The sequence below is a fragment of the Tenrec ecaudatus genome, chromosome 6 (genome assembly GCF_050624435.1).
Source record: "Tenrec ecaudatus isolate mTenEca1 chromosome 6, mTenEca1.hap1, whole genome shotgun sequence".
In the NCBI taxonomy this organism is placed as follows: Eukaryota; Metazoa; Chordata; class Mammalia; order Afrosoricida; family Tenrecidae; genus Tenrec; species Tenrec ecaudatus.
In genome coordinates this window covers 54,385,214-54,456,702 of record NC_134535.1, presented here as the reverse complement: position 1 = coordinate 54,456,702, position 71,489 = coordinate 54,385,214, and the positions used below count along the sequence as shown (strand labels likewise).

The following is a 71,489-nucleotide window of genomic DNA, read 5'->3' as shown; positions in this document are numbered from 1 at the left end:
TCTGGGGTATATCAAGGTAGGCCAGGTACTTGACCTTGAATTCATTTAGGTCATCCCATAATCCATGCTTCAGTGAACAGAGAAGTCTATGGGTTTTGACTGCTGATTTTATGGTGAACATATAACCACTATGACCCCAGGCCTCCTCACTTAAACTGATACCGTTTAAGGTTGGGAATTCAGTTGTCATTGTAATTCAACCACTCTTATAATTAGACTGTAGGTTAGTTTTGGTAGCGTCAGCTCTGTACTATAAGAAATAAGGCTTTCTTTTAGGGCCCAAGTGGTAACTTCGAGATGTTTTATTTGAGCTATGACACCAACGTACTAACTCATCTCTTTCCTTTTTCCACTTTGTCGATTGTAAGTAGTACCAACCAACCAGCATCCCTATATGCCTCATCCTGATAAAATTGCTGAAAAAATATCAAATAAACGATTGCTAAGACTTCATCTGTTGGTGGTGATATTTTACATATTAACTTACTATCTCATGGCATGAAATACCAGAGCCAACTTTACTAATGGAGGCCGACTTAACTGTAATAATGGAGGTAGTTATCAGTATTAATAAAGGCAAAGTTAACAGTGTCTTCAGACCTAGTCACATTTTAGTAGTAATTTAGAAAACTCGTGCTTACAATTTTGTTTCTCTAGAATCATTGCTTACATCAAATGTGTTAGGCTGGGTGCTTTAGAGACACAAAACCAGAGATGTTTATTTATATAGAGAGAGAAAGAAAGAAATTATTTCAAAAAGAATGACTCTCACAATGGTATAATGGACATTACCTGTCTAAATTCCATGACAGGTGACACAACAGGAAATTGGGAAACAAGATACAAGATCCAGCAGAAGGCTAAGGGCCAAAGAGAATTTGACTCTGCTCAGTATCTTTCTCATACAAAAGGCCACACCCCCAACTTGGTGTCATCAGGCTATGGCCTGACTTGATAGGTGACTGATAGCTTGGACTCTACTCCTACCCATACCCAGGAGTGTCTAGTTGACGTAATCCCTAACCATCACAGGGTTTTCCACCTTTTTACTGACCCTCTACGTCACCAAGCATTATATCCTTCTCCAGGGACAGTTCTCTCCTCTGTCAACCCATCTATGTTTGTGGGTGTAGTGCCATTCTCTTCCCACTACCGTTCAGTTTGTGTGCCTTGTATCTACTTATAGATGATTGTATTACTGTCATTGCAGGACTGTGTGTGCAATAGTATTTACCTTTGCTTCCTTGAAATCGTGGGCGCCTCCTGATGCCTTCCTTTGTCTTGGTCATTTTGTGCTGGCCTTCCCATGTAGTATTTTACCTTTCTCTTTACCCTCAAGAAAATGTGTCTGCCCTTTGTTCTTCTTCTTGTTACACATAAAGTGCTTTCACAAAATTAATACTCAAAATCACCCTGATTTTTGTATTATCTCTATTTTAAAAACAAAACTACCAACCATAAATTTGTGCAATGGTTTAACCCAGAAAAAATTCGTTTTGGAACATTCTGGCCCATATACAGAACCGACATATTCTCCAGATAATTTCATGGGGCACCAGGGATTCTTCTCCAGAGACTCTTGCGATATCTGAGGATATTTCTGATCGGCACCACTGGAGAGGTGTTCAAGGAAGTTCATCAAAGCAAAGACTATGGGGTCCCAAGTAGCAATCGTACTGAGGCTGAAAGCTCTGCACTGGGTACACTGGTGCCCTGCACATACATGAAGGGTAATTTACGGGTGTATTAGACACATGGTTAGTGAGCCCTGGTAGTTTAGTGTTTACAAGCTGGGCTACAAACATAAGGTCAGCAGTTCAAAACCACCAGGCTTTACTCAGGAGAGAAACAGTAAACGTGACCGTCTCAGAAACACCTAGAGACAGCTCCACCCTGTCTTAGAGGGCTGCTATGTGTCAGATTCAACTCCAAGGCACAGAGTTTGGTTTGGGTTTTGGACACGTGGTTACATTTCTATAAACTTGAACTTTTCAGAAAATTGTTTTTACTCTCTTACCTTCTATCACCCTCAACTTTCCATAGCCACATAGTTATAATTATTTTGTTATTGAGATCTGTGTCCCTGTTTGGGGCTATTTCCTTGACCACAGGGAGGCCTAGTAACAGTCCTTTGGATTAGGTGGCATTCAAGGTAGATTCTGATCAGAAGAAAACTGTTAGTGATATAATCATGCAAGCCTTGGCTATTAAGTGTTTTTGAGTTAAGTGTACATGAGTTTATAATTTAATATTACTAAATTAAGAAAAGATGCATTCCTAGAAATTGCTATTTTTTTCCTGAGGTTGTGCAGTTTGCTGAACAGAATTCAAGGTTGTATGGGTCATCACACAAGTGGGAAGCTGACGAAACTGAGCCTGGGAAGCAATGCATTTTAATGAGGTTTTCTCTGACATGGACATTTTTCCTGGTTTTAATTTTACGATTGAGGCCTTAACAAAGGTAAGAAAATGCCAGACTCTAACATTGTTTGTGGTGATGACTGCACATCTATTTTTAATGTTTAAACTATTGAGTTGGTATAATATATGAATTATGTCAATAAAACTGTTAGGATTTAGTTAAAGTGCCCATGTCATGTGAAACAAGTAGCGAGTGAGATCTGTTAGAGATTGAAGATGACTAAGGCATAAGGATGGTTAATGCAATATCCCGCTGGCTTGTGTAACAAGAAAATGACATGGCCAAATCTAAAGCCTGCTGTTTATTTAGCAAAAAATAAATAAAATTCTAAACACCCAGATTGTCCACAAACAGAAACTCAAACTTATGTATTAACCGACTGGGAAGTATAATGTTTTCTAGCATGAACAATATAGGAGAGGATAGACTAGGAAATATCTTATTAAATGATACTCAATAATTCATACCAACTACTAGCAGTGCAATAAATGAAAATTCACATGTACCTTGTGAACCAAGACAAAATTGGGAGTGATGTTAGATATAGTATTCCCTATTAAATAATTACTAGAAAGCTCACCTTGGAAAGCCATTAAGTTAGGTCACCAACTGAACTATATATAAGTAGCTATAGATTAAAGAGTAAAAATGAAATATATATTTCAAATTTTAAAAACCAAGTAATTTTTAATCTTTTATAATTCCAATCATTGTTGTTTTCAGCTTCAATTATATGTCTCTAAGACAAGAACATTAAATCTCACTCATCTGTGACTTGTTATGCAAATGTGACAGAATTCCAGTGGGATAATGGGCTGGATCACGTGTGACTTAGGTGTTTCAGGGCTACAGCGGTTCTCAACCTTCCAAGTTCGGCAACCCTGTCATACGGTTACCCATGTGGTGGCGACCCCAACCATAACATTATTTTCGTTGCTACTTCATAACTGTAACTTTGCTACTGTTATGAATTGAGCGACTCCTGTGAAAGGGTCATTCGACCCCCAAAGGGGTTGTGACCCACAGGTTGAAAACTGCTGGCTTATAGAATTCCCCTCTTTGGAGAAAGACAAACATATCCCTCAATATACACATGATATAGAAAAGGAGAGAGAACCAGGTTAATAGTTTGAAATCAAACCCTGCTACACACACACACACAGACACACATTTTTCCAGTATTAAGATGAATTTTTAGTATTGACATGGCTGGGTAAAAAGGTATAGCGTTTGTTTTCTTTACCAAAGTAACATTGAACTTTTACCCAAGGTCAGTGGTTTAAATTTACAGGTGAAGTCGAGACTGGTCCTGCAAAGATGTACAGCCTGACAACCTGTGTATAAGGTCGCTATGAGTGGGAATAGATGTCAATGGGCTTCTCATTGTTTTTACTCTCAGGCACTTTGACAGATTACAAATGCCATCTCGGTGTTTGAATGGATACTTTTAGGGTTAATGAGGTTTGACATTTATTGTTCACTTGCAGTGTGTTTATTGTTTCCCTATAAATGGTTAGGATTTTCATTATTTTCTTATTGGTGTGTAAGAATGGTTTGTACGTGAAGATTCTAATATTTAGGTCTATGTCAACTTGGGTGGGCCAGGAGTTGCCCATGATATGATCTAATATGATATGATCTAATATGGTCAGCTCCAGGGTGGGGTCTTCTGTGAAGCAGCCGAGCTGCTTGGGGAAGAATAGGGCAGAGACCCCTCTCCTTTATCTAGTCACAGTCTTGATACAACTGAGGACAATTTCATTTGGGGTATGGCCCATTCTTAGTCCAAACTGACAGTGTGCAGAACCTAACTCACTTCTGCTGGGTATGGATGGATCCTGCATTGAGTTTTTTCAACCTTGCATTATGTTGCCTGCCAATCCCAGGAGCCACAGAGGACAGCCAATTCTGGATTCATTCTGCTCTGCCCCTACCAGCTTGTGGCTGGCCCACCTGGTTCATCTTCTAGCTTCCTGTTCATTCTCTCTTGCAGTTAAGGGAATCAGAAGAAGTCGTCTGACCATCTGATTTGAACTTGAGTGGACTTACTTCTACAGCTGTGGGAGTCATTTCTTGATATAACTCTCCTTCTGTATACATCACATACAAGAGACACTGATTTTGCTTCTTCGGAGTAACCTACCTAACACGTTAACCTTGCTCTCAAGGGGCCCTGGTGGCCTCATGCTATGAAGGCAGCTGTGAGTGAAAAGGTCAGTGGATGAAATCCTGTTGGAGATAAGATGTTCTCCTCTGTCACATGGAGAGCTAACCGTGAGAATCCAACTAGACACTACCGTGTCCTTGGTATCTTGTAAAAGCACAGCCAGCGTGTTTTTTAGAAGCAGGGGTGGTGAAACTTCATCTCATATACTTTGAATGTGTCATAGGAAAGACCAGTGCCTGAAGAAGGGCATCCTGCTCGGTAAAGCTGAAGGTCAGCAAAAATAAAATAAGAAGAACCCCTCAATGGGACAGAGGGACACAGTGATGGTCACGGTGGACACTGTCACCATACAGGCAGGTGTGTGAGGATGGCACAGGACTGGGAAGGCCTTGTTCTGCTGTACATAGGGGCACCGTGCATTGGAACCAACTGGGTGACACATAACAACAACTCCACAACAAGCTGATTTCTTTGTGTTTATTTTATGTACCACAAGAGTTGTCAGGGCCTTTGATAAGCTCAATGTAAATGATCGTTGTTGTTGTTGTTGTTGTTGTTAGGTGCCCTCAAGTCCATGCCGACCCATGGTGACCCCTTGGACAACGTAACGAAACACTGCCGGTCCTGTGTCTTGTCTCCGGCCTTCCTCTTTGTCACTGCCCTGCTGCATTACCGACCATGACGACATCCTCCAGGGACCGGTCTCTCCTGACAAGGTGTCCAAAGTATGTGAGACGAAGTTTCACCATGCTTGCCTCTAAGGAGCATTCTGGCTGTACTTCTTCCAAGACTGATGTGTTGGTTCTTTGGGCCAATGCAGGATACTTCCACTATTTTCTTACTCAATTTCAAATTTTCATATGCATTTGAGGTGACTGAAAATACCATGACTTGGGTCAGGCAAAGTAACATCCTAGTTCCTAGCATTTCAGCACTCTAAAGAGTCTTGTGAAGCAGACTGACCCAATACAATGTGTTGTTTGATTTCTTGACTGCTGCTTCCATGAGCATTGGTTGTGGATCCAAACAACTTCGAACTTTTCGATGTTTACTGTAATGTTACCTACTGATTCAGTTGTGAGGATCTTGATTTTCTGTTTTTTTCATCTAAATTAAATGAAAACTTTAATAATTTTAAACTTTAACTTAAATTCGGTATGACTAAATTCGGTTGGAGCCCTATAGATAACAGTGGTTACATGCTGGGCTGTTAACCAGGAAATGGATGGTGTGACCCCAAGAGCCACTCCACAGGAGAAAAGACCTGGAAATCCATTTCCATAAAAAACCTACAAAACCCTGTAGGGTAGTTACACACCGTTCTGTGGGGTTGCTATGAGTTAGAATCAGCAATACAATAACCACCAAGTGGGTGAAGGATACAAATTTACCCAGAAGTGCATCAGAAGAAAGGGCTGAGGATCAATCTCTTTCCATAATCCGGTGGGAGCAGTTGTGCTGTGAAGCACATGGAGTCATCAGACTCTGCTTGCAGGCAGAGGCTGGCTGTTCAAACCGGGTGTGGGACACATACTGTTTAACACATGCTGCTGCCAAGCACTTTCTCACACCTCTACTCTGTGTTTGAAGGAACCTTTTTTTGGTAAAGTGCCGTTGTGTATTGAATGCAAAGGGGTTTTAAAAGTTCATGGGAAAATTCCATTATTTTTTATTCTATTTTTCCACAAAATTGGTTAAATGCCCCTGATACTTATAAACACGAACATCTATTGTGGGCTTCTTATTTTATTTGGTTGCTTTGCTTACTTACTTATAGATGGTGATAACTGGATCATATTGAGATACTGATGGCCCAGAGACCTAATGATGTCATGTCTATCACTCCAGACAGATTACCAAATAAGCAAGGTAAGCTTGGGCTTATTTGTGCTTATTACTAATCTGTCGGGAATAATTTTGCATGGTTTTCTGCTAACTACAGACTAGTAAATAAGCACAAGTAAACCCATTATGAAAATGGCATAGGATTGGTATCTGACCTTTTCTAAATTTACAAAGGGGAGAGGAAACCAGTGCTCAGGATGGATTACAACTCAATGCAAAGGAAGCAAAGTCCTCACCACTGGACCAACTGGTAACATCAGGGTAAATAGAGAAAAGATCGAAGTTGCCCAGGATTTCATCGTGCTTGGATCCACAGTCAGCGCTCAAGGAAGCAGCAATCAAGAGATCAAATGTTGCATTGCATTAGGTATATCTGCTGCACAATGCCTCTTTCAAGTGTTGAAAAGCACAGTTGTTACATTGAGGACTTATCCAAGCCATGGTATTGTTCAATTGCTCTGTATGCATGGATAAAAGAAAAGGAATGTTGAAGAGAAACCAATGCGTTCAAACTATGGTACCAGCAAAGAATACTGAAAGCTCCATGCACTGCCAAAAGAACAGACCGATCTGTCTCAGAAGAGAAACAGCCAGAAGACTTCTTAAAGGCAAGTTTGGGGAGAGTTCATCTCATGTAATTTGGACATGGTGGACCCCTGGTGGCATAATGGTCATGCATTGGGCTGCTAACTGTAAAGTCGGTGGTTCGAAATCACCAGGTACTCCTTGAGAGAAAGATGAGGCTTTCTACTTCTGTAAAGAGTTACAGTCTCCAATCAAGTAAAACATACAAAAGTGTCAGCAGGCAGACCTGAAACTACCTATTGTTTTTTTTGTCTTTGTTTGTTTGGTTTTAGTTTTGCCCTTTGTCTACCTATATAAGATAGGCAGGACGAACGGTTCCGAGGAGAAAAAAATGGGACTGACAGTTCCGGGGGGACATGAGAGAGGAGGTGGTAGGGAGGGGGAGCAGGGAGCCAACAAACTCAGGGATAAGGGAACAATAAGAGATCTAAAATTGATGGCAAGGAGGGCAAATAATGCCTGGTGGGGTTTAATCAAGAGTAATGTATCCGAGAGGAATTACTGAGAGCCGAATGGAGGGTAAACATCACAGTGGAAAAGGAAGAAGGTGAAAGGCAATAGAGGAAAGAAATAGGTGGCAAAAGCTATTTATAGAGGTCTAGCTATAGACATGTATATATCTAAATATATTAATTAATAATGAAAGGGATAGAGACCAATGTACATATATTTATATGTTAAGTATTAAGAAAGCAGATGGACTTTGGGCCTCTACTTAAGGCCTCCCTTAACACAAGACCAATTTGTTCTAATAACCTGGCACTCTTTGATACTCACCTTCCAGACACGATTGCTGAAGACAAAATGGGTGCATAAGCAAATGTGGTGAGGAAAGTGGATGGTGCCCTGCTATCAAAAGATTTAGCATCTGGAGTCTTAAAGGTTTGAAATTAAACAAGCAGCCATCCAGCAGGGAAGCAAATAAGCCCACAGGGAGCAAGCACACTAGCCTGTATGATCATGAAGTATCCATGGGATCAGGTATCAAAAGATCCAAAACAAACAACTATACTGATGCAAATGAGGGGTGTTGGAGAGGAGACCCAAAGCCCATCTATAGACAATTAGATATTCCCCTACAGAAGGGTTATAAGGAAGGGATGATTTAACCAAGGTATAGTACAGCACCTATGAAACACACATCATTCCTCTAGTTCCTGAATGCTTCCTCCCCCTCCACTACCATGACCCAGTTCTACCTTAGAGATCTGGCTAGACCAGAAGACCACACATTGGTAAGGATAAGCGCTCTTGACACATGGAATTCGGAACAGATAAAGCCCTCAAGAACAGTAGTGGGAGTACTGATGTCATGAGGGAAGGGAAGGGGAGGACTGGGGAGGAGGGTGGGTGGGAAAGGGGGAACCCATCACAAAGTTGGATATATAGCTCCCCTCCAAAGGGATGAATAACAGAAGTGTGGGTGAGGGAAGACAATGAACAGTGTAAGATATGAAATAATAACAAATATAATTGATCAAGGATTCGTGAGGGTGGGAGGGTGGGGAAGGGAAGAGTAAAAGAAGTTTATACCAAGGGCTCAAGTAGAAATTGTTTTGAAAATGATGATGGCAACATGTGTACAAATATGCTTGATATAATTGATGTATGAAATGTTATAAGAGCTGTAAAGAGCCCCAATGAAATGATTGAAAGAAAAAAAGGGTTAGGCTCATAAACCCACGGGGCAGTTCTACCCTGGCCTAAAGAGTTGCTATATGTCTTCATTGACTTGGTGGCAGCGAGTTTGATTGTGGCTTTATCGGGAGAGACCTGGCCCTGCAGATGGGCATCGTGCTCAGGAATGCATAGAGGCAGAGGAAAAGAGGATGGCCCTTGATGAGGCGAAGTGACCCAGGGGCTGCCCTGAGGGGCGTGAGCGGAAGAGCAATCACGAGGATGGCTCAGAGCTGGGCGGTATCATGTTCTGTTCTACAGAGGGTATTGAACCCACTGATGGCACCAAACCACAATAACATTGGAGAACATGGATCATTCTCTTTTAATTTAGAAATCACAATGATTGAAAGATTATTGGCACCAGAACAAAAGACTGTTTAAAGAAAATGCATATTAGAATAGTTGACTTGGATTTCATTATATTAGTGTAGTGGTGAGATTTTTGTGTTTGTCTGGTTTGACTACCTTGGATAACCTATGCTAACTTTGAGAACCTGAATATGAATATGAGTATGACTATATTATAGTTATCCAGCTGTATGTTAGGAAAGATGCTATAGAATTTTCTGATATTAGGTTGGGGTGTTTTGGCACCTATTTCTCTCTAATATGAATCTCATATTAATAAGAAACTTGAATTTCCAAATAAAAGCCACTGCCATCAAGTTAATCCTGACTCATGGACAAGTAGCATTGACCCTGTTGGGTTTCAGAAACTGCAATTCTTTACTGGAGTAGGAAATCCCACCTTTTCAAATAGTATGGGGAATTTAAAACCCAAAATACTCTCTTAAACATGATATGATATATAAAATTTTAGCTGAAAACTTCCTAAATTATTATTAGCTAACCCATACTTCATGTTAGTGACTTTACTGAGCATCATGAATGACTTAGACATCACAGTCTTAAAAGAAACACTAGTCATAATGTGACCAGTGACAGATTTAACAAGTTAAAAGAAACAGGTGGCATTATAGTCATATAATTAATTTAATTTGTTGTTACAAGGTGCTGTTGAGTCAGTTCCAACTCATACTAACTGAACGGAAACAGAACAAACCACTTCCTGGTCCTGGGCCATCCTCACAATTGTTAAGTTTGAGCTGATTGTTACAACCACTAGCCCAGTGGTTCTCAACCTTCCTCACGCCGCGGCCCTTTAATACAGTTCCTCATGTTGTGGGGACCCCCAACTATAAAGTTATTTTCATTGCTATTTCATTACTGTCATTTTGCTACTGTTATGAATCGGGCAACCCCTGTGAAAGGGACATTCAACCCTGAAAGCGGTCGTGACTCACAGGCTGAGAACCAATGCGCTGGGCCAGTTCATCTCCTTGATGGTCTCTGCTTTTTCATTGTTCTTCTACTTTACCAAGCATGACGTTCTTTGAGAAGGGTTAGTCTCTCCTGGTAGCATGTCCGAAGCATGTCATCCGGGCTTCCAAGGAATGTTTAATATACCTGAATATGATGTACATACAAGATTACCATTGTGACAGGTAATCAATTTTTTAAAATATTGATGAGATAGTTTACATTTTATTTTGCATGTCCAAGTCTTTGACAATTGGGTTGACACTTGCAGCATCCCCCAGTTTAGGCAAGCACATTTCAAGTTGCTGTAGGCGGGTGGCTACTGTCCTAAATAGCACAGATGTAAGGACTGAATTCTTACAAGTGCCTCAGTTCTAGAGCAAATTTCATAAAGCATTCAAGTGCATTCTGTTTACTTCATACAGGAGGCTAGGCCTTCTAATAAGAGCAATAGGGAGTAGAGAGGTGACATCATAATAATAGCCTGTTTCAGCCTCAAGTTTAGTGGAAAAGAGAGAGATGCATGAAAAAGAAATAAGGGACTTGCCCTCATGAAGAGATCACTGAATATATAGATATTATAGCAAAGTATGATCAAGAAATCAGATGGTGCCTGGCTTTCAAAAAGAATAGCATCTGGGGTCCCAAAGATTTGTCATATAGCAAGCAGCTATCTAAGTGAGGCATCAACTAAGCAAGCCTACATGGAAGAAGCACACCAGCCTGTGTGACCCAAGGATTATAAATAGTAAAATCCAAAGGAAAAAATGGCGTCAGGGTTTAAATTGTGAATCGCTGGTCGGCAGAAGGCTGTGGATGACAGTGGAAGCCCAAAATCCATTTGTAGGGTCCTCACAGGGATTAAGCCTTCAGTGAATCCTATCTGAACATAGTCAAGGGATGTGATTATGGCTGATATAATCAGGTTAAAATGTAACATCTTATCATTTGATCTCCCCTTTGACCATTTTAAAGTTGTTTCAGTTTTTAATATTTTCTGCTTTTTGATTGAGGTTTTTGTCGAGTCATTGTTATTTGCTCCTTGTTTGTGCTTTGTGTGATTTTATATATAGGACATCCAGCACAGGTGAAGCTATGGAAGCAATAGCTGGATGGATAATTGCCTAGGGGAATGATGGGGCTGGAGGGGGCTGGAGAGCAACAACAATGAGAACAAGAAGGAAGGGTTCTGAAAGGGATGACTTACACAGCTATTTTAATAAGATTGGATGATCGAATTGTATGGGATGTGAAGTATATGACAATAAAACTTTTAGAAAGTGAAATAAAAGAGCACAGGAAAAGGGTTGCTTAGGGGAGTCAGAAAACATACGACAGAAAAGGTCACACTTGAATTAGATCTGAAAGGATGAGTAGAGTTTCTTAGAGACAAAGGGAGAAAAGGGCTCTCTGGTTAGAAGAAGCAAAGACATCGAGTCATGGAAGAGTCTTTTGATCAAAGACTGACTGAGTTCGGTAATGAGAGCGAGACTACTGAGGAACGTGGTTGTGATTCGTGATTTATTGGTGCCAGTTATGGAAAAGAAATAAAAACAATTTGGGTAGAAAATGACACACTGAGTAGACAAGCAGATAAAAGAAGCATGTGAGTCAATTAATGAGGACATCAGATTTAGTAGTAAAGACAGTGCTGGTATCAGAGGTGTGAGAAGGCCAGAGAGTATGAATTGTGGCCAGAGAGTATGAATTTAGAGGTAGAGCAATTCTACCTGATAAAGCCCAGGACTAGTTAATGTGAATGATCTATCAAACTTGATGGGTGCTAGGTTGGGTTTACTAGAGAATTGTGTTGTGTATATAGAGAGATTTTTATCAAGAAATAGCATACACAGTTGTAGAAATAGGTAAATCCAGTCTGGTTCAAGCCAGGCTTCTCCTGACGTGTGGAAACTGAAGAGCATGAAGCAACAGGAGATCAAGGCACCAGACCAGGATGGTGAAACAAAGACAGCAGGGGACACAGGCTAGTGGGTGCAGAGACCTGAGGGGCACAAGCTAGTGGAGGCAGAAGTCTGAAGGCGACTGCATGAATCTATCAATGGTCATCTGCTGATGACACTGGGAACAGCAGGTGACATAACAGGAGATGGGTGAACCAGATGCAAAATCAGCTCTGGCAGAAAGTGAAGGGCCATAGAAGAACGACTCTTCGTAGTCTCTCTCTCCTGTACAAGAAACCTTAAGACATCAAGATGGTGTCATCAGACTCTGACTTGATTGACAGATGTGACTCCACCTTTAGCCTGGAATGTCTAGTTGACATAATTCCTAACCATTGGAGGTAGGGATTGTTAAAGAAATTTGAGGGCAGAGTTAGATAATTCAAATATAAGAGATGTCTACGAATGATGGTGATAAGTGGGAAATTTGTACAAAAATTAAGTCCCTCGAAGAAGGTTCTAAAGGCAGGCTGTGAGGCAATGGTCTGGAAGTGTCCGTAGGAATCTGGAAGCGTTGGGGTCCTACTGTCAAGATTCAGGGGGTGAATGTGAGCGCCTTCAGTCTAAGCTCTTTGTGAGGGATGAAATGTTACAAGGGCAAGATAAGAGAGGATGGTCGAAACAGTGCTTCTCAAATGTTGGTGGTATCAGAGACACTGGGGGGATCTGATGAAATCTCTGATGTGCTGTTACGGTGGGGACCTTCAAATGCACATCAAGGTTTGGGAGTCAAGGATACAAGGAAGAGAGACAGCTGTGAGCTTCATGCTACTTCTTTTCACTTCTTTTACTGTATGGATTTTAACAATGCAACTTTAAACAACTCTAGCCTTCCGTGTCCTTTTCCGTGAATAAATAAGTAAAGAAACAAAAAACATAGGTGGACTTATTTATTAAAATGACAGTTTGTAAGACAGAGGACACTGACTGAGGACCTGAGAAAAATTATAGGGTGATAAATAAGCCATAGTGAATTGGCAGAAGCGAGAGAGCCTCGTAGAGTAGATAGAATAGAACTGCATCTCACTATTAAACTTCCTCCCTTGAGGGCTGGACAAACACTGAAGGGCGGAAGCTGAGGCATATTGCTATGGGAACCTTGCATTGCTTTTGCTGTATGCATTTGCCGTTTGTTCAGAGGGCTTTGCTCAGCAACAGAGAGGCTAGTGGTATAAGTGCCTCAGCGGTGGAGTCATTCCTTGAGATGGCCCTGGCAGAAAGGCTCTGCAGAAAGCTAATGGAGCGTTCGAAGAGCGCTTGTGTAATTAAAATAGCCTCACTCCATAGAAAATCAGAAAATGTGACTTGTCAAGGGTTTATCCTGGAATTTGGACCTCAAAGCATTGACCTCATAAGAAATCAGGAACTGTAACAAGAGACTATAGACTCTCAACAAACGGCTTCTTCTAACACACATCTATGCTAATGAACATTTTAAATATTAAAAGTCTTAGTTAGAAAAATAAGTATAGCCAAGTTTAAGGGTTTAGACATCTATGCTTCCTTCGTATCATCTTCAAACTCACAGTCTATAAAGTGACAGAGAACCTCTGAATCAGCTCTGACTCATCACGTCTCCTGATGACATGGTAGAGTAGATCTGGGTTTTCTTCAATTTGATTGCTTTGTTTCATCGTTGAGGAATTAGAAGTTCTGTTCCATATGTAGTTTTCTCTCCATTGTATCAGGGTTTATCTCCTGGGCTGGAGCTTGGCTGCTGTTTCTTTTATACGACATAGGAAGTCAAAAGCAGAAGGTGGCATTTCCGCTGTGACTTGCCTTTTGAGCCTCTGAGTCAGCTAGAGTTGGGAAGTGATTATACACAACCCAGAGTGAAAAACACCTATTTTTCAGAGGTAGAGAAGAGGAAGTGCGGACACCACAAATGTGGGGTGGTGCCATGAAGGATACAGAGGAAGCCCTTGCACAACTGAATAAAGCCTCCCTCAAGTTCGGAGCCTACCTTCCTCACAATTGTTGCCATCTTCTTCTTCTTCGCTGACTCTACATTACAAAGATAGCATCCTTTTCCAGGGCCTGATCCGTCCTGATAACACGTCCAAAGTATGTGAGATGAAATCGTGCTTTCTTCCTTTCTAAGGAGCAGTCTGGGTGTGCTTCTTTTCAAGACAAATTTGTCCTTCTGGTGTTGTCTTCACTAACACCATTACTCAAATGCATCAATTCTCCCTTAGTCTTTGATGTTCATGGTCTAACTTTCACATGCCTATGAAGTCATAGAAAATACCATGACTTGACTCCAGAAAGATCCGATTTGGAAACTCCACTAAGAGAATCGGACTTTATCTTAAACACCCTGGGGCAGACTAAAAGGACTTACTCCCTTGGACTCTAGGCTGGAGCACCCTAGTGTGAAAAGAAGCAGATGGCTCCGACTCCAGAGTGTAGTATCTGGAAGTCATTGGACTTTGGTTCAAATCTCTGGTTTTGAGGGCACCCAAAAAATAACAACTTAAGACTATCATATATTTGCTATTTGCATACGCTCTGCTTTTTAACAACGTTTTAGTGCAGCAGGCATAGTTCTGCCTTTGTGAATGAATATTATGAAAAGTTTTGTCCTATTTCCAACTCACATTGCTTGGGTAAAAAGGGTTCAGTGAGTTTTAAAATTTTTTTAATATTTAAATTTTTAAACATATAACTAGAGTCCAGTGATTTTTTTAATAATTTAAAAATTAAAACTTTCCAGTTTTATTGGAATATAATTTACTGTTAGACCAGTTGACTGCTAAGAAACAAATTCAAGGACACTCATATATGTGTAAGACAGAGCTTTATATTAAAAAGTAATTAATTATACTTTAAGAAAATATCCCAGGCTAGTCCAGATCAAGTCCATAAATCTGATATTAACCCATAAGTCTGATACCAGGCTACAAATCCCTTTTCAGCCTCAGTCACATGCAATGATGCAGAATGGAGGCAGTTCACAGGCTGGTGGGTGAAAAGTCTTGTGGATCCAATGGTGGTGGAAGCATCTCAGCACTGGAGCAGGTCTCCACATGGTTCCTCCAGCTCTCCAAGTGTCTCAACAGCAAGAAAGTAAAGCAGATATGGAGTGTGGCCCACCTCCAGGGAGAAAGAGAAGAAGTTCCCAGAATCCTGATGAAAAGGCCATGTCCACAAGGAGGCATCATCAGGCTGTGTTCTGACTGACAGGCTAGACCCCATCCCTACAAGTTGACAGGAAATTACCACATTCACACACCATAAAATCCATTAGTTCAATAACATCAGTAAGAGTACAGTCATCAACACAATCAGCTTTAGAACATTTTCTTCAGTCTTGTACTCACTGTTATTAGCTCCCCATTACCCGGAAACCTCCCCTGCCAAACCCCCAAGGAACCATTAATCTTATCACTATCTCCTCCCATTCCGGATAAAAAAGAACAAAAACACCAAGAATAACAAAGTAAAAGAGATTAAAACAAAACATCAAGAGAAAAGGAAGTGGAAAATATTAAAAACTAGAACAAATTGTTGGGACCCCTGGTGACATGGGGTTCTGATGCACAAGATCAGCAACTCAAAAACACGAACCACTCTCTCCTGGGGAGAAATACGGAGCTTCCAACAGTCTTGGAAACTCTCAGGGCAGTCCTACCCTGTCCTATAGGGTTGTGCTGTTGTAGGTTTTCAGGTTGTGAAGTGAGAAGAACTATTTTGTTCTTCTAAAGAAGTTCTTTGCTTATCCTGTGTCTCTTCCTTCTCCATATGAAGTTAGTATTTGTTTTTTCCATGTTTTTTAAAGAACAAAGGTGGGATCTGGATTAAAATTGCATTGTGTTTATAGATTGCTTTGGGGAGTATTGAAATTTCACAATGTTGAGCCTTCCTGTAGGTCTCTTTTGTTCTAATCTAGTAGTGTTCTGTAGTTTTCTTTATACAAGTCTTTTGTTTCTCTAGTTAGGTTTATTCCTAAGTATTTCATAAAAGAAGCGACACCTTAATGCAGTGTCTTCAATATCTAGAAAGAGGACACACAGTAGGAAGGCTTTGAGATGAAAGCGGTGAAATCACAGCAGATCCGAAGGAAATTTAAAGCTACAATAGTAGATATATATTATGAGAGGCTGTACGCCAACAAATTTGAATCCTATATTAAACAGATAAATTTCTAGAAATGCACTGTCTACCAAAATTAACACAGACTCAGGTAAAAAAAAACTCAAAAAACAAACATAACAAAAGAAGAAATAGATAAAGCCATTAATAAAAAGCTCCCCCCCCAAAAAAATAATCCAGGGTCAGATGGTTTCACTAAGGAATGCTACCAAGGATTCAGAGAAAAGTGGACACTAATTCTACATGAACGGCTCGAGAAAATAGAACAGGGCAATAAAAAACAACGGCAAGTCCGTAAAACACCGCATGACATGGATAAAACTGGGCGACATGATGCTCAGCAAATTGTAGGCAATCTCATAAAGTTACATATGACACCATTTTTATAAAGGAAAAAAAATGGTTTTCCTACCAAAGGAAAAGGTTTTGATGGTTATGTTGAGACCAGTGGTGGGAGGGAAAGAGGGAGGGAGGGAGGAGGAAATGGAGCGACAGGTAGGTGAGAAAATCGATGAGGTGGGGATAAAAGAAGAACCACAGACACAGGGCCTTTACTAGGATACTGTCACTATTTTGATGTGATGGATGGTGCAACTACATATAGTATGTTCTTTGTATGTTATATTAAATGAAAGGAAAATGCAACATTTTACTTCTTATATTTATATATAAATAAAAGGGAGAAGCAACAAAAAATAAAAGGGAAAATAATAAAACTGAATAAAATTTAAAATTTTAATTAAAAAAAAAAGAAAGGGAAGGGTCCCAGCCTTAAAAGTCCTTAGCCATCAGAGCCAGACCCTGGCCTTGGGTGGCTCCAAAAGGAGGAAAGGTAAAAATGGCATTGAAATAGGCAAAAATTCTTTTGTTACAAGCAAGCTGGCTTAAAAAATTTTTTTTTAACCAATAAACCCCCCAACTCATTTTATGAAGTTAGCATAACCAGGCAAAGATATTACCAAGATAGAAAATTACAAACCAATATCTATCATAAACATAGATGCAAAAATCCTCAATGAAATACTGGGCTATGGAATTCAACAATATATCAAAAACTAATAATACACACGATCAGGTGGGATTCTTATCAGGCAAACAAGAATGGTTCAACATTAGAAATGAAATTAATGCAATCTACCATATAAACAAAACCACAAAAAAATCTATGCTTTTAAAAATTTTTTTATTAGGGGCTTATACCACAAAAATCTATGCTTTTTAACACTTTAAAGAGGTCTTGTACAGCAGAGTTGTCCAATTCGAAACATTTTATTTTTTGACGTCTGCTTGACTGTGGCTCTACGTTAAACAAGATCCTTGACAAATTCAATATTTCCTCCATTTAGCTTGTTGTTGTTTACTGGCCCATTGGGAAGATTTTTGTTTCCTTTGTTGAGGTGTAATGGACACTGAACACTACTGTTTTTTTATCTTCCTGAGGAAATGCTTGGCTTCCTCTTCCTTTTCAGTAAGCAAGGTTGTGTCATCTACCTATAACAGGTCGTTAATGAGTCTTCCTCACTTCCCCAAGCCCGTTTCTCCTTCCTGAAGTCCAGATTCTAGGAGTATTGGCTTAGCATACAGATTGAATAAGTTGATGAAGGCATACAACCCTGACACACACTTTCCCATTTTCAAGCTAGGTTGTATCCCCTTATTCTGTTTGAGCAATTACCCCGTGAGGATAACAAAGTGCTTTCAAACTCCCATTCTTCACAATGTTGTCCATAGCATGTAGGGAGCCACCAACCGGAAGCCTTGTTACAGTCAACAAAACACAGGTAAACACCGTTCTGATATTCTTTGATTTCTGTCAAGATCCGTTTGACTTCAGCAATGATACCCCTTGTTCCATGCTTTCTTCTGAACCCAGCTTGAATTCTGATAGTTCTCCATTGAGATACTAGAGCAACTATTTTAAAATTATTTTCTTTTTTTTTTTTTGCAATCCAAGTAACTTTTATGACGGAAAGGGCCTTTAAAATTATTTTCAACAAAATTGTACTTGGGTGTGATATTAATGCTATTGCTCCTAATGCCCACATTCTGTTGGATCACTTTTCTCTGGAATGGGCACAGATAGGAATCTCTTCTAGTTGGTTGGCAATGTTGCTGTTTCCAAATTCCTCAGTGTAGTTCATTGAGTGCGTCCAATGTTGCACCAATTGGCTGCACCATCTCGGTTGGTATTTTATCAATTCCTGGAGCCTTGGTTGCTGTTTTTTCCCAATACCTCCATTATACCTTGGATCCATTCTTTTAATACCATTGGTTCTTGGTCATATATTACCTTCTGAAATGGTCCAATGACCTTTGTATTACCAAGCCTAAGAAGACACAGGACAGGAATTGAGTCTGAGTATCGCTTGGAGAGGCTCCTGGTTCTGCTCCAGCCCAGCCCAATAACTGAATAAAGCAAGTCACATGGAACATTTGGCTTGCTGCTGTCAGGCGCATGAGTTCTCTGTGTCCTATAGTGACCCCTCTGTACAACGGAACAGAGCACTTCTCAGTTCTGCACCTTTCCCAAACGACGTCCTTTCCCAGGGACTCGTCTCTCCTGCTAACCTGCCCAAACAACATGAGATGAAGTCTCGCCATCCTCGCTTCTAAGGAGCACTCTGGCCATACTTCTTCCAAGATAGATTTGTTTGTTCTTTAGGCAGTCCACTGTATTTTCAATATTCTCCACCACCATAATTCAAATGCACTGATTCTTCTTCAGTCTTCCTTATTCAGTGTCCGATTTACTGCGCTATAGGTTTTCATAGGAGCACTAGTGGCATGATGACTGAAGCACTGGGCTGCCAATAAAAGGTTGGCAGTTCAAAGCCAGCAGCCACTGTCTGCTCCTACAAAACTTTATAGTCTCAAAAAAAAAACTCCAAGGAGTAGTTCCACTCTATCCTATAGGTCACTATGAATCTGAATTAACTCCATGGCAATGGATTTAGTCGATCCTGTGTGCAATAGCACTATGAAAAATATACAGTGTTGTAAGAATTGCCAAAATGAGACATGAAGTGAATATATTTTGGGGGTAAAATGGAATTGATAGTCCTGCTCAATCCAGGGTTGCCGTAAGCCTTCAACTTGTAGATAAAAATAAATGAAGTCTCTATGAAGCGCAACAGAGTGAAGCTCAACAAGACAAGGTATGTGTTGAATTAATTGGAGGTCCTGTGGGGTACAATGATGAAGAGACCCAGCTATTAACAGGAGAAGGTTTAAATCCACCCTGAGGTACCTCAGAATAAAGGTCTGGCCTCTTCTTTAATTGACCACTGAAAACCCTATCTTGTTACACCCCAATACACAGACTATTGTGACACCCCAATACACAGACTATTGTGACACCCCAACACACAGGAGGCCACTAGGAGCTGCCGTCAACAGGTACTGGTTGTGGATTTTCATCCTTTGTGTTTTAATTAGTCTATAACTTGCTCCCTCGACCACCCCAGTCCTCTGTAATTTTGCACCTAGAAAAGGTCCTATTAGCCCCATTTCATAAGCTCAGTAGATTTGGTGACTTGTTCAAGTTTTTATAGCTACTTATGAACAGAATTTAAATGAAAATCTGTATCTGAGACTGATATTCTTTCTACTTTTGTTTCATTTTCTCTCTCTCTCTCTCTCTCTCTCTCTCTCTCTCTCTCTCTCTCTCTCACACACACACACACACACACACACACTTCAACCTTTGTGAATGAATCCTAAGTCAAGTTAAAATGTTAACTAAGATAATCACTCTGTGCTGATGAAACTCAGACTATAAACTCAAATGTATCTGGGAAGGTATTGAAAAGAGAGAAGGTAGGATTTTATTTAAGTATAACTTTTCATTGAAAAAACAGAGACTTGCTTGCGGAGACTTCAGAATAAATGCCTCTTAGAACTCTCTGACTACAAAAGAGGAAGTGTGATTCAGCGTCATAAGAATGCATGCTGAATCACTAACAAGATAGGGTTAAGGCCACAAAATAAGCTGCAAACCATATATGGAGAAACCCGGTCTTCAGCCATGTGATGAACTCATTATGCTTTCTGTTTGGTCAAAGCTGACGGCTGCCGGTGCTTTGTGCAGCTGCTGGGGACCAACCGTGAAGAACTTGGTTAACTCTGCGAGCCTGTGAGATGCTCCATCGTGGCCCGCGGGCCTTCACACCCGACAGCCCCAGTGTGCGAGCTGCACTCACCGTGACGACCTGGGTGCTCTCCGTAGCCTCCTGCTACTCATACACTTCGGACACTTTACCAGATATCCAAAATGAAGCGTTCATCAAAGAGTGCGTGCGATGGCACAATAAATTCCGATCCACTGTGAGCCCGGCAGCCAGTGACATGCTCTACATGGTAAGGAAGAGATGGCCATGGGGCAGAGGCAGAGAGAAACAAGCTATGCGCATTGATTTGGGTTGGGAATCCTGGCTGATCCTGAATGACTTTTTAAAATAAAATGTGATTGATGCATGCAGTCAATCCTCAATCTGTGATCACGACGTACTCCGCTCCACTGTTTGCCTAACTCTTGTTCTAAGCGCCCTATGCAGGTGCATCTGTACACTTCCTTTCCTCCGGTCTTGGGTCAATTACCTTTCTCTCTCTCTCTCTCTCTCTCTCTCTCTCTCTCTCTCTCTCTCTCTCTCTCTCTCTCTCTCTCTGTCTGCTTGCCTCTCGCTCCTTTCAAAAACATTCGTCTCCTGTTAGTGTCTATGAGCATCTTCTCATCACGGAGGCCGTGGCTGGGAAAGGGATGGGGAGGACTGTGCGTGTCAGATGTGGGTTTGAATCCCAGCTCTGGGGCTTTGCGGCGCTTTCACTTCCTGGGCTGCAGTCGTTCACGTAGATCCTATCTGGGACACCGTGCAGACTGTACTGCACATACTAGGCCTTCAGTGTGACGTTGCTCTAGTTCCCTCCCTTCGATTCTAAATTCCACGAAACCAGGTCATCACGTTTCCTGCCCGCCCTAGTCAAGACTTGCCCTTGATTTAAGACTCTATTTATAGAGAAGACGCATGCGCAGAGTCTACTTTTCGCTCAGTTTTCTCTTTTCTCGTTAGACACCCGCCTACCCATTCCAATTCCCACTCTGCCCACTGCAGTTCCCTTACTGGTGAACAGTTTTCCTTCTTAACACTGTAATATGTAATACTTCTTTTCCAGACTTGGGACCCGGGATTAGCCCAAATTGCTGAAGCGTGGTCCAGTACCTGCCAGTTTAAACACAACGATCGTTTGAAGCTGCCCCGCAGGCTACACGCAAACTTCATGTCGCTGGGAGAAAACATCTGGACCGGGTCCCTCTCCGCCTTTTCTGTGTCTTCAGCCATCACGAGTTGGTACAATGAAGTCAAAGACTATAACTTCAATACGAGAGCCTGCCGAAGAGTCTGTGGCCATTACACCCAAGTAAGTATAGGTACTGTCTAGGGGAACACTAGAATCTGATGTTAATAATAGGCAGTTGCTGACATACAGCAGAGTTGAGTTGTATGAATTACATAAATGCGAGGACGCATGTTGAATCACAAATGTACCTTCTGACTGCCGCTGACCTTACAGGTGGGGAGGAGGAGACTCACCAACCATCTCAAGTCCAGGCTGATTCCTATGAGGCAGACGTCAGACATGCCACTCTTACAACCAAATCATGGGCAGGCCTCTCTCCGGTTGTTGGTCTCTGCCTTGTTCTGGTCAATGCTAGCTGGCTTCTCAAAGCCTCAACATTCAGCTTTAGTTCTGGGGGTCTGCAAAGCTGGATCGCCAGACAAATGCCTGGGAGGCATCCCATTCAGCCAGCCATCCTCCTGCAGGAAGGCACTCCGTTGACTAACTCTAAGCTGGAAAGCCCGCCACTCTGTCCTGGGCTTGGTCCGCTGCCTCTGCTGTCTCCAATTCTCTGCTGCTGCTTCTCCGGTGCTGCTTCCTGCCACCTCCCACTCTGTCTGCTGTCACCGCTCTGTCTACTGGATCAGCGAAGTGTAGTGCAGGGATCTTGTATTCAAAGATCACTCCACTCTTGGGTCCGCTTTCTTTTCTTTACTTTTGTTGGTTGGCATTTAAATCACATATATCATACAATTCAGTAGTTCAATCATCTTTTTAAAAGTGCAATTTTCAAAATCAATTTTAGAATATTTTCTTTCTTGTAGTTATGGTGTTTAGTCCCCTCGTCTTCCCCTAACCTCCCCTTGCATATCCCTAGGTAATTATTAATCCAAGTACTGACTATAGATTTTCCTATACTGGATGTCATATACTGAAAAAAGAATAAAAAAACATACAAAGCAAAATCAAGAAACAAAACAAAAAAACAACAACCCAACAATGGCACACTAAAACAGAGAAAAACCTCAGTAAAAAATCAGACCAGAAAAAAAAAATCAGACAAGATTAAAAACTGGACCAAATTTAAAATGTGTCAAAAGGAAGAGCAAATGATACGATGTTGCATTTTAACCTAACTCTATCTGTCATGATTGTCTTCACACTGCTGTCTGATAGAAAGGGTATTCACACATCTGCCCAATGGTCAGAAACTTAATTCTCAAGGGGACCCTGCAAATAGATGTTTCACTTCCAATGTCACCCATAGCTTCTACAAACTGGGGGTTCAGAATGTAAGCTCTGACCCATTCTCTGTGGATTGGGATTCTATTGTCTATATTATGATTACTGGTTTTTACTATTTTTAATCCTTGGACCACACAGGCTGATGTGCTTCTTCCATGTAGACTTAGTTGACACCTCACTTAGATGACTGCTTGCTTTGAGACTTGCCTTTAAGACCTTAGGTGCTATTCTTTGATAGCCGGCCTGCACCTGATTTCTTCATCACACTTTGCTACAGCACCAACATCTTCAGTGATCTCTCCACGAGGGCAAATATCAAATAGGGCCATGTCATAAGAACTAGTTATTCTTACGTTAGGACAATGATTAAGCATGAGCCCATATTTCTATGGTGTATACGTGTCCCTGGTTCATTGTAGAGACAGCATTTGAGAGAGGAGGCCTCACCTCATCCTGGAAAAATTCCTCAGGATTAGGAGAGAGGGAGAAAAGACCCACCACTTCCTGCCATGGAACAGGATCTGCAGTCATCCCAAATCAACACACTTTTGCAAGAACGATCAGCATCTCCCACAGGAAATTCTAAATAAGAAATGGGGCTTGCAGAGGACTGGGGAGGGGGACAGGTAGGCATCCTTGTGTTGAAGAAATGTGGCGAAACTGGGTAGGGTACCTGTCATGAGGGAAAAAATGCTTGATGTTACTTATTTAGCCCCCACGGGGAGAATACACCGGACGGACATCATGTTCCTAACTGGACACTTTTGACCTACTTTCTAGGTAGACCTTGGTGACCCAGACCTCATGCTACAGACAGACAACTAGGACTTTAGACTCTGCCCTTTTGAGGTGCATATTTCACAGGCCACACCAGATGGACCCACTAGGAAATCCCATAAGCACAACTTTATCTTGGATTCACCTGTAGCATACTGAAGGAACTGAAATTGCCCCTTCATTTGAGGCGGCAATGCCCCAGTGTGGGAAGCAGCAGATGGCCACTATCCCAGTGGTAGGGGATTGGTGGCCATTAAACTTTGATTTGGATCTCCTAAGGGGACGCCTAATGCACTGTGGCCTATGACTGCCCTGTACTTATTACTATGTTCTTAGTCTCTGTGCTTTTTGTTTAATGAAATGGGCTAGTCTGGCAGGTATGGCTCTGCCTTTGTGAATGAGTCTTATTAAAAACTTTGCCCTGGCCCTAGCCCTGCGGCTTGTGTCAATGAGGTCCCGTCATGTAAACTTTTCATCTGTACAAGTCAGCCATCCATGTCTTGTGGTCTAAAAAGCTAGCCTAAACATGTCTAATATCCTTGTCTCAACAGTGTTTTAAATTCTGCACCACTGGCTAAACTACTGATGCTATTAAGGTACAGCCGCATGCTACATGGAGGGGTTTATAATGGGCTCCTCCAGTAAAGTGCTAATAAAACCAAAAACCCAAACTCACTCTCACGGAGTCCACTCTGCCTCCTAGCAACGCTCTAGGGCAAGGTAGCACTGACGCCAGGGCTTCGGAGACTGCAACTTTGTACAGGAGCAGAACTCGGCATCTTTCTCCCGACGAGCTGACCTTGAGGCTAGCAGCCCGCCGGTGCACACCCACGAGGCCATCGGGCTTCCGTAAATGACACCGCTGTCTCTCAAATTAGCCAGGGGCATCGCTAAACCATACAACTGTGACTGGCTCTTCTTTCTTGAATGTAGTAAGAGCTGTGTTTCTGCTCATTTTAACTTACTCGGAGGGCAAAACTGATCAAAGCAGCCCACTGTAGGAGGCCATATTTGAAGGCGTCCTCTCCAAGTGCGCCATGCACCCTGTTTACATGATTAGTCATCATTCACCCCCATCGCAGCCCCACAGGCACTTCACGTTCGCATAGCCCGCGCCGGTCGATTGGGAGGAAATACAGAGACTATAGCTAGAAAAGTTACATGAGCTAATTTGCTGCACTGTACAACTGTCCTTTGGTGTTCCATCTAATGAGAGCGGTATGTACTACATCGAAGGTGAAAATATACCTGTGAGTTTATACGTAGTCTCTCCACTGCCCAAAGACAAATGAACAGCACATTTAGAGACACTGATCATAAAAAGGCAATAAACACTAAGTCCAAGACTACCTTACATAGTAAGCCAGTGTCCCTGTCACTCTGAGTGCGCCTCTAAGTAAGAATTAGTGGCCATATATTTTTAAAACTAAAATACTTTACAAACGTTTAAAATAAAGGAATGGGAGGATACTGTTGGAAAGTTAAGTGGCTCATGGTAAGAATGAAGCCTGCAAATCTGGACAGGCTTTGAAGATTGCTGATAACAAGCTATCATCAGGTGAGGCTGTATTCCATTTCTGTGTCGTCCACAGCCCTTATGACTCAATCCAACTCCAGGCTCTGGCTGCCACGAGTCCTCAATGAAATCTGAGATACTGTTTTGGAACTATGAATTTGGGAGACATAAGCCTCTGAGACAGTAAAAACAGATGCTTCCACAACTCAAGCGCTGGCTGAGTGTCTTCTAGGTGCCAGGCCTTTTGCCATGCCTTGGAGAACACGCTGTCTCAGCCTCACTGAGAAGGGTAACAAGGAAACTTCTGTAAACCATCCTGTGGTTCTGCCTCAAATCCACTGGATTAGTTCTGGGGCCACATCTAGAGTCTTCCACTGGGTATATTTTTATTCCAATTGGTTTTGCCTTCTGCACACTACGTCAAGCTCGAAGCAGACTGCTCACAGTCCCTCACTGGCTCGTCTGTAGCTTTCGGAGGCTGCTCTCCCGTCCGTGCAACATTTTGCTGGTTTCTTTTTCATTCCTGACCATCTTTCCCAAACCAAATGCTCAAGACACTGAGCCTATGATTGACAGGTTTCAATGTCAATAAGCGGTAGGGATGAAGCATTAGGGCAGCCACATTTTCATTTGGCTTCCATTGAGTCAGCCCCGACCTATTGATCCCATTGTGCTTGGGGTCACAGATTGTGGAAGGAGCCCGGATGTGGTTCCAGCCAATACAGCACAAACCTAGCTACCACTCGTCTGCTGGTAGAAGCTTGTGTGTTGCTCGGCTGCTGAGCAGTTTCAGGAGAGCATGGGGAATAAGGAAACCTAGGAAGAAAGGCCTGGTGATTTACTGCCACAAGCCAGCCAATGACAAGTAGTTGGGGATGGCAAGTACAGAATAAGGGATTTTAGAAAGCCTCTCCTCTCAGTTCAGCCTTAGAAAGCCCCCAGTCTCGTCAATGTTACTTACAAACAAATTCGGCACAGGCAGATGGAATGGTCACAGTGGTAGGGAAAAGACTGATTTTTGATGCAATTTCCACCTTAACGATTATTGTTACCTAATAGGGGAAACCGATCAAATAATTAATAGCATTGGTTTCTTTCTTAGACGTATGAACAGATTTCCTCTAGTCTTATGATATAAAGTAACTATTTTGGTTTATGCTTACAAATAAACTAGAAAAAATCTTTTGGGTTTTCACAGGTACTACCAGGCAAGCATGTGGAGTACGAATTGCCGACAGAGGGTTGTAGGCACCATTTCTTATACCAAGAGCTGCGCTGTCCCAAGAAGTTGGTTCTGGCTCCTAGTGATGCCCCAGGATAGAGTACAACTGCCCCTTATCGTGTTTTCAAAGCTGCAATCTTGATGGAAGCAGACTGCCAAATCTTTCAGTTAGCAGTTGGTGGGTTCAAACAGCTAACCTTTTGGTTTGTGACCCACTGTGCTACCAGGACACATGGTGTTTTGCCCGTAGTTCTTTGCCCATAGCGTAGTTTGTCTATTCGTGGTGAGGTCCCTTATTTATTCAGCCAGTGCTTACGCCTCTCCTCTACATCAGCTACTGGAGTATGTCTTAGTTCAAATTCCCGAGAAAAGAAGAGTCTGAGATAATCACTATGTTCTACTTGGGGGGAGTAAAGTCTCAGGAGAGAGACGAAGGGGGCATGGAGATTGAGGTAGAAAAAGAGGGTGCAGCCAGGGATGGTCCTTGGTCCTCAGGAGTGAATTCTCTTTGTGCAGACATAGATGTGTAAACAGATGCCCTACAATTCATAGCAAGTACAAGTCAGAGAACAAGTCTCATTGAGCAAGCACAGAGCAGCCAGCGGGGCCATGTGGGGTGCAAGTCTTCACAAGACAGAAGTTGCATAAGCTTCTTCTTGAAAAACAACTGACTGTCCAATGATGAGGGAAGGAACTTCCAAATACAGGTAACAAGACACACAAGGTATCAAACGTGCACAAATGAGCCTGGAATTTAATAGGAATAGCAAGTCGCTCAGGATACCCAGTACAGAACGCTCACATGAGCTATCAAAGATGACGCTCCCAATGTAACGGAACTGACACAGTCATTTCCCCCTTACATCCAGACGAAAATTAGACATAAGAAAATCCATTTTTTTAAAACCAGCCCCTTGCATACAGATGTCAGAGCCAAACTGTGAGACCTTGCCCTGCTCCACATAATAGACCCTGCTTTCTTTACCCCACTGCATAAAATGGGGCCTCCATTGTGGGGAGGATGTGCAGGGACCCCCTGTGTCTAGAGGCAGCAGCAGACAAAACCACTTTCGGAGTGTGGTGTGAAGGGCGATGATCTTGTCCCCAGAGGACCAAGTCCAATGCCATTCAGCTGTCAAGAGGAGAGCTGGCGGGCCAGATGTCAAGGATGTTGTGATGATTAAATTTTGTAAGGTAGACAAGCGAGTGCAGTAATGGTAGTTGTAGACAGCCTGGAAACAAGGGTATCCCCTTTTGATTCACTGCTTTCCCAATTTATTGGACAAACACTCTGAGAGTGTGACTGTTTCATAATTTCAAGAAATTGTGTTGGGGGATCAAGACTATTCAGTTGCCATTTCAGATACATCTCACTAAGCTATTAATTGGGTCCTGTAACATCCTCCTTCGCCGTCGTAGTGCAAAGCAAGCTATTTGCAGATCGTGGGTAATGGTGGGCGGTTGTACAGAGCTCAGGCAATGCACTGAGATCCCCTCTCTCCTCATGAATGGTGTGGCATGTCCAGGCGAATTAGCTGTCTTCACTGGAGACAGATGTGCAGAGGAAGAATGTTGGTATGTGAACATCACAGTATCTGGGGTAGGGAGCTCATTGTTGGTTTGATAGATAGAGGCTTCCCCCCTAGATGGCACCATTGGCTTTACTTTTGCTGCTGTTTTTCTGCTTAAGTTTATTCTTGCATTTGCAGTGGGGAAGGGACAGCACGTTGACTTTTCAAGCCGGTTTTATGTTTGCTGCCATGTGACTGCCAGCCCGATGATGAGTCGGATGGCCTCGGACTGAGAATTGCAATGGGATGGAGCCCCGGGGCCGTCAGCAAGAAGGAACCGGGCAAATGTCCTGGAGGTTCCCAGTCAGTGCTTTGGTTGGAAATGCTTCAAGTCCCCTTGGTCCTGAAGGGCTGGCTAAAAGGGAAACCATTCCACACCTTGCTGAAGACATGCACTGCCCCCACCGTACTTGGTGGTCTGGTTAAATTAGGTTCTCATTGCTCATCTACAAAATAGGGACAAAAATACTGATTTATTGAATGGTTGCGAGGGTGGACGTTGGCATTGTGTGTACAGAGCTTAGCACCTTGTGTGGCACTGCGTACAATTTCAGAGTCTGTGTGAAAGATACAGTTAAGGCATTCACTGTTAACCCAACGGTTGGCAGTTCAAGTTCACCCAGAGGTGCCTTAATCAAAATGTCTGGCCATCAACTTCCACAAAATTGGCCATTGAAAATGCGATGGGGCACAATTGTGCTCTGAGACGGGGCGTCCCGAGTCTGGGCTACCACGCATCAGTGTCGACCACCAGCAACTGGGCTTCAAAAGGCCCTTTCCGTAAAACTCTAAGCGACTTCCCGACGTGCACAGGCTGGTCCCCTGGGCCCGAGCTCCAGCGACAGTCCCTCGGGACCAGCCTGGTTCCACCGCTGATCAGAGTGGAAGGTGTCCTTACTCAAGGGGAGCGCCACACTTGGAATCCCTGCCCTCACACTCCATCATTGTTTTTTAACCTTCTCTGACCCACCGTTTCTGTCGCAGGAATCTGTCTCTGACTTCATAGCAATCACACCACAGAACTCAGACAATACTCACAATGGGGCGTTATCAGGGAAGTGACGGAGTCACGGGGAGTAGAGAGAAATTTCTCAGTATGCCTCTTCTCCCAAAGCTCTGTAACTCCCACTAACTGACTGGGTGGGCCTAACACGATAGAGGGCATTAGTCCGGTTTTGTTTCCTCTTGCCTGACTGTAAGGATGGGCTATTAGCAAGAGAGAAACCCCCAGGACCTTAGAAACGCACCTTAGAAAAACTTCTATCTGAAGTGGCACGGGCCACCAAGACTAGACGCACCGGGGATGTTGACAGAGACACAGAAGAGCAGCACTGGGACCAAGGGGTACCTCCCCACCTGGCCAGTGACTAGGGGGCTGTGGGGCAGAGTGACAGGCGGGCTGCCTTCCTGGCCCATGAAGGCAGAAGGCCAAGGGACCATGTGAGCGAGAGACCATAGTGGGGAGACATTTGGGCTAACCTGTGCCTGAGAGGCTGCGAACTGGAGAGGAACATTTGGCTGCCGGCAGAGGAAACCAATGACTGTATCCTTACTGTTTGCTGATCCTGACTTCTGGTCATTTATTGACTCCCCTTACGTGAGAGATCCTTCCGTCAGCTGTGTGGCTGTGGCAACAAGTCATCAGACCCTGCATAGATGCAAATTTATAATGGCCTGGGGGGACCAGTTGGTGTCAGAAGAGGGAGTGAAGGATGACAGGGAATGCACACCTAACGCTTGCTTTGCAGTAGGGAAACCAGCGGAGGTGGGACAGGAGCGCCTTCATGCTGGGCTTTTTGTACCTTGGTGGTGTAGTTGGCTACCTATTGGGTTACTAACCACGTGGTCAGCAGTTCAAGATCCCCAGCCACTCTGTGAAAGGATTTACACTCCTGTAAGGTCCTACAGTCTTGGAAACCTAGGGGGTTGGTTCTACTATGTCCTGTAAGGGAGTAGATTCTATGGCAGTGAGTTTGTTGGTTTGAGTTCTTAGGGACATTAAGAGGCTACCATGAGTCAGGATCAGCAAACTATAAAGCTAGTCATGGACCCAGCATCACTGTCCTCAGCCAGAAGCCAAGTCTTTCTGGTCTTCAGCCTCTCATCAGCCTGGCCTTTTCCTCCATGGGCCAGGCAGTCAGCCTGCCGCTCTAGCTCACTGTCCCACTCTCTCTTACTCTGTACCACAGTCTCTATGCCACAGTCCCTGGTGTCTCTGGTTTCGGCCTCCGCCACATCAGCAGAGATCTGGACCATGTTTTTCCATGGTTCTGAGATTGCTCTCTGAGATGGATGGCTCTCACAGAGGAAAGACATGGATGAAAGCAGGTTTTGTCTTGTATCAAATCATGAAAAGAAATGAGAAAAAAAACCATACTCACTGCCATTGGGTTGTTTCCAACTCATATTGAACCTACAGGGCAGAGCTGCTCCTGTGGGTTTCTGGGACTGTACTCCCATTGGAGTAGAAAGCTGTTTCTCCTGCAGAGCAGCTTGAGGTTTTGAACTGCTGGCCTTTATGGCCAACACTTGAGTAACCGCCACCATCACCAGCCCACCCGCCCCGGGTTTCTAGAGCAGACCATACCCCAAGGAAAAGCACATCCTCTAGTAGAGTCTAAGGAAGCCCCCAAGGAAAGGGTATAATTTGGTTCATACCCTCTACTAAGGTCAGAATTAACCCCATCTATCCATTAATCCTGCCCATCAGCATAGTGAACGCCCTCCAAAATGGGATTCTAGCCACAGGCAGGGAGTGCAGAATTATAATACATCACATTATGAATTAAGACTAGAAGGGCCATGTTAATTGACTACACTTTAGTCACTTAGCACTCCTTCTTAATGTGTTGTCTTGTTCCCTTCCTCCATTAGCCCATGTTCCCAATCACTTTATTTTCTATTGTCCTTGACTATGGAATCTAATCTCGTCCAGTGAGTTCCAATTAGGCTCAGGGGTTAACCTTCTTGTGCCCTAACTGACAGGAACCCCAGGGCATAATGGGCTGTGTGTAGTGCTGCTAACATAAGGGCTACGATTTGAAGGCACCAGCCACTCTGAAGAAGAAAGATGAAGCTTTTGGCTACTGCAAAGATTTATTAATACAAAGGGGAAGTTCTGTCCTGTTCTGGAAGGTCACCATGAGGCAGTGCAGACTTGATGACAGTAAAAGTGAGCCCTAACTTGCCCTCTGATCTCCAGGTGGTTACATCTAGCCACCAAGGCCCTCTTCACCTGGATCTCGATCCGAGGGACGATTATCTGTATTCAAGTCAGTGCTGATTGACAGTAACCTTATATGCAACAGAAGTCTGTTCTGGGCCTGCATGGTGATCAGTATGTATGATCGCCAGCATGCGTGAGGCCCTGACTGTGGCTGTCACACCAAACCGGCTCACTGAGGGATTGCCTTGCCCTCGCTAGCCCTTGACTTCACCCAACAGGATGTCCTCCTCAAGCAACTGAGTCCTCCTAAGGACCAGAACAAAGCCTGGGTTTCCACTGGCTCCTTTTGGCAGTAGGTTGCCAGGCCTACTGTCTTAGTCTGGAAGCTCAGCTGAAACATATCCTTCATGATATATATATTGAAAGAACTTGAGATCAAGAAGTAATTTTATCTCAAGAAGACATCCCAGCCCCGTTTAACTCAAGCCCACGGATCCGATGCTATCCAGAGCCCTCTTCAGCCTCGCATAGCTGCGGACTGATAGCAGAAGTGGCTAGATCACAGGGCAATCTCAGGCTGGTGGGTGCAGCCATGGGATCCAAGGTTGATGGGAATATAGCAGAGTGCTGACAGCAACCAGGTCATTGGCTCAAACGAGGCCACCCCTGGAGGCAGCTACAGAATCCAAGCAAGAAAGAAGGCAGAGGGAGATTCCCTGTGTGGCTCTTAGGAAAAGGCTGTGACCGGATCGCCAGGTTGGACTCTACAACCTTACACTTCCATCTACACTCACGGTCACATAAAACCTAAGCTGCTATTATTTGAAATATCTGTGACATCGTTCCTAGCACCATAGAGTTACCACAGTTCAACAAGCTGACAGATGAGGCATGGTACAGGACTACGAAACTCACTGCCATCGAGTGAATTCTAACTCATATAGACCCTATAGGACAGAATAGAACTGCTTCTGTGCATTTTTGAGACTTTAAATCTTTATGGGAGGAGAAAGACTCATCTTCTCCCTCGGATCAGTTGGCAGTTTCAAACTGCACAATGCATAGCCCATTATGTTGCCAGGTATCCAGATGACAACAATTAAAACGCGTCTCAAGAGTAACATGTCCTGGCAGAAATGACCTGATCCCTAGGCTCCCATTCGCCCTGCCCCTTCCCTGGTTTTTCCCATCTCAGTAACTATTAGTCGGGCCCCATGCCTAAGAGTCACGGTTTGCCCCCTCAGTGCACATCCAAAACAAAGCCTTCCACTTTCTCTCTTTATCATGACTTTGTCATGCCTTTATCAATTTGATCAATCAACCTTTACCATGACTCTGATCAATTCTCAGGAACTCCACTGCCATCAGCCAAGTTACTATCCTGGCACCAGGGAAACAGACTCCAAATTGGCTTATCTCTTTCTTCTCCTGTCCCCTCAGTTTATTTCTCTTAATTAAGAAAGAAAGAAAGAACCCTCTGAGATTGAGTGGCCTCCACCTCACAGTGCCCCCCTGTGTTACAGAATGGAATTGCTCTGGAGGGTTGCCTTCGCTGTTAACTTTATGGACGGGATCCCCAGGCTTTTTTTCGCACCCTGGGGGCTCTAAAGGCCAATCCTTGGGTCACAGTGCCAGAGACCTCCTTAGCTTTTAGTAGCTAAAGTGACATTGGAAAGCGAACAGATCACATCACGTATCTAGAAGATTCTCTCTGCCAGTGAGCATACCATCTCATTAGAGCCCAGCTCGGCTAACCCACTGTCCCTCCGCCTTGCCACAAAAAAGATGTCACCTCCAGCCTTTGTCCCTGGGGATCCCTTGGTGGCATGGAATACACTCCCCCATCGCTGAAGTCTGTCTGCTGAAGGGTCACAGGAGGACCGCCGCCCCTCACAGAGGCCTTCGCTGACCACTCATGTATTCAGCAGTCCCATGTTCGCCATCAGTCACCTCGGTCCCATTACCCTGCTCCATTTCTTCACTGGGCTGCTCAGAGGAGCATCGTTACTGTTTGTTGTGCCCAAGCCCTGCTGGTAGCAAGCTCAGGGCCGGTTTCAGACTGAGTTCCGCTCCCCGGGAACGCTGGCTTTACCCTCCAGACCAGGCTGCGTGGCTGCAGGGTGCGATGCGTTGTCCCCGGCTGCGCAGGCTTAATCACACATACCATACACTTCATTGCTCCTCAGTGAAATAAAACCCCTCTTTCTTTCAGGTTGTTTGGGCAAATACCTACAAAGTTGGCTGTGCTGTACAATTCTGTCCTAGGGTCTCTGGTTTTGCAACGCTTTCCAATGGAGCGCATTTTATATGCAACTACGGACCAGGGTAAGTCAACCCTTTTCTAAAACCACTGAATTTGGATGATGGAGAAAATAGATAGTGAAAAAAGGTCTAAGGAAGGAAGGGGTAGATTCTCACTGCTCTGCCGGTAGCATGGCAGGACATTTACTGCAAGGCGCCTTGTCCGCACAGCACATGCTGGGCTCTGCAGGGGGAGGCACTCTGCTCCTCCCCAGACGCTGAAGGCCTTGCAAAGCCTTCCACTCTGCCCTCTGAGGTGGCTGTCCTTTGGAATCAATGGCAGTAGATTTGATTTTGCCTGAATTATGTCCATAGCTATACATCCAGGCCTTTTCAGGAACACGTTTTTCCTAAGGTGAATTCTGCTATTCCCTTGGCACTCACAGCTAGCTGCCTTAGTTTTTAAAATGAACAATTTTAGTATTTCCCCCTTCATATTTTGGGGTGAATAATTTAAAAGGGAAAGTAGCATGATTTTTAAAGAAACATTGCAGCACTTAAACCACTTAATAAGTGTTGTGCATTTTTAGCAAAAGATAGTATAATCATTAATGTTGGTTCGGAACTCATCTCTTGAAATTGCTGTCAGAATCTCTATTATGTTTTTTTTTTGACTATTTTTCATAGTGCAGGGGAAACATAGAGTAAATTTAATTTCTCGACCTAAATTAGTTATATTTGGGGTTGGAAATGACGCAGTAATCATATAAAGTAATACCTCTACATAAGGCATTCTTAACTTTGAAGTTAAATGTAGAGTGTTGGAGACAAGAGAATCCTTGAACTTATATTAGAAAAAGACATCTTTATTTTCACTAACCGCTATCAGAAATAGCATTTCCGTTCATCATGAACGAAGACAACACTGCATAGTTATGTTTGCAATATGTTGTATTAGGAGTACCTGTTACCTATATCTCTATAAATATATTCCTATCACATTCCAGTTACTATATATAATCTCAAAAGAATGTATGTCCTTCAGTTTATTCCTAAATTATTACAACCTCTGTTGAAACTTACTGCCATGAAGTTGATGGGGCTCATGGTGACCCCAAAGGACAAGGTAGAACTGCCTCTGTGGGTTTCTGATACTGTAACTCTTTCAATGTAGAAAGCCTCGTCTTTCTCCTGAGGAATGGCTGCTGGTTTCAAACTGCTGACCTCGTAGTCAGCAGCTCAACTAGTAACCACTATGCCACCAGGGTACCTGTTATATCTTATTTAGTGTTTACTAGAGAAATATACATTATTCTATCACAGGTTACTTAAACTCCTAGGGAGTCTTACTTTCCTTATCTGTAAAATAGAAATAAAAATAACTTCTCATGGTAGTAATAAGAATTGAATAAACTGATGCAGATTAGGGCCTTCGTGCACAAAGCAAACCCCGATCTTCCATTCTACTTCTCTTTACTTCTTACCAATCTTCTGACTCTTTAGATTTGCTCCCTACCGTAATTCTGGGTTAGTCAAGGATTCACAGTAAATTGGAATGGGGACCGGGGGCTCTCCTAATGACAGCATTCTGCTTTACAGAGGAAATTACCCAACCTGGCCATATAAAAGAGGAGCTACTTGCAGTGCCTGCCACAAGGAGGACAAGTGTTTGGACAAACTCTGCAGTGAGTACAGCCACAGAGTCTAATAAAATGCCATGCCCATGAAGCGCCGGGAATGTGCTAGGAGGACTACGGAAGCCACCATTTGGTTTGCCATTAGAGCTATTTTTAAGGAAATATTGCACCAGGCAGCAATCAAACAAAATATTTACTGTTCTGGGAATTTACAATTAAGATACATTTAGGACGAACATTGTACTACTTTTATTTAATCAGTCTAACAAAAACTTATGATAGGGTTCGGAACTGTAGATCCAAGATTTAAGCATTTCACCAAGATTAATCATTGTGTAATAGGCAAATTAAAATTGGAATTTTAAAAATTATTAAGATCAGACAAGAATGAAAGCCCAGCATATCTAAAGCCCTGAGACATAGCAAAGGCAGCATGGAGAGGTCAGCTTCATATTAATAAGTACATACATCAGAAAGGGGGGAAAATCTCAATTTTTTTCTATCCCAAACAAATAGAAGAAGAACAACAGAAGGCCAGGGCCACCAGAAGGGAAGAAATAAAAATAAAAATTAAAGCAGAAATAAACAAGTCAAAAAATAATGGGGGGAAAAAAGAACACCAGCAAGGCCAGAATAAAAGCTTTTCTTTAAAAATATCAATAAAATGAACAAATCATTGACCATGTTTACAAAAAAATGCAAATAACCCAAAGAAGAAATGAGATGGATGTCATAACACTATTATGAAAAATTAGATTCCAACAAATTTGAAAACATAGAAGGAAAAAAATGTCTAGAAGCATACAACCTACCAAAGCGAACATGGCCAGGATAGAAAACTTGATCATAACAAAAAAAGAAATCAAAGAAGTAATTTAAAAACTCCCAACTAAGAAAAGGCCTGGCCCACATGGCTTTATTGGGGATTCTAGTAAGTATTCAAAAACAGTTGATACCAATACTACTTCTATTATTCCAAAACAGAAAAAGAAGAGCTATTCTGGGGTTTTTCCTAAGAAGCCAAAGACACCACTAAAAAAGAATCACACAGACCAATTCCCTCATGACCAAAAATCAGACCCAAAATACGCAATAAAACATATTTTTTTAAATAAGCTGGTGGGGGGAAGGAGGGGAGGTAAAAGGGAGCCAATGTCAAGGAGTCCAGGAAGGAAAAGGTTTGGAAACTGATTGTGATTGCAATTGCACAATACTGCTCGATGTGACTGAACCATGGAATGATAGGATATATGTATTAACTCCCAATATTTTTTTTAAAAGGAAAAAAAGTGAACTTTATACAAGGTATGCAAAGATGGTTCAACATAATCCACTACATAAATATAAAAAGACTAGATGATCATCTCAATCGATGCAGAAAAGTCATTTGATTAATCCAGCACCCGTACCTGATAAAAATTGACAGCAAAACAGGACAGGACTAGAAGGGAAGTTCTTTAACATAACCAAAGGCATAAATAAACCAATAGCCCGCATTATACTTAAGGAAGAGAGACTAAAGCATTCACCTTGAAACAGAAACAAGACAAGGATATCCATTATCACCACTCTTGTGGGTATAACAAGACTTCCCCCAGCTTCGTCTCCCCCAAAGATATGCCAAACTTAAGAGGCTGGTTGCCAGCACTTGGTGGGAGAGCCGAAGCTTAGGGATATTCTCCCTGAAGGCATTCAGTCATCCAGAGAAATCAGACTACTGTCTGGCCCACTGTAGGTGGGGCTCACACCCTATTGGTAGGATAGTAACCGGTTCCCGGGAGAGCTTAGAACAGGTCAAACCTTCACAGTGACATCCAAAATTAGGCTGCCTTCCTAAATCTAGGATCCGCCCATCTTGTTACAGACATACCCCCAATCCCTCCCCTTCCCATTGCATTTATACCCTTAGATTTCCCCCCTCTCGTTACTGTATTACCTATAGTACACCCCCTTCCTGTGACATGTCTTTACCTGTAATTGGGGTTTACACACCCCCAAAAGATATATTAGCCTTGGCTAGAAATAAATTGCTCTCTCTCCTGCCATTCCCATTTTCCACATCCCCGCATGGACCACCAAGTGGGGCTGGTGAGCATGCTACCATGAAACGTATCTGACTCCTTCGCTTTATTTTCTCTTCTGTCTCTCTTATTCTCTATGACTTCACTGTAATCTTTACATATTATTACTGTACACGTGAGCCTGCCGGGTCTGTGATGATTTGTGAGGGACTGGGTACCCTGACACACTCTTACTTCAATATTTTACTGAATACTTTAACTAGATCATTAAAGCAAGAAAGTGAAAGGCACATAAATTAGCCACAAAGTAAAACTATCCCCATTTGCAGAAGACAGGGTCTTATACAACATACCCCCTCCCGCCGCCGAGATTCCACAAGAGAACTACTAGAAATAGAGACTTTAGCAAAGTGTCTGGACATAAGATCAACAAGTGGCAGGATACCAAAACCAACTGGATTCCTCTACAGTAACAAAGAGTGCTCTGAAAAGTACATCAGTAAAACAAGGCCATTTGTCATGCCCCCCCACACCCGCACCAAAGATAAAATATTTATGAATAAGTCTAACTAGGGACATAGGACTTTTACAGAGGACACTAAAAATACTACTATGAGAAACTGGAAAAAATAAATAAAAACCACCTTAAATGGAACAATATACTATGTTCACTTATGTACACATTGTGAAAATGTCAGTACTACCCAAAGTGATCTACAAATACACTGAAATCCTGATCCAAATTTTAACAATATTCTTTAATGAAATGGGAAAAACTCACTAATTTTACAAGAAAGGAAAGAGACTGTGGCGAAGCAAAGTATTGCTGTAAAGAAACAGAACAAGAGGCCTCACACTTCCTGATCTTAAAAAGCGATTTAAAAAAAATCTATTAAGAGCCACAGTAATTAGAACAACCTGGTCCTGGTTACAATGACAGACACGTCGAGCAATGGAAGAAAGCTGAGAACCCAGAAGCAAATCCCTCCACCCGACAGCTGATCTCTGGCAGAGGGTCTAGCTCATCACATAGACGAGAGTCCGTTCAGCAAGTGGTGCCAGCACAGACAGATACCCATTTTCAGAAAAAGGTAAGAAGACCCATAACTCACCCCATACACAAAAGCTAACTCAAAGGGGATTAAAGAAAGATTCAAATGTAAAAACTGAAACTATAAAGATTATGGAGGAAAAATGAGGTGCAATCCTAGAGGACCTAACCTGTGGCATAAACACCAAGCATATCAATATTCATAGAGCAGAAGGCAAATCAGATAACTGAGATCACCTAAAATTAAACGCCTACGCTCATCCAAAGGCTTTGCCAAAAGTAAAAGGAGAGCCTACTGACTGGCCAAAATTTTTCTTCAAAGGTCTAATCTTTAAAGTTTATAGAAAACTTTAATACCTTAACAACAGAAAGACACCCAATTCAATTGTGTTAGTCCAGGTAGACTACAGAAACAAATCCATAGAAACTCGTGTGTATAGGAGAGTTTTATATAAAGGGTACTTTTACATTAAGTATCCCAACCCAGTCCAGTCCAAGCCCATAAGTCTGATATTAGCCCATATGTCTGATACCAATCTATAAAGTCCTCTTCAGACTCACGAAACACTTGTAATGATGCCAAATGCAGGGCAATCACAAGCCAGTGGGTAGAATGTCTTTGGATCCAGTGACGATGTAAGCATCTCAGTGCTGGCAGGGGTCTCCATGTGGTTTCTCCAGCTTGAGAGGTCTGGTTGCATCAGGGTAGGTCCTTGGGGCTTCTCCAATTCAGGGCACTAGCGGAGTTCTGTCTTGTCAGCTGCAGTGTCTCCCAGAGAGTGTGTGTCTCCCACCTCCAAGGAGGAAAATCTAGGAATTCCCAGAATTCTCAGGAGGAGGCCATGCCCACACAGAGGCCTCATTGACTATGACCTTATTGACAGACTAGACTCCACCCCTTCACTCTTAATCCTCTCAAGTCCCAATTGGACCCCAGATTATGTAACTACCACACGAATTTTTTAAAAAAAGGGTGACAAACACTAAGATACTTTTTCCAAGAAAATATTCCAGTGGTTAAAAGCACATGAGAAGATGTAACGCAGAATGAACCACTGCCTGGTCTGGAAGCACCCTCACAATCATTACTATGTTCACTGTGTCACTCTATCTTGCTTGCCAGCTTCCTCTTTGAGATGCAAACCCAAACTCATGAGATACCACTGCACCACAGCAACAATGGCAGTGATGAAAAACAAACAAACAAAATTCCACCAAAACAACAACAACAAAACAAATCCAAGAGTGAATGACAAGTGTAGGCAAGACTGTGTGCATGTGTGTCAGGGGAGCTGCAGATTGGTCCAGCCACTAGAAGGTAGAAATAGAAATATCCAATTCTATAATCCCAATCCTCAGCATGCGCCCTCGAGCAGCGGTTCTTAACCTGTGTGCTGCCACCCCATTGGGGATCAAACAACCCTTTCACAGCGATTCATCACAGTAGCAAAATTAAACTTATGAAGTAGCAATGAAAATAATGTTATGGGTGGGGGGTCACCCCAACCTGAGGAACTGTATTGAAGGGTCACGGCATGAGGAAGTAAGAGCAGTGACACAAATAGACACACGCACACCCATGTTCATTATTTAGAATAACAAAGAGATTAAAACAACCGCGATGTCCGCTAGTGGCTGAATGGACAAACTCTAGTGCATACATAAGGTGAAGTCAAAAAGCATTGCAACTATGGCTACCAAAAGGGTTCCCGGGCAGGCATTTATCCTAATGTAGACGACTGCAAACAAGTTCTCTCAGGAATACATTTCTGTAAGTCTAACTCTAAGGTGCCTTCAAAAACGATTTAATGAAAATTGTGACTGCCAAGAGGTCTAGTCAAGCTCGAACTGACTGCCATCAAATTGATGTCCACTCAGAGACCCTGTGGGACAGGGGTGAACTGCCCCTTTGAGTTTCCAAGACAGTAACCCTTTACAGTAGGAAGCCTCTTCTTTCTCCCCAGAGAGCAACTGGGGGTTCAAACTGAGAACCTTGGGGATTGCAGTCCGATACATAACCAGTATACCACTAAGGCTCCTAGTAATCTAAAGGCAGAGAGGTCAGCTCACAAGGTTATAGCATCTACTTTGGGGGATTCCAGTGGGGCATACTCTTCGCAAAGAACACATGATAACAATGGGGGCTAATTATGAAGAATTTTAAAGAAAATTAAAAATTGCATTGTGAATAAAAAAGCGGCCAAGCAAGTTGTGCCATGGACTTTTTGTCCATCACAGCAACGCGCTTGCCCATTCTTCAAGGGGAGCTCAGGTTTCCCTCCAAGCATTTCACTGGCGCCCCTTCCCCCACTCGCCCACTACACTAGTCCTTTCTTGCCCTTTCAGGCTGCTGCTGCTCCAATTCAAAGAGCTGTTAAAGGGACACATATCCTGCAAAGGCATCACAACTGTCATTTTAACCCAGTGTCAACTGAAGGGGAGAGAATTTTTCAGAGAAGGGATGGAGAGATGGAAACGCTGGCCTAGCTGGAGCGTCTGTTGAGAAATAGTAGCTTCCTATTTTGTTTAAATAATGGGGTGAAGGAAGACCCCAAACTTGTGCGAAGCCTGTGCTGCTTTTCCGGTCGCCCCCGGGACCCAAGTGCACCCTGCTGCAGGACCGGGCGCGGTGCACACGGGAGCGCAGCAAGGCCATGCCTTACCTCATGAACCTTGTTTGCAACGAGTGCTCCAGAGGTCAGGTGTTATCGAAGGCCCACTGCGGCGAAGAAACGAACATTTCTCAAGCTATTAAACTGCTTGTTCCTTTCCTCATTTTGTCAACAATGAAAACACGTTTCAGGCCAGTTTTCTGAACTATTCATTACTCACCCAGTTCACTCATTCTTTAAAAAACAACAACAACAAATCAATCGTGTTAGTGGCATGCACCACAGTGTCACTCAACTTCTGTCAGGCATTCATTATATGAGCTCTCCTTGCATGGTGCTGCCCTACAAAGCATGTTGTTTTCCAGTCTGGCAGTAATATAGGAGCTAAAGTACAGATTTAGAACCGAGACGCCTCAGTATCTAGTTGTCCTAAGGTGACCTTGCCTAACTTTCTGGACGTTTCCCCCACAGTTGAGTGTGGGGGACAATACCTCTTCACTTCCAGGTCTGGTCAAACAATTCAGTGGAATAAATTTAAAAAGCTTGAAATATTCAAGTTTGGAACAAGGATCTGACATACAGAAGTAAGTCAAAGACACTGTCATCGAGTCGGTGCCAACTCAAGAGTGACCCTCTAGGACAAGGCAGAACTGCTCCTGAGTTTCTGAAACTAATTGTTTACCAGTAGAAAGCCCTGTCTTTCTCCCGAGGAATGGCATGGCCTTGCAGATCGCAGCCCAGGGTAACCATTATACCACCAGAACCCCTTGGTATACAGCAAGTCACAGGAAATATTAACTATTATACCAAATCTAACCACTACTTGCCTGTCACTTTGTCATTCTGCGGTGGCCTGTGGGGTCCTGTGATGCATCGTATTTCAACTGTCTGTGGGGTGCCCACAGGTTGGGGTGAGAACAGACTACAAAGGTTTAGGTTGTTCACTTACGCAGAATTAGGCACAGAAAACCTTAGACAAACAAACAAAACACTATCAGATAGTAAGTCTCGTGAGGAGGAGGACATTGTTGGAGACAGTGATCGATGAGCCGTAGGTAGGAAGGCACTCCTATGCCTGAGGACAGGCTGCCTTCTCCAAGTGGAGCTGCCATCATACGGAGGGGTTCGCCTGTGGAAGTAAAGGCTCTTGGACCTTCATTTGCTGGTGGGGCATGACTCCAAATGAGAAGAAATAGCTATTAGGGGCCACTTCATAATCAGAACTTGGAATGTACGAGGTACGAATCTAGGATATCTGCTGCAGACTTTAAAATCAGTCCATCCTCTCACCATACGTACTCAATCTGTACGCTGGGCAAATCATCAGAGAAGGTGGATGACATGAAGAAAGATGCGTCCTCTGGATTGGAGACTTATTAACAACCTGCAATATGCAGATGACATTACCTTCCTTTACGGAAAGTGAGGAGGCCGTGAAGGACTTGCTCAGGAAGATCAAGGATTGCAGCCTTCAGTGCGGATGACAACTCGGCGTAGAGAAGACCAAAATCCTCACAACCAGACCAATAGGTAAATGATAAATGGAGAAAAAAGTTGGAGTTGCCAAGGATTCCATCTTGCTTGCATCTACAATCAATGCTTATGGAAGCCCCAGTCAAGAGATCACATGATGCACTGCATTGGGTAAATCTGCTGCGTTTCAGACCTCTTTAGAATATTGAAAAGCCAGGACATACTTTTCAGGAGTAGGCGCACTTGACCCAAGTGGTATTTTCAATTGCCTCATATACATGTGACAGTTGGACATTAAATAATGTGGAAGGTCAAAGAATCGATGCATTTGAATCATGGTGCTGGTGATGGAAAGTGAAAGTACCATGCACTGCCAAAAGAACCAACACATCTGTCCTGGAAGAACAGCCAAATGCTCTGTAGAGGCGAGGGCAGTGAGATTTTTGCCTCAAGTACTTTGGACATGTCGTCAGTGGAGACCATTTCCTGAAGAAGGGCAACATGCTTGGTCTCCGAGGGGCAGCGACAATGAGGAAGACCATAGAGAAGATGGGCTCAGACATAACAATCTGAGGATGGCACAGGAGAGGGCAAAGCTTCTTTCTGGTGAACACGGTCACTATGAGTTGGCCTGGATTCAAAGGGACCTAACATGCACCCTTGTCATCCCAACCTTGAGTTTTCTCTTGATATTTTACTCCCAACACTTTAGGTGACATATTGTTAATATCCCTAAGCAGTTCTCATTAACTCTATTGTAAGATTAATGATGAAAACACAGATGAATATTTCAAGTTTAGAGCAGCGGTTCTCAACCTGTGGGTCACAACCCCTTTGGTGGGGGTCGAACAACCCTTTCACAGGAGTCAGTGAAGACCATCGGAAAACACATTTCCGATGCTCTTAGGAACTGAGACACTGCTCCTCTATCCATCTCCAGGTGGGTCCGCCCACATGCACACACGCCCACATGAGTACCAGTCGTGGAGACTGTTAGCCATGCGACACCATGCTCCAAGACAAAATTTCATATATTTGTAACCAGAAATAAATATTTCACAATATGTAATTACATCGTTTTTGTGATTAATCACTATGCCTTACGTTCAATTTGTAACAATAAAAGTATATATTGCATTTCAGATATTTACTTTACGATTCATAACAGCAAAATTAGCTATGAAGTAGCAATGAAAATAATGTTATGGTTGGGCGGGTCACCACAACATGAGGAACTGTATTAAAGGGTCGCGGCATGAGGAAGATTGAGAACCACTGAATTAGAGAGTAATTTGTTGTCACTGGTAAATTGTCGGTTCCCCTCAATAGAATCTAAACCCCAAATAGGTAGGAATTAGGCTTAGTTACCTGTGTGTCCCAAGTACCTAGTTCTCCCACCACCGAGTCAACTCTGATGTCAGTGACCCGGTATGGCTGAAGACTGCTCCACAGGATCTGAGATGGTCAATTTTAATGGGGACAGCCTCATTTTTCTCCTTCAGTGTTGTGGGTGGATGCCATTAACAGCCCTAAGCCAAATCCACAGCCCCAACAGTGTTCTTTTCTGGAATCTCTAGGTGATACAAAAGGTTTATAGCTCAGTAGCTAATCAAACGGTTAATCATTTGAGCTTTGGAAGAGAAATCTGGAGATTTACTTCCAAAAATTCAGCCACTGAGCACCAGGTTCTCTGACCTACGAGGGTCACTATGAGTTGGAAACAACTGGATAACATCTGGTTCTTACACTTTCCATTATATTTTTTAAAAAGATGTAAACATTTAGTACAGGTTAAAAAAAAGTATTTACAAAGAATCATGAAAATTATATTGGAGTTAGCCTTTGAAAATCACTGCAGTAAAGCCAAAGTAGGTGTTGATCATAAAAGGAGACCTGGCTTTTTAAATTAATAAAAAAAAAAAAACCTCATCTTTTTCAACCTTTAATTTTTTCCCCCCTTTTCTCTGATTTTATAGCTAACCAAGAGCGAGACAAAGTCAAAGGTATGTATACATCTCTTAAAGTGTTTCATTACAAACTGAATTATGCCACGGGATTATGAGAAACTGAAATAATTTCTGTTTGGTTTATAGGTCACTACTCAATTAAGAATCCAGGCTGGCCAACATCCTTCCGTAACAGATACATCTCTCTCATTCTGATTGTGAAGGCATTCCTTCTAGTACTGAGCATTATAATAACCATCTTGATCCAGCACTTACACCCTAATTTAGTTCTTTCAGATTAACACAATCCAGGGGGGGAAATTAAATAAATGGCTTTCAAAAAAACTGGGTCTATTTCTAACGTACAACATTTCAGTAAAGACGGGTTATTAACAAAAAGTCCTTTGACCAGTGATTCTCAAAGTGAATGACAGCACGCGGTGGGAAACAATCCCCTCCGTGAAAATGGAACAAGACGTGTCCCAAGCAGGCGGAGGTTAACTGCATCCCAATGTCCCAACTTTCCACATGGTTGTACCACTCGTCAGTGCTGATGTCAACCACCACCTGCTCCTCTAGCACACACCCTTTGGCCCCAGGGCTATGCGGCTCATTGCAATGACCACCCAGAACTCACAACATAAAGGGAAGTGGCTCACGGTTGTGGGTGCTGGTAAATCCCAGATTAAATTCAGCTATCCATTTGGAGGCTCCTCCTTATCCCCGGCAGCTGTGGAAGCTGGTGAATCCAGGTACAACACCCAGAGGGGGATCCAAAGGATGTGACCCCTCAGGTTCTTGCTGGTAGGGAGACCCCTCTGCTGCTTTTCAGAGCTTACTTTATGTGCAGCCGATGACAAGCACAATGTAGCCTTTTAGCAACTGCTCACAGGTGAATCTTGTCTTCCCCCACCTACTTCACTAGACACATACAGGGAAAGGTTGTTTGGTGGGGATTACTGACGCATTGGCTGGAAGAGCAACAGAAAACATTGCCCCGGGGCCCCCCTGTGGGGCACTGAAACAATGGGAGGGTCAGAGAGCTGCAAAAGCAGATACCTAGTTTTTCCTGAAATAAAGCCAAGAGCTTTTAATTGCCATGGTTAGGGCTGAGTAATTTTTTTCAAAAAGAGAAAAAAACAGTAGGTCAAGTTTGGGAGTCTGTGCCTTAGGCACACAAAGACACTTCAACTTCCTGATGTTACAGGATGAACTCCCTTCGTACTTTCTTATAGTTAAGCATTTTCTGGCTACCACACACCTAGATCTTCACTAAGTAAGTTAGCCTGGCTACACCTTAACTCTCAAGTCTGTAGAAGTGAGTTAGATTTAGTGATTGGCCCCAAATTTTAGTTACAAACACATCTACATTCCACCAGTGCCAAATTATCTGAATTTTCCCCCCACTACAACAACTATAATTTGCTATCTCTGCTTTACCACAACCCCTATCTAAGGTAGAATAGTAGTTAAGGAATTGGGAGAGAGCATTGGAAAGTTGTATTTATTTTCCACAAAATCAAATGCTGGGACTCAATTACATTTAAATTCTAATCAGTGGTACCAGTCATCAGATTTTATTGAGAATTACAATGTCTAAACAATAGTTCATATTTTAAAAATTCTGTATGAAACCTAAAAATTGGCTTCTAAAATTATGCTTAGATCCAACATTGACGACACATATACCGGTTTGTAGTACAAAATCTTGCAAAACACCACATGAATAATTTATTTAGAGAGAACTTTTCAGGAAACAAAAGCTCAAAAAAAAAAGATCAAAGTATTTCTTCTGAAAGATAGACAACTAATGCCTAGCACACCTCACAATCCTTTACAAAAGGAGACAGGTTAATAACTTGCAGTCCAAGGGCTTCCATTTGGATGTTACTTTTTCTTTGTCTTTTTCTTTTCCTTTGCTTCCATCTTAAGTTGAAGTTCCTCAGCTGTCAGGGCTCCCAGTTTCTTATTCTTGGCTTTCTTAACCTTGTCCTTGATAGCAGCCACATCAATTTTAGTTTCTGTAGAAGCTACACAAATAAAAAAAACGTATGTAACTGTGGATTTTACCAAGTAAAGCATAAATCATATGGGGTTAGGACAGAATCATTTCAGAGTGCTGTTGTAACTAAAGTTTATATGAAACACCTGCGCAAAGCCAGGGCCTTCTGAGCCCACACGTTAAACGCTCCTGGGACTAGGGCAACAACATAGTGGAAAGAAAGCACTCAACTCACTCAGAGCCATCCAGTTGATTCCGACTCACAGCGAACCTACTGGATGCAGTAGAGCTGCCCTGGTGGGTCTCTGAGATTTAACTCTTAGCACTGTAACTATACAGTAGTAAAAGTATATATGGAAATAACTTGATAGTTTAGAAAAATCAAACCAATTACTAAATTCAGCTTATTTAACATACTTTTCATTAGTCACTCGTATATTATTTCTTCCTATTTTATTCATTTTCAAACCCATTTGTGACTTCAGAATATGCATGCAGATGCCAATTCTGTACCACATGTAAAAATAATTTAAGACTGCATCTCATGAATATTGCATGTAACAACCCTTCAAGTCTCAATATATTAATTAGCTAACGAAGAACCTGGCTTTATCTAATACCAAAGCAAAGAATTAAACTATAAGTTTTCATTTTTTAAAAAATGAATGACTAAATATGTTAGCAAAATTTGGGTAGTAAAAACAATTACTTAGGTAAGTTTATGCAGGTCCTCCTACATAAGCAACCAGATCAACTAGGCCAAAGAATGTGGAAAAAAAAAGGGAAAGGAAGCACAAAACAATGCAGCTTTTTCTTGTAATTTAAAGTATGACATTCAACAGGGATCCAGGACAGACGACTCCTTCAGGACCAGTGTGAGAGTGGCGATGCCTGCAGGGTAGAGAGAATGTGGGGTAGAGAGGGGGAACTGATTACAAGAATCTACGTAGAGCCTCCCTAGGGGAGGGACAGCAGAGAAGGTGGGGGGAGACGTTGGACAGTGTACCATATGACAAAATAATCATTTAAAAATGATGTAGGGTTCGTGAGGGAGGGGGGAGAGGGGCAAAATGAGCAGCAGCTATTATGGGCTCAAGTAGAAGGCAAATGGTTTGAGAATGATGATGGCAACAAATGTACATATGTTCTTGACACAATGGATGGATGTATGGATTGTGATAAGAATTGTACAAGCCCCCAATAAAGTGATTTTTAAATAAATAAAGTGTGACATTCAGAGCACAAGAAGACCAGAGAATACAAGATTCATACAAATTATGTAGCAAGGTGAGAAGCAGACATATTTCCCCACTGTGGTGAAAGAGCTACATTTAAATTATTATAGCCTAATGTTAAATTAATTACTGAATACCTTCAAAATACAGAACAGACATAACGCATGAACAGAAATTAAAATACTTGCCATTTAAGTTTCTTATATAGAGTATCACCTACACACTGGAGCAAGAATGGGCACTGCGCCCTCATAAATAGTTACAGGCTTGGAAACGCAAGGGGCTATTCTAGTGCATCCTAGAGTCATGATGAGTCCGCAGGACTCCATGCCCAGGAGCAGCAGCATCACGAGAGTATGGTATTTTTACATGGTTAATGCTCTTGGCAACATTAAGACAATAAAAGCAGTAACATATAATATCTATTTTGATACAATCCTGTTGCTGGGTACACATTCTCCCTTGAGTACCCCCTATCACCACTATTTACTTTGGAGTGTTATTTTAAGAGGGGGGAAGCAAAAGGAGAGAAAATAAATCAATTAAAATAATACTAAACATGATGCCCTGCTTTGCTTTGCTTTATGTGTCAAAACCAAGAGTCCTTCCCCAGGCCAGACGCCACTGCCAACTGAGGACCCGAAGCAGGCAGTGACCACTGTGAAGCTATCAGTGACGGGAGCCCCTGGGTGGTCCTAGGATTAATGAAATGCTACAGAACTGATGGAGGCTGTGGTGACTTCGTACTTGATAGTCAACGACATTTAAACAAATTCAGTTGAAAAAATCATTACCTTCCTTAGGTTTCACAACTGGTTTTTCTTTAGGTGGAATAAAAGCTTTGTTTCTTTCCTCTTGTCTCTTACTGAGAGCTTCTGCTTGTTTAGCCTAAACCATGAATAAAGCTTACATTAGTAAAAGCAAGCACAGTTATGAACTCAGTCAGGACCTTTGCTAATGATGTGAACTACACATAAACAGTCTGACCTTTATGGCTTCCATCTTCTGTCGTTTCTTCTGACTTGCCTTCAAAAAGTATTCGCCACTAGCCAAGTCTCTGTCCATCTGTAGAAAATGGCACGCATGATTAGGTCAAGATTAATGTAGATGAGAAGTCATTTCCTTAAAATAAAACTTGGAAGTACATTTTTAAATTTTCAACTTTTGCAAAAGGGCTAACTTGAAGAGAGCTTCAGGACATTTTCCCTTCCAACTGATAAGTCTAGCCACTGTCAGACTCTAGAATGGGTACCAAGTGAGTCTAAGGCCAGTGTCCGGAGACACTGCAATCTGATCAGGAGGGCAGATAGAGCACATACCCAAACCACGTGCACACAGGACACTTTCCCCAGAGGAAAGCACACCGATCAGTGAAGCTTTCAGTAATGTACACAAAGTGACTAAAAGTACATGAAACAGCTGAATTAGAAAGTTACAGCTAATAATTATCCCAAGGGAGAAAATCTTCAATGTCATAAGAACTAACAAATTACAATAAAGAAAGGTCACGTTAATGGTAAGGTTTATTACTGGCTAAAATAAAATCTTTGACCAAATTTCTATCTGTTAAAATTAGACCTGGGGATTGGGATTTATTCAAATTTATAACCAGAGAAAGAAATTTATGGTTTTGGAAGCTAATTCAGTAAGATCTGACAAAAAAAAAGTTAAAAGAAGCAAATCCTCAATCTAACATGGGAACAATAACAAAAAAAAAACTAAGGCATTAAAAATTAGAAATATTTTACTGCACTATGAAGAAATTTACCTAATAAATTTATACCAGCTTAATGGTATTTAGAAGGAGCCCTGGTGGCATAGTGGTTACATGTTGGACTGCCAACTGTAAGGATAGCAGTTCGAAACCACCAGCTGCTCCTTGGGAGAAAGATGAGGTTTTCTACTCCTGTAAAGAATTAATCTTGGAAACTCACAGGGGCAGTTCTACCCTGTCCTGTAGGCCCGCTATGACTCCTAATACACTTAATGGCAATGAGTTTGGTTGAGAAGGCGTTTAATGTGGAAATTTCAGTACTAGTATAGCTCCAAGATACATTTCTACAATTGTAGGTCACAAGGTCTTGGGGGTTATGACAAAAGCCCATCCACTGCCTTCAAGTTGACTGTGACTCACAGTGACCCCAGAGGACAGAGAACTTTTACATCTTCACGGACGCAGATTGCCACATCTGTCTCCAGTGGGGTTCCACCCCCCGAGACTCATTCTTAAAGGGAAGACGTAATAAGAAGGCGTGTGCTCCAAACTGAGGGGCACAGATACACAAAACGCTTGGAGGAGGGGAGGCAGGCGATGTGCTCACAGGGTGTGCTCCTCGCGGGTTTAGAGGCAAGGAACCCTGGTGCTTGTGTTGTGGATTACACGTTGGCTGCTAACCTCAGGGTTCAGTTCCAAACCACCAAAGGCTCAATGGGACCAAGAGGTGGCTTTCTACTCCCATCAAGAGCAACACTCTCAGAAGCGGCAGCTCTACCCTGACCTATCAGGGTCACCAGGAGGCAGAATCAACTAGATGGCAGTGGCTTTTGGTTTTCTGGTGGGTGGGTTTATGTCAAGTGGAAGGACAGTGTGTCTGCAAAGTGAGACTCGAAATGAGAAAGACTGCTTTGGAGAAGCCTGCAAAAAGCCTGCGTGAAGAAAGGGGATTCGCTGTAGACAACTGAACGTTTCTGGGAAGAGTGAAGAGAACAAAGGCCATTTTTCAAAGGTCCAGAACAACAAGAAAAGGGTTATGAGCCAGCAATCAAGGCACTGTCATTCACAATGACAAGTAAAAGCTGCTAAGATGTGGCAACCGAGTACTAGAGAAGACTAGCTCAGCCACTCCACAGATACGCCACACTGACGACTGTTCCCTCTTATTCACATACTCCTGCAGCCAAAGCACTAGTCAAGGCTCTTTACAAATACCATTTTAATCTTCATGAACAATCCTTTGAGTTGTTATTACCCTCATTTTATACATGGGGAACTGAGGTATAGATGAGCTAAAGAGTTTGAACAAAGTCACAAAGCAAGTAGGTTAGCAGAACAAGTCAAAAGAAGTATCATAATCTTCACACAATGTGCAGTGGGAGAGAGAAAGACAAATCAGTCACCTACAGGAGAAAGCTGCTAGAAACATGGCAGGTGCTACGGAATCATGATTGAATCACTGGGTCCCTCTACGTTCCCTCTCCTGACGGTTTCCTTCGGGCTTCACTTTCTTCTTCCAGGGTATCCAACCACCCATCACTTCCACCGTTTTCCACTGTGATCATCATCCATTTCCTCCCTTTCGCCTTTTATCAGACCTTCCCCGAACACTCCCAAACAGAGACGTGGAGGGCAGATGATACACAGAAAGAATAGAGGAAAACTCAAGATACAGCCAAGAGAGAGAACAGCAAAGCAAGACCCCTCGATACATAGGTAAAGAATTCAAAGTAATGAGACAGTTGGTGCAGACTCAAAAACCAGACAAGAAAACCCGTCTCAATTATTTCAGCTAGTCAATGGTAAGGTCATCTGCTAGGACTGCATGCGTCTGAGAAAAGTAAACGACGCACGGAAGAACTGTCAGACAACAGTGAGGAGCTACGCGGGCCGAAAACATGAATCATGTTCCAATTAATCCAAGTGGCAGGGATTTGCAGGGCAGGCGTGATAGAAGGGTGGCGTAAACGAAAAGAATGATGGGCAAAGGTGAAACAGAGCTTGGTGGGGAAAGAAATGAAATCTAAAAGCAGTTGGTACAGTAGGTGACAGTGTAGGGATTCTTATAACTTAGAGAAAGGATATGTGATAGTACTTAAAAATCAGAGTTGGTACACTTACCTAGTACATTGTCCTGGGAATATTATAAAGCACAGTGGAGTATTGTACTAAATCATTTTTATAAAAATCCACAAACTACAACAGACACCAACCGCCTTAACGAGACTACATTCATAATGTAAAGTCTGCACTCGCCCTCCCACTCCACTTACGAAACCTCAACATTATGTCCGTTTACATGGACCTTCCCTACAGAGGCCTCTCCACACCTCACCAGACACAGACACCAAAGTACCTTCAGTACAGTTTCTGACCAAACAGTCCCTCCTCCTCCTCTTAGAAAGAAACCCGACACTTAGTACTGACCTGACTTTCTGGCTGTGGTGGTGGGAACGGTGTATATTCTTTCTTCACAGTTTTTTTCTTTGGTTCCTTGCGCTTATTCACATTTTTATGTTTGAACTGTGGCAAAAATCTTTCCCAACTCTGTGATCTTAATTCAGAATCTTTTGCCAACTCTCGTTTAATCATTAAAGTCTTTATCAAAGAAACATGAAAAAAAATTTAATTTTCATTTCAAAACACAATTATAAAACAGACAGTAAAATATGCGACTTCTAAGATTAAGAGGTAGTGTCTGGTCTCTTTAGTGAGAATAATTCCATAAAGAAAACCAAAAATATCTCAAACGTACAATTAAACATTGGCAAGCCATTAGACATTTAGATTAAGGGCAGAACTGCTCATACTATTTCCCAAGTTAATGAAACTACTTCAGTTTTTTTTTTACCACTATTGCATGAAAACCTTAAAACTTCAAGGCAACAATAGCAGGGGCTGGTTTCTTAATTAGTTGTACATGCCTGTGTGCAGGAAGTGTTTAGTAGTAACCAGGGCCTTTCCGAGGAGAGAGAACAGCAGTGTGCGACTGTTCATGGACTGATAACATCAGTGCTCTCGCAACTCTGCCACACCATATCACGGCTGCACTTCCAAGTACAGCCATGAACCGTGTACACATACATCATAGATATCTCTTAAAAGACATACATTTTGAATGTTCAAGTCCAGAAAAAAACATTTTAATATGACATATCCCAGGAATTTATTTAATAGAAGTTCAATACCGGACTGATAAATCTGTGGCAGTCTTCAAAACATCTCATGGTTTAAGAATTGTAATATGCATTACGGTATTCCCTTCAGTGAACTGAAATGGCTGAGAGGCTGTACTCGACATCTAATTTGCCTTAAAGAGCTCTGCTTTGTCTGTCTGATGCATTTACTTTCATAAAACATTTAATTTGAAGGCAAGTTTTGTACCTCAGCACCAATATGGAAATATATAACCAGAACTTACTTTAATGTTGTAGATTGGATGAATATTCTTCATAGTATCCAGGACTACTTTCCGAACCTGAAATTTATGAATAACTTAGGCACAAAGATCGAAATGAACTGGATAGGAGAGGATTACTGCACTGCCAATATCGAGTCAGGCAAGGCCGCTAACCTGAATACAGATTGAACTCAGAAAACCAGAAGCTGCATGAGGTGGAAAGCTGTCAGAGAGGGATAACTCAAAATATTTTCCATTGTGAATCAAGCAATAGAAAAGTGGTGACTGCACCCTGTCAAAGGTGGAAAACTCGTGTGATCTAAAACAAAAACCTGGCAGTCCTTACACAAGTTGTGGCTCAGAGGTTTCAATGCAGAGGTTTCAGTTACTCCGAATGGCTTCTAGACATTCACAATAATAGTTATGTCTTGGTGGTGCTGCAGTTGAGGTATTGGGCTACTACTAACCTCAAGATCAGCCGTTCAAATCCACCAGCCACTACCAGGGAGAAAGATGAGGCAGTCTGCTCCCGGCAACCTTATACAGATAGGCTCACTTTGACTTAGAAGTGACTCCGCGGCAGTGGACCGGCTTTGCTTCTCAGTGCTCCTGCTAAAATGTGGTGACTAGAATGACAACACACTGCAGTACCTAGACATACACCGTACAAGCTGAGACTGCTCAGTTCACACAAGCGGACTTCCGTCGGGAAAGCCATGTAATTCTCCTGCAGCTATCTCATTTGTACTGCGGATCTGAAACCATCTACATCAAAGGTCTGCTGTAAGAATGAAAGACCTTACAAAACCACAAAATATCCACTACCTCTATGTTGTTATGGCTATATGAGAAAGAAGAAGGACATTTATACGACAAAGGGGTCAAAATAAGAGTATTAAAGGAACCAGAAAAGGACAAAGATGGGGCCTCATCGTCACATCCAGACTATAAAGCGTGGAAATGAATGAATATAAAGCCTCTCCTCTATACACTTTTCTCATACAGCTATTTCAAGAAACATTATTTAACTTTTAGGCTAAAATTTTTAACAAAACAAAATACACCTTGAAAATTTCAAAATCTGCCCTCTACTGGCTGAATACAATACTGCAAGTGAGATCCACTGAATTCTCCAATTACTTGAAGGCAAGTAACTAGAGCACAGGGGAGTGCTGGTGTACAGCAGGGAGGCACTCAGTTACAAACCTAAAGGTCAGTGGTTTGAAACCACCAGGACCTTTCATAAGGACTCACAGGCCTAGAAATGCTAAGGGGCAGTTCTACCCAGGTCCTATAGGATCACTTTGCCTCAGAATCAACTCAACATTGGGGGTCTAATGGGTAACTAGAAGTGGCCCTGGTGACATAGTGGTTACACATTTGGGCTGCTATCAAAATGCTCCTTGGGAGAAAGATGAGGTTTTCTATTTCTATAAAAATAGTCAGTCTCAGAAAGCCACAGGGGCTTTCTACTGTCCCGTAAAGGGGCTCTGAGTGGGAACTGAGTTGATGGCAGTGAATCTGGTTTGGATGCTTTTGGTATGTGCTGCAAAACCAAGATCTTAAATGCGCAATTTATATGGGAAAAGTGGTGATAAGCAAAACTTCTATTCTAGTTCAGCAACAGATTTCTCCAGTCGCCAAAATTTGGCCATAATGTTAGGTTCCAGGAATGAAAATTACTTCAGATAAAATGAAATTTTAAAAGTTTACTAACAGAAAATCCAATAGTGCACATTCTAAAAACATAATTATAACCCCTCACAAAAACCAAACCCACTAATATCCACTCTTATAGGTTTCCAAAGTTTTGTGAATCTTCACAGGAACAGGTGGCCTCATCTTTCTCTCTCAGAATGGCTGGTGGATTTGAACTGGTGACATTGAGGTTAGCAGTGCAACACATGCCTAACAGTGCACCAAATACAAACATCAGTAGATTTACTGATGCTAAGACAATTCTGACTCTCAGTGACTCCGGGGCAGGGTAGAGCTTTCTAGAGAGGCTTGCCCAAGAGAACTTTCAGGGTAGGACTTTCTTGATAAGAGTAGAATGTCGCATCTTTCTCCCAGAGAACTGCTGGTAGTTTCCCCGTTATTGCTCCAGTGAGTAACCCAATGCACAACCCACTCCACAACCAGGGCTCCTGAAATCACTGTAGAGTCATAGAGGGCCCAATGAACTACATAGGAAACAAATTACTCTCTCCTGAAAATTAGCTAAATAGTTCTCACCTCTTTTAAACCATTGAAGGGTCCAATGGCTGAAACTGTGTTTCCCTGAACCATAATGTAACAGTTTGTTAACAATTCCAAAGCCTACATTAAAAGAAAAATGAAGTGAAAATGTAGTACATTGAAAAACTAATGGAAAAGATATTCACACTTTCCTCTGATAAAAATACCTTCAATGTAGATCCTTTGGGGCCAATAAGACGCTGTCTTCTTTTTACGAATCTTTCTTTATTTCGTACTAAAGAACCTATTTTAATGATGTCACATGCAACATCATCCTGAAGAATTCTTATTGCCTTTTGGAAAAATAAAGATAATACTTCCATCAATAAACACTACAAATATATTTCTTTACCAAGCCCCTTCTGATAACCCCTAATTATAGACATGAATCAGCTATGGCAGAACCATGTTATGCTGTCACATTGTCTCTAATGCTAATGCAGCTAAAGCAAAGTTCTTGTCATTTGGTAGTTACCTGCTCAAACGAAACACTCCTGGCTAGAAGCTTTATTAGGTCTCTGGCTCTGATGATGATGTAGGGATCAAAAGTCTTCTTTGTTGTACTAACAGTCATGCTGCCCTCAATCAGGTCCAAGGTTGCGTTAACATGCTACAAAAAAAGAGCAAATCTGTAACTGTCCACCATAGAATTCCAGTTTAGATAATAATAGTGTTCAAGCTAACCAAACCATTAAACCAATGTTTGTACCATTAAACCATCTTCCAAATCCTTCCATCTCCCCAAAGAAGCTGGGTAGTTGTAGTAGTTACATAATCGGATGTCAATTTGAGACTTGAGAGGATTAAGAGTGAAGGGGAGGACTTTGTGTGGACATGGCCTTCTCCTGAGGATTCTGGGAGACTCTCGCTCTGCTCACTCCCTGAGAGACTCTCTACTAACAAGACACATGAAGCTGTGACGATGGCAGGGAGAGCCCTGGACCTGGAGAAGCCACATGGAGACCCCTGCCAGTGCTGAGATGCTTACGACACCACTGGATCCACAAGACTTCCCACCCACTGGCCTGTGATCTTCCTGCATTCGGCGTCATTGCATGTGTTTCATGAGTCTGAAAAGGACTTTATAGATTGGTATCAGACACACAGGCTAATATTGGACTTATGGACTTGAGCTAGACAGAGCTGGGATGTTTTCTCAATATTCAATTGCTGTTGTACATAAAGCTCTTTCCCATACACACATGAGTGTCCATGAATTTGTTTCTCTAGCCTATCTGGACTAACGCAGTAGTTTAACATAAATAATAAATACTAGATTACTTTCATTCTTGACAGAATATCAGAAACTCAGGAAACTCAGATTATCCCTTGTTTAAAATATGTGCATTACTCCAAATGAGGCCATACTGAAGACCAACGCAGGAATATACAGTTGTGTACGTTTCCCCTGCGGGGTCCAGCTCCTAGCCACAACCCACTTCCCAGATGAGAAAAGACTCCCTCAAACATTTGTACAGCACATCAGGGGACTACGTGCGAAGTAAGAACAAATAATCACAAGTTCAGAAAAAAACTACAATTAGGAAAATTAAGTCTTTTTCTCAATAGAAGGAATATGACAAAGCAAAAAAATGTATCAGATTCCTGAGTACAATCAGTATTATGTCCACATATACACTGACATAAAAGTGAAGGCCTAAGCAAGACACAAATAGAAAACGAATGGAAGAATGTGCATACGTGCTCACTCAAGGCTCTCTGCACCAGAGGCCAGCATTCCTTCAGGTAAGCCTCTCTGTATCTGGGGAACAGGGTTGCAAAGCTGCTCTCCTCCAGGAGTCCTCTGGGGTTGTCCTCTTTGGAAAAGGCTGGTTCCCTCCAGCCATCGGGAACGGTGAGGAGCTCCGAGCCATCTACAGGAGTAAACATGTCACATACCACACGCTGTCTGTCTGTGTGTACTTGTTAAGGACTGTATGCACAATTTACATGCTTCCCCAAACCCTTCCTTGCAGTTTTTCTTCCTGTTTTTCATCTTACTACAATTATCAGCAGCATATATAGTAAAATGTTCATTATGTTTTAGTCATTTCCTAAGGCAAAATTCTTTAAGGGCAAGGATCCTTCTCCTTTTGTCCATACATGTTGGCATATGCTGACTGATAGTGGGTACTCAAGAAACCTCTATTACACAAAAGCACTGTGCCAGTTAAGCTGAACAAAAATCAACGTGTTTGTATCGCTATCTTAACTATTGGATACTGGGCTCATGCACATATGTACCAGAATTTAAAAGGCAGTCTCTTTCATGTATACTTTCCATTAATAACCACTGATACAGGGATCCAGGAGGTCCAAAGGTTTATATGTGGCTTATTTCTGTATGTCCTTCATGTCAACTATAAAAGGGCCATTATCAGTTTTAAAAAAAAATCATTTTATTAGGGACTCATGCAACTCTTAGCACAATCCATACTATCAATTGTGTAAAGCACATTTGTACATTCATTGCCCTCATCATTCTCAAAACATTTGCTCTCCACTTCAGCCCCTGGCATCAGCTCATTTTCCCCCTCCCTCCCCGCTCCCCCCTCCTTCATGAACCCTTGATAATTTATAAATTATTATTTTGTCATATCTTACACCGTCCGATGTCGCCCATCACCTACTTTTCTGTTGTCCGTCCCCCAGGGAAGAGGTTATATGTAGATCCTTGTAATCGGTTCTCACTTTCCACCCCACTCACACCACTGGCCCTGAAGGGATCATCTGTCCTGGATTCCCTGTGTTTCCAGTTCCTATCTGTACCACTATACATCCTCTGGTCTAGCCAGATTTGTAAGGTAGAATTGGGATCATGATACTGAGGGGCGGAGGAGGAGGCATTTAGGAACTAGAGGAAAGTTGTATGTTTCATCGTTGCTGCACTGCCATCATTCTCATTTTATAAGTGAGCACAACAATCCAAAAACGTTATGATTATGGGAACACATAGCTGATTTAGTCTAAGGCTTCCTTTCTCTAAAAAAAAAAAAAATGTATGTCTCCAATGAGACAAAAAGCGAGAAAAAGACTGGGCTTTCAGGAGAGTTACTCTCTCGGAAACACAGGCAGTTCTACTCTGCCCTACAGGGTTGCCACGAGTCAGAATTGACTCGGATGGCAGAGTTTGGTTCTGGTTTGAAGGGCTATCAAAGGTGCCTAGGTGACACAATGGACTACACACTGCGCTGCCAATCCCAAGGTCCACCAATTAAACTAACCAGCCACTTCTCGGGAGAAAGATGACTGTCTACTGGAGTCATTTAAAGCCTCCAAAACCGAGGCCTGCCTCCTGCAAGGGTGCTATGAGTGGGAACTGACTGGACAGCAGTGAGTTTGATTTTCAGTCTGAAAGGACCATAAAATGGAGGTGTCCTAAGGCATGGTGTGTTATTACTCATTAAACTGCTAATGAGCTCAGTGGATCGAACCCACTACTGACTGTCTTGGAAATCCAAAGAAGCAGTCCTACATGTTCTATAGGGTCATTGTGGGTCTGGGAAGCACCAAACATATTGTCTCAAACGTATGCTCCTTTTGAGTTTGACGTTCTCAAATTGAACAGCTAGTCCCAAATTTACTATTACTCAAGGGTACAATCCATGGACTTGCAGGATCAGAATCCGGTGGAAATTTGTAGAAGACACAATTCCAGGGCCCGGCGAGGTGCTGTCAGGTAAGCATCGGACAGTTAACAACAAGGGCAGCGGGGGAAACGTGCCGGTTGCTCCTCCCTGGGAGAAAGCCGAGGCTGCCTGCGCCTGTACAAACGGACAGGCTCGGAAACCCCACAGGCCCCCAGTGAGTGGAAATCTATGTGATCGCCATGGGGTTTTGATCTCTCTCCTTGCCAACCAGTCAGTGCTGACTTGCAGTGAACCCCAACGGGTCTCTGAGTCTGAAATTGTTTATGGGACCAGAAAGCCCATAAATCAAAATCTCAAACAATCTCATCAGGAGAGCCTTGTTTACTAATGCTTCTCAGACATTAGTCTGTCTAATCTATCTCAGTCAAGTAAACTCATTTTGTTTCTTTTACTCACTTCCACCTGCTTTTTCTCAAATTACAGCTAACTAGTCAGTTTCAAATTCCATAACAAAATTCTATTTTTTCAATATTTTACAATCATTAGCCAGCTAACTAGCCAGTTGCAAATTTCGTAACAAAATTCAATTTTTTTCAATATTTTAGAACAATTACTAACAGTTTATACCTGCCCAACTCCCTGCCCTATTTAGACCCATCAGTGGTTATGAATAGAAAAAAGATAAATCACAAATTTTCCTCTCAAAAAAGAAACTGACTAGAGATATAGTCCTGACTTTACAACAGAGGAAACACACAAAAAAGGTAAAAAGATGTGCACCACATGAATAAACATTTTAAAATTAAATGCCCCAACCAGATGTCATTTCATTCATACCCCAAATGAGAAATTACAAATTCAGGAATTACTTTTAAAGAGAATGTGAAGTATTGAGAGCTTCCACCTACAGCTCACTGAAGCGTAATCTTACAATCCCTCTGGACAAGACTTGGCACTACGTGCACATGCCTGTCGATCCAATGGTACTGCTTCTATGTGTATAACCTAGACAAGCTTTCAAAGGAATGCACTGAGGCAAGTCCATCGACAATGGAAGGGGGTGGTGGAGAGCTGGGGGTAAAAAGAAACCCCATATAGCAAAAAGCTGCAAAATTAACGTATGAAGCAAGGCACAGAATAATCCACTTGCATTCATATCAAATGAAAACATAGGCAAAAGCAAATCACTTGTGCTTGGTGATGACGACTAGGGGAGAAGCAGGACAGTGAAGGTGATTACGGTGCTTATTTCGGGTTTCGGGAAACGAGAATATGATCTGAGTTCACCCGGAGGCTTTGATCGACCTAGGTGCATGCTTCTTGTGCGTAGTTTAGTATTCATGTTACTCATCGAAATGCAGCAGCAACAAGAACAATTCTCTAGTATCTGCCCAGAGCCTCTAACCAACCAGGAGAACCAACGTCTTTAACTGATCTGCAAGGCTGCTTGTGCGGTCCCGGGCAATTTCTGAAACCTGTCTACCTGTCTGTCATTCACTCCGAGAACGACGCGCTGGCGCCGGCCCGGGTCTGCTCCCTCCCCCGTCCCTCCCGCTCTCGGCGCCCCTCAGCCCGCACGCTGCCCACCGCCAGTGGCACGGTGGGCGGGGGGGGGGGGTCCTCCGCAGCTCATCAACCCCCATCATCTTAACACGAGGCGGGCAGGCCAACACCGTCGCTGTGGGGAAGAGGGCTCGTAAGCACAGCAGGAAGCTAGGAGCATGTGGCGGGCACCTAGCCGGTAGCCGCAGCTGTTTCTCCACGCTCCCCCGACTGGTTCGCCGTAGGCAATTCCAAGTTCGCGGCGCCACCGAACCGACTCGAGACGAAACAGAAGATCCTCCACTCAACGCCCACAGGCCCCGAGCTGCAGTCCACACCCAGCCTCACCTCGGTCGTCCGGCTTGGCCTGCTGGGCACGAGACTGGCTTTTCCCCGGCGCGGTAGGCGACCCGTGCGGCACCGAAGCCATCTCACGCGACTTCCGTTAGTACCGGAAGTTGCTCGGCTCTCAAATCCCGCCGGCTACACTTCCGGCGCTCCAAGTAAGTTCCGGAGCACGGCCTTACGGAGCTCGCTGCCCTGCGTTCTGTTCGGACTTCTAGCGACCTAAGGCCCGCGAAAGTGGGGCTGCCCCCGTGGGTTCCGAGTCTCACCCGGTGGGGCTACCCGCCCGCCCCCCTCTCCGGAGCGCCGGGAGGTTTCAAACTTGACCCCGCGCGAGCCGCGACGTCTGCAGGGCCGCTTCCGGACAGCTCCGGGAAGACGACTGAAACGTGTAGCTCAGTCCTGTTCCGCTCCTGCGTTTCTCCTTTGGGACCAACGCAGGGCCCGAGATGTCTTTTCCTAGATGTCCAGCAGCCATTCATGGGGTGAAACTTCCAAGACCGTCACTTGATTATGTTAAAAAGTGTGCTTTTATTGTTTGTCTTGTAAAGAGGCAAGGTGTCATCCCAATCACCTTAGACTTTGCTAAATAATCATTCCAAAATATTCATTCCAATCTTCGAACAAAGAACAGTAGGTGAAAGTTATGACATGAGAAGTGATCCCTTCGATGTTCCCAGCAGTCCGACGAAGCGGGTTTATGGTTTGTCTTTTTCATTTTAAGTGTCTCTGACTTAGTCACTAACGAGTGCCGCGCGAGGCTTCAGTTCAGTCGGAGCAGCAGCTACACTGAAGAGACTTGTGCAAATGAAAGGACCGGAAGCCCTTGAAGTATTGGCATCACACACACTTTATTTAACGCCGAGAGTTTAGACTTTAGTTCCACTTAAGACTTGATATCACTCATTTTAATGTTAATGTTATTTGAGGAGGCTTTAAAAGCTGAGGGAGATTCGAGGTTTGAGGAAAGGGATGTCTAAAACCCACCCACTTTTAGTTGTTGCATCTACTGTGTCTGTTTTTAAAGTCAGTTTTCATAGGAATACATACTAGACACAGCCTAGGGTTAATTTGTTCTCTTTGTTTATGCATTGATTGTATTACTAGAAGGGATAAAACAACTTGTTAGCCAAGATACTACAAAAAGAGGGCAAGTCAGAAAAGGGAGGAAGTATAAAATGTGTGGCTAATTACCTCTAAGAACAAATATCTTCTTGACCCGGTGACTAGAACCAGATGGTGCCTAGTCTAATGCATGGTATTTTCAGTAGCCTCTTACACATGTGAAATGTGGGTAACGAATGAGGAAAACTAAAAAATGATGCATTAGAGTTATGGCATTGATGAAAAATATTAAACATACCTTGGTCTGCCAGAAGAACAAATAAATCTGTTTTGGAAGAAGTACAGACAGCTACTCCTTAAAGTAAGAATGACAATAAGATTCGTCTTGCTTACTTTGGACCAGGTATCAGGAGAGACCAGTGCTGGAAAAGAACAGCATGCTTGTTAAAGTAGATCACCCCCCAAAAAGGAAGCCCCTCAATTAGATGGCTTGACAGTGGCTGCAACATTGGACTCACACATAATACCAACTATGTGGGTGGCCGAGGATCAGGCAGTATTTCGTTCTGTTATGCACAGGGAGGGTTGCTATGGATTGGAGCCAACTCAGTGGCACCTAACAACAACAATCGATAGTGTTCAGGCTATGTTGATAAATAATTCAATAAAACAATAAGGAAACTTAATTTATAGTAGAAAATTAAAATATATCATGTTCAACTTCATGAATATTAAGGGAAAATATATAGACATAAAAATGAATGATCAACCCCATGGGCCTCTCACAGTGTCCCATGACAAAGCAAACTAACCTGAACCATTGCCTGGCTTTACCCTGGGGGCTTCAGGCGCTGAAGCAGTTGCACAGTGAAAAAAAAAATCACTTTTCAGCCCCCAGATATATAAGAATGAAATAATAAAAATGTGTTTTTAAGTGGCACTACTACTAGAATGAAATGCAGTATAATTCAATGCTGGTAGAAGTGTAAACTGTTATGGCCAAGCAATATACATATTCATCCAGGGTAATCCCACTTCTGAGAAACTGCCGAATATTCATAAAAACATCATTCCCTTGGGACGTTTGTACAATTATTTAACCTACCAGCTATTTAATCTTCAGCAGATTTATTTCTATCCCTGCTCACTTTCCTAAAATGGGGAGAATAATTCAGTGACTAAATACATTAAAGCTTCCCACCACCCATAAAGGCATTGCACATAAGAGCAAACACTGAATTAAAAGAAAAAATAAAACTGTTGCCTTAAGTCCAACTCATGGTGACACCATCTTTACAGACTAGAACTCCACTCTTGGATTTTCCTGGCTGTAAGCTTTACAGAAGTAAATTGTCAGGTCTTTTCCCACAGAGTCCCTGGATGGGTTTAAACCACCAATCTTTAGGTAGCAGTCAATTGCAAACACAGTTGCATGTATCATCCAGGAACCTGAACATTCAATGCCATTAGCTGGTTTTGCCTACCTTACTGTCCCGCCCATTTCTACTAACAGCCTATGTAAAGCAGAATAAAACACTACTTGATCCTGCACCATTCTCACACTTGACCTTTGTCTGAGCCCGGCTGGTAGCCATTGTGTAAATACATCTCACTGAAGGTTTTCCTCTTTTCCATCTCCAGGGATTGGTCCACCTGATAAGTCCAAAGGACATAAGACAAAGTCTTGCCATGCTCTATTCTAACAGGTGCTCTGGCTGTATTTCTTCCCAAATGTGCTTGTTCTTCTGAATGCCCATGGAACATTCACCAACGACATAATTCACATTAATCCATTCTGTGCCGTGCTTATTGTCCAGCATCCACATGCGTATGAGGGTATTAAAAAAAGCCATGGCTTGGGTCAGATACACCTTAGTCCTCAATGTGATGTGTTTGCTCTTTAACAATTTGAAAAGAACTTATGCAGCAGATTTTCCCAATGCCATTTGATTTCTTTTATTATATTTTTTAACTATGAAGTATATGTGGTCATGGGATGATTTTATGTCAACTGGAATTTGTATGAAAGTGTAGGAGTGGAGTGCAACCTGTCAATCAGGTTACAGTCTGACGATGCCTCCTTGGGGACTTGGTCTTCCTATAAGAAAGAAACTGAGAATCCCACTCCCCACCCCACCCCTCCACTGCCCCTTTGCCTCCTGCTTGCTGGGACTCTGCCTGGCAGCAGGAGTGGCCCCATGTAGGCCACCCAGCCTTGAGGGCTGTTGGTGCCCTGCCATGTTTCCACTAACCTTGCATCTGCCAATTCTGCACCCAGTGATCTGCCTGCATCTCTCTTCACCTTTGAACTTCGTCAGCCTGTAGCGTTGTGAGTCTGCCTGCAGCTACTATTGTCTGAAGGAAGCCCTGGCTTGCATTGGACTTGTAGACTTGAGTTGGATTGAGCTGGAATGCTTTTTTGAAATAAGTTTACTTGATATAAAGTTCTTTCATATATATATATATATATATGAAGGTTTTCCATGTCTTCAGGAGCACGACTGGCATGGAAAGAAAATGCCATTTGACTGTGGTCTTCGTGAGCATTGATTGTTGATCTAGGCAAGATGAAATGCTTGACTACTTTGATCTTTTCTTCATTTATCAGGATGTCTATTGATCCTGTTGTGATGATTTTGGTTTTCTTTACATAGAGTTGTAATCCACATGGAAATCTGTGTAGTTTTTCATCTTTACCATAAAGTGCCTCAAGTCCTCTTGATCTCAGCAAACAAGGTTTTGTCATCTGTACATTGCATGTTACTAATGCACTTAGCCCCACAGGCAGCTAGGAGGTATGTTTTGCCTGTTTTAATCTTGCTCAGTTATTTTCCCATGGAAAGCACATTGGCCTCACAATTTTCCTCTGGAACTAAAGACCTATATTCTCGCAGCAACCAGACAGGGAGTGGGCAAGGAAGGAGTCAGGATATGCTTTATCAATGCCCTTGGAAGATGCCTTTGTCCATTAAAAAGGAAAACTGGACAAGTAAGTGCAGTGTATCTTCCACTTAAGCATTTCCACTTTTATGCATTCATTTGCCAGAGACAGAAATGATTTTTGTGTAGTAATACTCCTATTTGGGGGGTGGGGCTAAATTTTTGTTTTTGTTGTAAGCAACTTATATGCCACCCAAAATCTAACCCAATGCCATTCTGACTGATAGTGACCCACCCTGTAGGGCTGAGTAGACTACCCTAAAGAATTACCAAGACTGCGAATCCATATGGGGACAGATTGCCTCATCCTTCTCCCAAGGAGTAGCTGGTGAATTTAAACCACCACCATTTCCATTAGCAGCCTATAATGTTCAACCCACTATGCCACTAGAGCTCATCAAAGTAAACTAGGCAAGGTGGTTGAAATATAGATTTGAATTTTTTTTAAGTTTCTAATAAACCATTCATTGTTCTAGCAAACCTCACAGAAGAGTTTGAAATCTTAGATCAAAACTCAAGGACATCAACAATAGTGGTAAGAATGGTGCCTTTGAACATAAGGCTTTTCTAATTCCAATTAGTTGCATCAAATACTAGTCATCTAATGATAACATTCAGCAACCAAAAATGAAAACATCCTTACTTTAAATGATGGTTCTATTGTGTCACATGAGGTGACGTCGGGTCAAACTTGACTCCATGCCACGCAACAAAAGAGGGAGAAAAGTATCAATACAATTGAGGTGTTCCTCATGGACATCTAGAAAATTTGAAAATCTAGAAAGGAAACCAAATGTAAGACCCAGATTCAGGAGGCAGTCTGGAGACATTTCCTGCTGTGGAGCAGAATGTTTCCAGCATTCGTGCCAATGCTGCCGTGGTCTTTCTGAAGCCGATCACCAGTCCAGTTTTCCAAGATGCCTCTTGATGATTTCAAAACATGAACCTCTGGGCTAGTATTACAGGGCCTAACTCTTTGCTTCACCCAGGGATCCAAAAGCAAAATCAAACTCACTGCCCTCAAGTTGATACTGACTCGTAATAACCCTATAGGAAGGGATAGAACTGTCCCTGTGAGTTTCTGAGACTCTAACTTTATATGGGAGTAGAAAGTCCCTTCATTTTCCTGACTGTAGGCTTTCTGGAGGTTTTGCATGGCTCACTGTGCAGTGAGCAGCACAAGGCACAAGCACTCCATCACCAGGGCTCCTCCACCCAGGGACAGCCCTGGATAAAGTTGTTGGAGGTGTGCACCTCTTCCTCCAACGCTGGGTTTAGGAGATTCTCTGGATATGCATGAGCTACTGCTTTTATGGCTAGCCAGTTGGTTGAGCTGTGTAGGCCATTAACAAATTTGTTTCTTTAGTTTTTAGAATGAGGGAGTTGGATTAGAGTGCTGCTCCTTGACTTTCAGCACCTCTGGGTCCCCTTGAACGGTTAGCAACTCAGCTTCTTGGGCCCCACTCCCAGTTTTCAGTTCAATAGGTCTGGAGACCAGTCCAAGAGTTCGTGTTTCTAATTGGTTTCCTGGAGATCCTGATATTGCAGATGTGGGGATTATACTTAGCGAATCGTTGGGTAAGAGGATCTCTAAGGTTTGCAGTGGTATTTCTCAACCAAGGACAATTTGGCCTCCCAAAGGATCAGTTGGCTCAGTGGTTGAGACCTTTATTCAAACTCGCCAGCTGTTCCGCCATAGAAAGATAGGACGACCTTAGGCCGCTGCTCAATTTTCTCTATGGTAGCCAGGAGTGGAAACCAACTTGATGGTATCAATTTTTTTCACTTTGGAAGTACCTTTTCTTTTTTTTGGGGGGGGGGGGGTGAGGGGGGCGTGCTTACATTTATTTATTTTTATATAATATTTTACTAACATCTTACACAATCCAATATATCCCTTTACATTCAATTCTGTTGTTCAATCCCATTGAGTAAGGTTATACAATCATCATTGCTATATGTTCCTCATCCCCCCCCCTTCTCATTCCTTCAGAAATAGTACCTCCTATAACTACTTCTGAAGGGTTACCTATCTTGATTTTCATGTACCACATAATCTTAAATATATAAATGAGCATGTACAAATCTAATTTGATTAATGAAGTAAAACAAATAAAAGCCATAATAGGGGAGGAAATATTTATGAATTAGAAGATAGTGATTCATCAGTGCCATACTACACCCTGAATTTATCATCCTTCTGACAAGGATGGACCAATTATCTTATGGGTGGGTTTTGGGTCTCCACTCCACATTGATTTGGTTGTATGTTTTTGGACTTTTGATACATCTTCCTGTAGACACCTTATGATCACACAGGCTAGTATGCTTCTTCCATGTGGGCTTTGTTGCTTCCTTGCTAGATAGCTGCTTGTTTAATTACAAGCCTTTAAGACCTTAGATGCTATATCTCTTGATAGCTAGGCACCATCAGCTTTCTTCACCACATTAGCTTATGCACCAAATTTGTCTCCAGTGATCATGTCAGAAAGATGAGTATCATATAATGCCACATTATTAGAACAAGCATTTCATGTACTGAGGCAAGATTTAACATAAAAGCCCAAAGTCCAACTGCTTCCTTGCTGTGTGTATATATAAACAAATACCCGCATATGTATTTTTTCCTCCTAACCAATTATTATATTTGCCCATTGTTTACCTCTCAGTAATTCATCCCAGATACAAATTGATTGAATAAAGATGATCAAAAAGCTATAACCTCCTCACCATCAATTTTAGCACACTTACTATTCCCCTGTACCCATCATTGTTGGCTCCCCACTCATCTCATTCCGCCTCCTCCCTTCACATGCCCTGCAGGACCCATAGGTCCAGTCTCTGTCTCCATGTCTCTGTAACATTGTCTGTCCTGCATATATTTATAAATAAATACCAAACAAAAAGATAAATAAACACCTCCCCCCACACACATACAAACAAAAAAAACCCCATAAAACACATGCAGATAGTCACCAGTCTAACAGGGATCATGACATATACAGATGAATATCTCTGTGTTGCATATAGAAGACACATTATAAACCATCCATCCTGACCCCATTTCTTTCAGATTTACCTCTCCCGGGTCCCACTTGTCTAACAACACATACACCCTATCAGTCTGCATCCATCATATCAAAATGCAAGCATCCTATAAGACCTCATTGCTATTACCATGTCAGGAAAGGAACATTCTGCTGTCCCATCATCACCACCACTGCCCTGTTATGCCTTTACACTTTCTATGGGACCGCCATGTCAGCAATCCCCAACCAGTCCAGATGGGGTGCCATGTGCTGTTCCCCAAGTCAGAAGTCTACGCTTGGGATTCTTGGGGAACTGGAGACTTCGTATTTTCGCTCCTATAACTGGTCTTTTGCACTCTTACCTTGCTTTGCCCTCAGGTGGGGGTCAGGCCAGCCTCTCCTCTCCAACTCTATCTTCAGGGCTGACCTTGGCAGTGGTGTCATGTAGAGACGCGGCGTCCAGTCTTGAGCTGTCGCCGCCCTGCAGTCATCTCTGGGAATGAGCTGCTCTGAGCAGAAGCATCACATCCCTGGATGAGGCCTACTCTCTCTCTCCCTTTTCTGTGGAGATATAGACAAGACCCATTGGCGGTAATTTTCATTGTTAAGACTGGGGACAGGAGGCCCAGGGGCATTTAGTGGATACAAGCCAGATACAGCTCTAAAAGTCTGCATGGCAGCACCCCTCAAAACAAAGCATTACCAGCCCAAAAAATGTCAGTAGTGCCAAGGCTGAGAAACTCTGACCCATAGGTGTGTGTTAGTCCAGGTAGACTAGAGAAACAAATCCAGGGAGACTCATGTGGTGGTTACATAATCTGGTGTGAATTTGGGACTGGAGAGATTTAAGAGTGAAGGGGTGGAGTCTAGTCTGTCAGTCGGATCTTAGCCAATGAGGCCTCTGTGTGGGCATGACCTTCTCCTGAGAATTCTAGGAATTCCTAGATTTTTCCTTCCTGGAGGTGGGAGACTCACTCTCTGTCAGTTCATTCTCACAAGACACTCTACTGACAAAACGCATGGGGCTACACCCTGGGAGCTGAAGAAGCCACATGGATCTACCCTGATGCAATTAGACCTTGGAAACTGGAGAAACCATGTGGATACCCCTGCCAATGCTGAGATAATTACAACACCACTGGATCCAAAGACTTTCTACCCACTGGCCTGTGATCATACTGCATTCAACATCATTGCATGTGTTGCATAAGTCTGAAGAGAACTTTATGTACTGGTATCGGACATATGGACTAATATTGGATTTATGGACTTGGACTAGACTGGGTTGGGATGCTTTCTTAATGTATAATTCCCTTTTATATAAAACTCTGTCTTATGCATATATGAGTCTCTATGAATTTGTTTCTCTAGTCTACCCAGACTAACACAACTCACATATGTATAGGAGAGAACTTTATATCAAAGGGAGATCACAAGCTAGTGGGTGGAAAGTCTTGTGGCTCCAGTGGTGATGGAAGCATCTCAGTGCTGGTGTGGGTCTCCATGTGGCTCCTCCAGCTCCAGGGCTCTGGCTCCATTAATGTAGTTCCATCTGGCTTGTCAGCAGGAAGAAAATCAGAAAGTGTGTGACCCACCTCTTGGGAGGAAGACAGGAGTTCCCAGAATCCTCTGGATAAGGCCATGCCCACACAGAGGCCTCATTGGCTATGACCCAATAGGCAAGCTAGACTCCATCCCTTCACACATTCATATGAGATTATGTAATTGCCACAAAGTGTTTAGAATTTTTGTGAGCACTAAGTACCTTATTCCTAATCAATGATGCCATGAAAACAAACTAATTTTTTGTTGCTTTTACTATTGCTAGAACTGAATTTGGGAGCCTTGGTGACATCATGGTTAAGCATCGGGTTGTGAACTAAAAGGTAAGCAGTTTGAAACTACCAGCCACTCCTCGGGAGAAAGACAAGGCTGTGTACTTCCATAAAGACTTGCTGTCTCGGAAACCCATCAGGGAAGTTTTGCCCTGTCCCAGAGTGTCACCATGAGTCATAATTGACTCGGTGGCTGTGAGTTTGAGAACACAGTCTTCCACGTGTCAAAAAGCCAAGTTTCCAGGTAGCTGTTAATGACCATCCTGGATTCCTCTTGAGTCACTCATGCTCTATGTCCCTCACCTGGGCCTTGTCATTCTGGAGTTCTGTGTCACAAACGGTGAGACTTATATAAGCGATGAATTTTTGGAGTCTAAAGATGCTCATTACTCTTTGAATATTAATTAGTCTTTCCAGGCCCCAGGCTCACAAAACATTAATATTTGGTTGGGAATCTAAACTCTCCTGCGATTCACATGATACTCTTCTCCCCTTCTTTTCCTGATTGCTCTCATTGATAAGCAACAGCCTTGATTTAATTTCCAGTTATAATATTCTTCTCCCTAAAGGAAAACTGGAATGCATTTCATGATATTAGATTCTACCATAGCAACAGAAGGCTTCTTAATGCATGCATGAATATTCAAGATTTAATCAGTGGAATTTGAAATGTTTGGATACTGCTGAGAATTATTGTTTTATGCAAATAGAACAAGCTGACTGTAATCTCTTGTTTGTATACATGGCACTGGAGGAAGCTTTGAACTTTTCTGGGAAGCAAAGTTTTAGTCATTTGTTAAATCTGTGTTTCTACTGTGTTAACTGCAAATAGATCGTTATGTAATGAGTTTTTAGATAAAGCATTTTAAATATTTAATGACTTTATATATAAACAATTAATTTCATAATGCTGAGAAGTTGTTGACATTGAGTCTTCAGTGTTTCAAATTCTTTAATTAAAAAGTTTAGCTTATTTGGGATACTTGGAAACAAAACCAATGAAACTTTAATATTACATTTATTGCCTTAGAAGACTCAATGCTAATTTTAGCTTTAAAAAGTTTCCAGACATTTCCCTTATACATGTGATGAAATCCATGCACGCTTCCCTGAGAAAAATGCACATATTTAAGCACACATAAAAGTTTACATGCAGCTTGATGGGCTGTTCATATACCCCATGAAGTTCTTCAGTTAAACTCCAGAGGAAGAGGATAACAGACTAAGGACCTGTACAGTAAAGCTACATAGAAGTATCTCAGAAGCCTGGCTCTTAGAAGCACCGGATAAATTCAATCTTAGAGCCCTCCAAGAGAGTCAGAGGGGATGGAAGGACTTCTCAGCCTTAATGCATAAGCATGTGCCTTCTACAACTAGAATCTCAGTATGATTGAGACACTTGCACATAGATGTGCTTCTCAAGACTGGTTGCAAGTGATAAAAAATCAAAGTAACTTAAGTGAAAAAAGAAGATCATTTGTCTTACATTCTGGGAAATGTATCTAGAAGCCCAAGAACACATTCATGTGTTCTTGTCACCACCCTGCCTGCCCCCTCCTACTGTTTGTGTTTTTATTGTGTCTTTATTATGAGGCAAAATTGTCCACCAAAAGTTCCAGAATTTCCATCATCAAGAAAGAATTTCTTTTCCTAAGTACTCCATTAAAAGGAAGATGCCTATTAACCAGTCCTGAATCTCATAAGGTGGGTCACACTCAGATAAACTCTGCAGACCGCGAGGAGAGAAGGGATGGTTCCAATGAGGAAATTGAAGACTGGTACTAATAGGAGGGCAATCAACTGGCCAAAGGAGTAAGTAGACACAGTATCCACTAGAATAACTACATAAGATATCCAAGTGATTAATAGATTTTTCAAGTATCCGTTGCCACCTCTACCCTCCCATGCCACCATTTCATTAAAATAAGCCCCCAACTTGAAAACTTACGTACGGCAAGTCACAAGATATATCATGGACTTTAAAAAGAACTTTTGTTTTGGAGATGGAGGTAATACTTCGGTTTACACGAGCTTTTTGAACATGTATTGATTTAAATTCGGCCATGCACATATGCTATATTGAAAGGTGATCTACTGCAAGGGTAATGGCTTGGTGTATAATGAATGTTCTCTCAAGCACTAGATTCCTAGAGGAATTGGGTTATATTTTTCTTTTTATTTTCACAAGAATAAAAGAAGTACAAGGAATAGTTCACCATCATCCAAGACCTTCCCACCTAGAGTCTATACATGGTAACATTTAATTTTCCTCCAGATCTGAATGACAAATATGAAAAATAAAATCATTTCTGTTTTCTTTCTGGAGACAATAACTACATGGATTTATTTCTCTGAGCTCTCTCAGACTTAGAAAAAAAGCAGATAGTCATTAAAAATACTTTCATAGTCATAATTAAGTAGACATAAAATATTGTCCGTTGAAGCACTCAATGTGTGTGTGTTGCACCTCTGTTGGATATTTTATTGTGAGATTCATTCATGTTGAATCCATGTAGCTCTAGTTCATTCATCGATGGGGTATCACTTCTGAAGTTACTTATAAAGACATTGTAGCTGGTTGCAGCCTTGCGGTACACCCCATTTCTTCTCTCTTCTCCCCTGTCCCCCCCTTTCCTTTCTCCTTCAGAGAACTCAATGTGGTGGAAGTCT

General features: G+C 42.5%; 2 protein-coding genes across 3 annotated transcripts; one reads left to right on the top strand and one right to left on the bottom strand.

Moving 5' to 3' along the window:
- The first annotated feature begins 20,117 nt into the window (after positions 1-20,117).
- On the top strand, positions 20,118-44,229 carry GLIPR1 (GLI pathogenesis related 1). Its single transcript, XM_075551267.1, has 6 exons — positions 20,118-20,428; positions 21,242-21,487; positions 33,116-33,228; positions 34,744-34,829; positions 43,915-43,941; positions 44,032-44,229. The coding sequence occupies exons 1-6, from the start codon at positions 20,210-20,212 to the stop codon at positions 44,184-44,186; spliced, it is 846 nt and encodes a 281-aa protein (XP_075407382.1). The 5' UTR covers positions 20,118-20,209; the 3' UTR covers positions 44,187-44,229.
- A 1,363-nt stretch (positions 44,230-45,592) lies between these two features.
- KRR1 (KRR1 small subunit processome component) lies at positions 45,593-60,106 on the bottom strand. 2 transcript variants are annotated; one of them, XM_075551265.1, is made up of 10 exons: positions 59,954-60,106; positions 56,175-56,347; positions 54,949-55,083; positions 54,641-54,766; positions 54,471-54,554; positions 52,257-52,313; positions 51,263-51,433; positions 48,109-48,186; positions 47,916-48,009; positions 45,593-45,914 (listed from the first exon to the last, which is right to left on the bottom strand). In XM_075551265.1, the coding sequence occupies exons 1-10, from the start codon at positions 60,033-60,035 to the stop codon at positions 45,772-45,774; spliced, it is 1,143 nt and encodes a 380-aa protein (XP_075407380.1). In that variant the 5' UTR covers positions 60,036-60,106; the 3' UTR covers positions 45,593-45,771. The 2 variants fall into 2 exon arrangements, with proteins under 2 accessions (XP_075407380.1, XP_075407381.1); XM_075551266.1 differs by lacking the exon at positions 54,471-54,554.
- Between the last annotated feature and the right edge of the window lie 11,383 nt (positions 60,107-71,489).

Bases quoted from the DNA above. Each gene is read 5' to 3' on its own strand.
- GLIPR1 (XM_075551267.1), top strand. From the start codon at position 20,210: ATGCTCCATCGTGGCCCGCGGGCCTTCACACCCGACAGCCCCAGTGTG. The intron at 21,488-33,115 runs GTAAGTATAGGT...TCTTTCTTTCAG, and splicing joins TCTGTGGCCATTACACCCAA to GTTGTTTGGGCAAATACCTA. The intron at 33,229-34,743 runs GTAAGTCAACCC...TCTGCTTTACAG, and splicing joins ATATGCAACTACGGACCAGG to AGGAAATTACCCAACCTGGC.
- KRR1 (XM_075551265.1), bottom strand. From the start codon at position 60,035: ATGGCTTCGGTGCCGCACGGGTCGCCTACCGCGCCGGGGAAAAGCCAG. The intron at 51,434-52,256 runs GTAAGTTCTGGT...TCTTTGATAAAG, and splicing joins ATCCAATCTACAACATTAAA to ACTTTAATGATTAAACGAGA. The intron at 48,187-51,262 runs GTCAGTACTAAG...CATTTTCTACAG, and splicing joins CACCACAGCCAGAAAGTCAG to ATGGACAGAGACTTGGCTAG.